Raw genomic sequence first — 72,089 nt, forward strand, 5'->3', positions numbered from 1 at the left:
TGAAATTTGGTTTTACTGTTAAATAGACATTACAGTTTTTTTATTTATTTAGTGTAAAAACAAATGTAACTAAAACAACACATGTAAGCTAAAGCATTAACAGATTTTAACTAAAAGCTATCAATAAAAAAAGTCAAAGGAACATCTTTGTCACCCACTTTCTGTGTAACAAGGATCCAAATGGGTATAGTCACTGCTGGCACTTGTACTGTTTGCTCCCCACAGCAGAGCCACGATACAATACAGAAAGTGGGTGGCTGAGATAAGTTCCTTTGCCTTTAATATAAACAGCTTTTTTATAACATCTAACTAAATGTCCAAATTTAACTAATTACATAATGCATATACTTACCTTCCAACGATCCTTGTTTTTGCATGATAGTCCTAATTTTCAAGACTGTCACGCTATCCTGGGTAGTTGCCCCACTGTGCCGATTTTGAGAGCAATGAGGAGCATGGGACCATTGGGGAGATCCTTTGTTCTCCATTGACACATGTGGACAATGGCCTATTATCCAGCTGCCCCCAACATGTCTGCCATCCTCATTGCAGAGTTCCAGTATATGACATCATATCCCAGCACTCTGTCTCTTAAAGGCTCAGTGCCTTTTTAAGTATTCTATAGATTCAGCACAGTCTTCAACATTATCAATGCACCGGTAGTGTAGATCATGGGTCTCCCCTATAACTGGGCCATTGAGCAGTGGCACGACATGAGGCACGACATAGGGTGCTAGTCATATTATTTATACTTGTCCCGGGGTGTAATTTATTGTAGGAGCATTTAAGCTCCTGCAATATAGCAAGTGGATGTCTTTGTTTCATTTGGTTCCTTAAAGATATTTTTTTTAATATTTTTCATATATTTAAAAAGAATGTTTATACCTAGGGACGTAATTATGAATGAACTGGATAATATAAGGAGAGGGAAAGGATAAAAATGAAGAGCTTCCTTTTCACAAAAAAAAATTTTTATTCCGTTTTTTAAATAGTTTTGTGCTGCACTTCTCTTTTTGTACGGATAATTTTAATTATTATCAAGCATGGGCGTCCACAGGATTTTTTCCAGGGGAAAGGGGTGAGAATATCCTCCCCATCTTTCGTCTCTCCCAACCCAATACTGCTTTACCTTCTCCCCATTGCCTACCTTTGTAAGCCCAGGAGAGGGGTTTCCTGGTGGGAGGCAAATGTTAGTTACCCATTAATAGGAACAATTATATGACTATGGTAGTAGTAGCTAACAGACTGTTACCTCGCCGGCGGTTCCCGTGCTGCCTCGAGCAGGGGAGCCGAGACGCAGCCCGCACGTTCAGCCCCCTGCTCGTTCCGTTCGCGGGAGACGCGGTGATGTCCGTTCTGCTCCTAGACGCGCGCCCCCGTGTTGATCAAAGCTATCTCATGAATATTCATGCCGCGTCTTAAAGGGGTATTTATCTTTTTTCCTCCTCCCCCTAATTTAGGGGGTAGGAGGATCCTGGAGCAAGAGGGATATTTAAACCCTCAGTCTGCAAGTATCCCTTGCCTGTGATAGTGCCTTTATTGCCTTCACTAGCGTTCCTGAAACTTATTTGCCTTTTCTTTGCCTGACCTTGCTTGAACCTGACCATCCGTTGTTTGCCGCCTGCCTTTACCTGAACTCAGTTTGTACCTGACTACCCGTTGTCTGCCGCCAGCCCTGACCTTTGCTCGTGACCCCGACTATCCGATTGCCTGCTCCTAGTATCATCTGTGTGTTCCTGTATTCCCATAAAAATAATTGGCAATGTTGCTGCTCAATATCAGTAAAATGTAATGTTGTGTAGTGTAGCCCAGTAAATCCCGGGTCATAATGTAATAACCAAGCACCCTTAGTGCTTCTGTATAGGGACTAGTGGAGAATAATAAGATCCAGTCTTCAGCCTCCCCCATGAAACCACCTGGAACTAAGATCTAGAATACTCCTGCTTTGCACACAAATAAAAACTGCGAGGAGTGGCGAGTAGAGCTGTCCAACTGCATACTTCATAACAATCACCTTACTTCTGCATAGACTAAAGAACTGCACACCAACCCTTCTACCATTATACAGACGTTAAAGGCCCATCTCACAGAGACATCACAGGTATACTGCCAATAACCACAGGCTTCTAATTGGTGTTCTAGAACCATACTTAGCGCATATGTTATCTAGACTTGACTGGTGCACAAGGTCCAAAATCATTTCGGACATATTTTGTTTTCAGGCAACACATTTTGTTTCCCTCTCTTTCGTTTCGGACAAAGTTTAGGGGATTTTTTAAATTTGGAAATGAAATTCAGGGGCCAAAAACACGTCTCTCTCTTCGTTCCTTAGTTCTGTTCGTGCCCCCGCACCATCCGTCTGCTTTGTATCTGCCCCCCAGCCGCTCACTTACCCTTTTCTGGCCATTTTCTTATCTTCTCTGATCACTTGGCAGATGCAGAGACCATGCTGACAGGGAGTATCTGACACACATGTACTGTAGAAGCTGCTCTAATTTATAATATAATCCTTGCTTCTCTGTAGAGGTAAATTAATGCACAGCTTTCGTTAGAGACACTGAAATGGTTAACTGTCATACTTACTTTAATGAGAGGGTGGTGGATATGTGGCACAGCCTACCAGCAGAAAACCCGTGAGGTCCATCCCTGAGATCTTTATTTTTCTTTTATTCGTCTTTGCACCTTTCTAATATAAGTTGGTGTTTTGGTTGAGATTTAAAAGATATTATAAAAGTTTAATTTTAGAGTGATTGAGTGATTTGAGATTTTTTCAGTATAGATATCTCTGGCATTGCAATGGTTACCTATAGCCTTTTTTTAAATTTTGTTGTAGCACACAAAATGAAAAAAGCTATAGTTAACCATTTTTGCACACTGTCCTTGATTGTTTCCTGTGGAGTTTGCATAGATTATTTGAGCTCTGAATGCATAACAATAGACACGGGAGCAAAATCGCTTCGGACCAAATTATTGTTTAGTCTTTGCTGCGTTCTTTTCGGGCAACACATTTTGTTTCCTTCCTTTTTGTTTCAACCGAAATTGGGGGGGGGGGGCATTTTTTGATTCAGAGCAACATTCAGGGGGGCATTTTTTTTAAAAAAAAAGGACAATTAGGATGGTCAAAAAGGTGCAGCAGGAGTCGGAAGGGCACTGGGCAGGCAGACACTGGCAGATGATCGGAACATGCAGACCCTTTTTGGTTTTGGGTCTTCGATGAAGTTCTGCTAAAGGGAATGTATGCTGAACAGGAATGGAGATTTTTGGGCTCTATTAGTATTGGTGACTTTCACCCCTGGGCTGAATGTTGTCAGCCCTACATGGATCATGGGGACACATACCTCCTACCTCACCTTAATACACAGACATCAGAAATACATACTGTAACGGAGCTGGCTAGTCCAACCGACTACCTCCGCTGTCTTGTGCTCCCTTAGCCTGGGACACCACGCTTTCCCCGGTTCCCCAGTCACTAGCCGAGACTCAGTGTAGGGTAAAACCAAACGAAGACTGATTTATTTCTCACACACAGGACTGGATATATCCAGCAAAACACATATTTACATAAAACAAGATATGCGGACACAAACCGCCCCCTTAATCTGCCTCCACGAGACAACAGGGGCAGTAACGAGATTAACAATACAATGGGGGTGGGGGAGACTGATTTATACAACATTAAACTGAAACAATGGCAGTCACTCCCTGGTAGCAGATCCTGGCTGTCTGCTGGAGATAATCCCCTCAACCAGTGATGAGATGATACTGCTGGGGGTAGCCACAGAAGTCTTTACAAACCCAGGGCCCATAGTCAATAGGGAGGAGGCTGGCAGTCAGGCCTCTCCAGTGGTCCCAGTGATGGAGGCTTCCGTCACAATTCTCCCCCCTCCGAATTGGACTGACACAGGAGGAAACCCCAAACGGGTTGACTCCGTAGTCAGTCAGTTCATTTGGCCCATCAATGCCCTCCCAAAATTGGTGCTCCTACTGCTGCTGGGGAGACGGGCCGGCTGCGTCATCTTCTAGGTACCGCTGGGGAGTGATGCCGCCTGCATCCCTTCCCTGGTGCTCCTGCTGTCGTTGAGGAGGGAGGTCAGGTTCCTCCGGTCCCGGAATTAGGTTCTGCCGCTGGGGAGATGGACCGGCTGTTCCACCTCCCTGCTTCTGCTGGGGAGGCGGGTCGGCTGCTGTATCTCCCTGAATTCCTGCAGCTTTGGTAGGTGCTGGGCAGAGGCCAGCGATGTTCTGTGCGGTTGCCAGAGCTTCAGCTGGGGTTATGGAATCTTGTGGGTCGGCCTGCCGCTGGGGAGGGAGGACCGGTTCCTCCGTTCCCGGACATGTGAGCTGCCGCATGGGAGATGGGCCGGCTGCCGCATCTTCCTGGATCCCTGTAGCCATTGAAGGTGTGGGGCAGAAGCCAGCAGCGCTCTGCCCTGTTGCCAGCTCTTCAGCTGGGGCTAAGGGATCTGGGCAGACTGCCCAGAATTCTGAGGACCCAGGTGTGGAGACCGCAGTGTTATCCACCCCTCTTGGGTTAACATCCTCAGATGTAAAATAAATTAGATCCACAATCTCTGGATCCGGTTGTGGTGTAAAGTCACATAGCTCTGGTATCGGATCTGGATTAGCTACCCAGTATCCCTGTGACTCAGGGGTGGAGACCGCAGTCCCATCCACCCCGCCTGAGTTAACATCCTCAGATGACGACTCAATTACATCCACAAAATCACTGGACACTGGGGCATTCTGTTGAACACCGTCGAACAGTTTTTTATGCCTTTTCCAGTTCCCACTCCTGTGTAATTAAAAAGTCTAAATCACCTTTAAATCCTAGTGCATCTGGGAGGTCCCACTCCCTGAAATCCCGGATGTCCTCAATCCGCCACTCCGCTGTACTGCCGAAGTCCGGATCCTCCTGAAGACTATCCCATAATAATCCTGGGCCCCCAAAGTCATAGCCCTCTGGAGAACATTCTTTCACAGTTCCCCAATATGCTTGCTCTGTATACCACTGCAGAGCCCTATAGTGATTTTCCAGCTCTACCTCCTGTTGGACCAGCTTGTCCAATTCAGATACCCATTGCTCCTGGGGTTGCTGTCCCAGGAATGACATCCGTAGTTCCCGCTGGTCTCTAATCTTTTGTTCAGAGCTTGGAAGACATATAACAGCCCTCTGCCAAAGTGACCGTCGACCAGTTGCCTCAGATTCTGGTATTGTTCTGTAGGCAGAGTAGTGGTTTAGCATGAGAGGATGGCCCGCAGTAGCCCCTGGAATTCTGATACCACATCCATGTCCTCGTCAAGGCGACCGAAGTCTGCCGTCCTGTCGGTCAATCCCAGTAGAAAGTAAGTGTCCCTCAGACTAGGAAGCAATCCCGCCGCTTCTAGCTGCGGAGCTGGCTAATCCGACCGACTACCTCCGCTGTCTTGTGCTCCCTTAGCCTGGGACACCACACTTTCCCCGGTTCCCCAGTCACTAGCCGAGACTCAGTGTAGGGTAAAACCAAACGAAGACTGATTTATTTCTCACACACAGGACTGGATATATCCAGCAAAACACATATTTACATAAAACAAGATATTGGGACACAAACTGCCCCCTTAATCTGCCTCCAAGAGACAACAGGGGCAGTAACGAGATTAACAATACAATTTATACAACATTAAACTGAAACAATGGCAGTCACTCTCTGGTTGCAGATCCTGGCTGTCTGCTGGAGATAATCCCTCAGACAGTGATGAGATGATACTGCTGGGGGTAGCCACAGAAGTCTTTACAAACCCAGGGCCCATAATCAATAGGGAGGAGGCTGGTAGTCAGGCCTCTCCAGTGGTCCCAGTGATGGAGGCTTCCGTCACACATACGTCCTACCACATCCTAGTATACAGGCATATATTCAAAGGGTATAACAAAACTAGAACTGACTTCCTAAGATGACGATATGTTATGGAAAGAGGTCCCTGCTCGCACGAGTACACTCTAGAGCAGGGGCGTCCAACATGCGGCGCGCGGAACCTCGAGGTGCGGCCCGCGTGAGATCGGCAGCCAGGATCACAAGAGCCCTGCTGCTTACTTGTGGGAGGGTCTATTCTCTGCTCCAGTCCTGCCTCCTCTGTGGGGAGAACGGGGGAGGCCGCGCCCCCTGCTGAAGTCTGTGAGCGGCATCGAGAGCTGTAGAGCAGGTAAGGGGGTGGGGAGGTTGTGTGAATGAGTATGTCTGATTGAGGGAATGATTCTGTGAATGAATGAATTTATGTGTGTGTGATAGCATGGATGTGTAAGTGCTGGAACCTAGGCATGATGGGACTGTGATTGCTGTTAGCAATCACACTCCTATCATGCCAAGTCAGCCAGTACATGCTGAAACCTGGCTAGCTGCCCCCCTTGTGTATTGATGCTGCCAGCAGCATGGGGTCTGCACTTACAGCCACCCTGTACCAGCATGTATTGGCTGACTTGGGATGATAGGAGTATGATTGCTAACAGCTAACAGCAATCACAGTCCCATCATGCCTAGGTTCCAGCATTCACTGGTTGCCTGGGTATAAAAAGAGTGTGTTTGCTGTTAGCAATCACACTCCTATCATGCCAAGTCAGCCAGTACATGCTGAAACCTGGCTAGTTTCCCCCTTGTGTATTGATGCTGCCAGCAGTAAGGGGTCTGCACTTACAGCCACCCTGTACCAGCATATACTGGCTGACTTGGGATGATAGGAGTGTGATTGCTAACAGCTAACAGCAATCTGCTAACAGCAATCACAGTCCCATCATGCCTAAATTCCAGCATTCACTGGTTGCCTGGGTATAAAAAGAGTGTGTTTGCTGTTAGCAATCACACTCCTATCATGCCAAGTCATATTGTTGATTTTTTTTGTCCAATTGTGGTGTGTTACTTTTAATAAAAGTGTGGTTACACACTAAAATTGGACAAAAAATACAATGCCCAGCCAACCAGTACATGCTGGAATCTGGGTGTGCCTGAGATTGCTGTTAACAATCATAATATATAATTTTTTTGTGCAATTTTGGTGTGTAACTTCCTTTTATTAAAAGTGTGTGGGGGGGGCACTTTCAGTTTCGGCTAAGTGAACCCTGAATTTTCGGTTTTGGTCCAGAATTTTCATTTTAGTGCATCCCTAAAATAAATAGAACTATTTTATTTTTACTTATCCAGAATCCTGAATTTGTAGGCCCAGAAATCCCAGAAATCAGTGAGAGGAAAAGTAAAGGTTTTGTGTCATTTACTTTATTTTAATCTGCATATTTTATTAAAGGCCATATTTTCTCTCAGTGAAAAATGAGTGCGGCCCTCGCACGTATACAATTCTGATGAAGTGGCCCACTGCAGAAAAAACTTGGACACCCCTGCTCTAGAGACTCAACTCATAATTATTTGCTCAGTACAAGGCTCCCTATAGCCTAATGGTCCTGACAGCTGGCTAGTTTATCTATATTGTAGAGCTGGCCCTGCACTTTCCATATACAGACTCTCACCTCCCTCTACTAATGAGCATCCATCGCCTTCTCTTAATGCACGTGGTTTGTTTATAAACATAGACGTTTTGGATATATTTACTCAATAACAGCAAACATGAATTGTTTCAATGTGACTCATCAAACAAGTGGATTCTTTCTGCAGAATAAGGTTTGGGATGGGAGTGTATCATCGGGACTCACCCTGGACAGGTACCTTCCACCCTCCCTCAAAGAGCCCTTTAGTCTTTGTCAGCCAGCTAAAGTAGTTCAGTTACTGTCTCCCCACAAACCAGTCTGACAAGTCTGGAGTGTTTGGGGCAACAGAAACCAAGGACATGTAAAACATACGAGATAAAATAGGGTAAAGACAGGCATGATCAGAGAGTCAGAATATAGGCGACAGTAAGGAAGATTTGGAAATTCAGAGATACCCTGGAAAAATTCACTAAGGAGTTATCCGGACGGTACAGGAGTAGAAGGTGAGTGCTTGTGTGTTTTTGGAATGGGCTGAGGAAGTACATTCAAACCTTAACAATGGCTGTATTTGCATTAATCATGAGCAAATTTCACTGGAGTTATGGGGTCATATTAGTATTCTGGCTCATATGCGTTCAGATGGCCAGAAGAAACAATGGCTTTGAAGTGGACCTTTTAGCATTTCATATTCATCTTTAGCATGTGATTAGGATTAAGCAGAATAGTATCCTTAATATTCAAGATGAAGTGTCAGCTCTTAGGAACAGTACATCTCTCCTTGGAACCTGACTGTTAATATGCTACGTGCATTTTGGTGCAGCTTACACACTTTGCCCCAGTCTATGTGCAGGTGCGTGTAGGACTAGTTTGGGCGCTGCACTCCAAGATTACACTTTAACTGACCCATCCCCTTCCAGTTACATATTAACCCAAATATTCATCATGATTTAAATTCACTCAGGACATGACATTGAATTGCAAACAGCCCGTTCAGGTCATACATTAATATCAAATGGGTGACTGAGGAATTTTAACTATATAACTGCCCAATGAGGTGCAGAGATGTAAACATGCCTTCTGCAAATGTGTGCTTAGCTCAGAGCAAAGTGTAGGATTAACCATTTGAATGCCACAGAGGATCAGCTCTGCCTATATTTTTTCAGAAGGTAAGAACTGGACAACCCAGAGATAGACAAGAAGTAGCTCACCTGCTGTTGTGTGACTACAACTCTTATTGTGCCCAGCCAGCACCGTGTAAGGAAAACTTTTTCATGGTTGCGGCTGGCTGAGCATCATGGAAGTAGTGGTCCCAAAACTGCTGTAGCTTTGGTGTTGGCTATACCTGCACTAGCCCATACGTTCTTAGTAACTGACCTTTTCACACACTGCCACACCTGTCACGCATACAATAGAAGAGATTCTTTTATAAATGGCACAAAAATCTATATACAGCAGAGACTGACGCCAGGGAGACATTGCACCTAACAACGTTATCGCTGCTAACGCTTTTGAGTTTGTCATATTGCTCTCTGCACACACTTTGTATATAGATGCCACTTTCTGTGCTGTCATTATAGTTGATCTATTTTCCTGCTGTAAAGACTCAAGGCTTTAGTCAGGCCTTTGTCCCATCTTACTTTCAGAATTCCCAAATGCCTATCTCATCCAAGTTTCCTCACTGTATTAACCTCTACAACTTCTGCTGGTAAGCTGTTCCACTTATCCATTTATCTATCTAAGCCCGTGACCCTCTAGTTTTAGATTATATCTTCTTGTTCTAACATTTCTCCTTCTTTGAAGTAAACTCCCCTCTTGTACTTTGTTAAATCTGTTAATGTATTTAAATGTTTCTATCTCTCTTCTCGCCTCCAGGCTATACATAACGAGATCCCTTAGTCTTTTCTGCTCATTTTAATCCTGCAAAACCATTCCCCATTGCTGTAGCCCTTCTCTAAACTCTCTCGAGGAGGTCAGTATCCTTCTGGAGATGGGGGCTGCGGAATTGTACACAATAGTGTAGGCGAGATCTAGCCAGATTTCTGTAAAGTGGCAGAACCAGCTCTTTCTTTCTTTTACCGATGCCTCTCGTTATTCTTGTCCTCTTAGACATTCTTGTCCAGAAATCATGTTTTGTTTGCTGTGCCTATTAGACCAAATTGGGTATTTCTATCACGGTTCCTATAGCAGTGTTTGAGAACCTTTGGCCCTCTACCTTTATTTGGGCTATAGATCACGTCTGAAGCTGATAGGAGGTGACAGCCAGCAACAACTATTGCATATGTGAATGCCCGGTACATTATACTGACCTGCCGACGCACTATATAGCACTGACTTTCTCACGTTGTCAGAAACACAGACACTCCCCATAAAGCAAGTGTTATGAAAGGGGAGTGATGGATTATTTTATACCCTATTTATACCCGCTCACTGCTATCACGCTGCAGTGTGTATAAGTGTTGACTAGTTACTTATACTTTATCATTAACAGTTTTGCCCAACATTGGGTCACGAGGCTTTAATATCTGCCACCTGACTGCTCAGCAGAAGTCTCTGAAGGAGAAAAAAGAGCAAATAGAAATTGTGTTGAGTGACTGGAGCTCCTGCACCATGATTGATAAAATACAGTAATCTCCTGTGTGACCAAGAGCCTGTGCCTAGTAATAGATGTATGTGCTACCTGTGTACTCAGGAAATCAAGAGGAGGAAGCAGCAAATGAGCAGGGGTGCAAGGACCAAACCACGATCCAAAAACATGCTGACCTGGAAACTGCCCCGACTGGTGACCGTTCAACAAGTGCCCAGGGTAAGTGTCATTGCAATCTGAGATAACAGAGACATTGTCATGTAAATTGTACGTGTCATGTCAGTTCTGTGTGTGTTCCAGGTGTTTCATGAAGACAGTATCATATGTGGCTATCGCCGTCCACAGAGCTCAGCCACTGCCTGCATTCTGAGTCTCTTCCAAATGACTAATGAGACCATTAATATCTGGACACATTTCATACCCATATGGTAAGATCTTGCTCCTGGGTATCATTGTCACAAGTATCATTGTCACAAGTGCCTGGGCATATGCTTCTGCTTATTTTATTTTATCTAATTACCCCCATTCTTTCTTTGTTTTACTTTGTGTTGGGGAGGGTTTCTGTTCAATGCAGACTTCTCACAGTGACCTCAATCTCTCTGCAGGTACTTCCTATGGAAGATGTTGTCCATGCTGTTTTCTCATGACTTCTTGCATGAGCCATTTTTGTGGCCCCTACTTGTCTTCATACTGTCCTGCTGCATCTACCCTTTGGCATCCACCTGTGCTCATACCTTCAGTATCATGTCCACCCAGGCTCGTCACATTTGCTTCTTTTTTGACTATGGCGCACTAAGTCTGTACAGTCTAGGTATGTAAATTTATGTGCACAAATTACCACATACCACAACTTTTTTAAGGCCGCACTTTCAGATTGGGTTGGAGTCAGTAGTGTAATGCAAGAGAACATGTGGCTTTAAGATAGGGTCAGCAAAAACCTTTGAGGCCATCAGTGGTTGAAGCGCTTACCTAAGACTTCAGTCCACACTGCACACTTCTATATACACATATCATTCATTTATATCAATTTATTAACCATGGAAGTTTATCTGCTTAGTTTTATTAACTCGATTAAGAAGCTACATATTTTATTATTTTGTTCAATTGTATAAACCATCACATAACTGGTTAGAGTAATTTTTTCCCCTTATTTCAAACCTCCTAAATAAATAAGTACCAAAAATAAATACTGACAATCACAACAGGAATAGTAATACTAAGGGTGCTTATTTAAAACAATCATTTAATATAGTTTTTGTTTGTGACTGGAAAAATTTGTGGAGTTGGGTGAACATTCCTTTACATTCCTTGGAGACTCCAGGAGGCCAGGAGTGCTTTATCTAAAGATGCCCTGCTGTGTTTTAGATACAGAGCTGTCTTATGGGTTTATGTTTCTCCGGTCTCTTGTTGTGTCTAAGAGGGGAGCTGTCCTAGGCCGTTTCTTGTGTTGTTGCTCCTCTTTGTTGGGTGCCAGGACATAACATATCCCAGCCCTACACCCTAGATGGATGGACAGAGGAAGAAACATGGAGGCTTTGCCAGCTAGGAACAGCTGTGCTGGATTATGTGGGAGCCAGGAAGGACTGCACTTGGTGGTTGGGGGAGCTCTCCTGCAGAAGTGGTAGTTGCAGAGACTTACCCCATTTCTGGGGATAATCATTCCTGGGAACTGTCCAGGTGAAGTCCCATTACCCTGGGTCAGCTTCTTCTTTCTCCAGTCGGGGGAGTGACATTTGGCCACACCGACTCCCCGTCCACACTCCACATGCTCGCCACCCACTTTCTCACTGCTTCCCACCCAATAGCCTAACCTGAAAAGTTCCCAGGTGTGATGATCGGTCATGGCAGGTGAAGCTTCTAACTTCCTGTCATGTGACAGGATCAGTCAGTATGAAGCTCATTTTCTAGTCATATGTTACAGTTGGTAAGAGTGGAAGCTTCATGGCAAGGCTTATTGTCTCCTGGCCAGCAGTCACGGGAGCAGCTAATTAGCTAATTCAGTATGTACGTGGGTGGGAATGTCCCTGTAGGAATGCATGAGCATTTTAACTGGATGCATATCTGTGTTTGTGTACGTATATATGCATTACACTTTTATGGATCTATGTATATCAGTGTATCACACTAGTGTGTAGTCTTGTGTACTGTGGCATTTGCGGGATTTATGTGTGGCATTGTTGTATCATATGTCATGGTTTACTTATGTCCAAGTCTCAAGGATTAGTACCAGTATTTGGCTCAGTTACACATCATCTACCAGTTCTAGTTGTCGTTATTTGACCATCAGCATGAGAAGTCAGCAACTCCAGGCCAGGTCATCATAAAGGCAGATAATATAAGTGAAAACCGGCTTGTACACACTAACAGTGGGAGAAACTGCAATAGGTGTATCAATCGAACTGGGATATTAGGTAAAACAGAAGGACACATTTTTTTGTAATATGGAAGACATTGTTTTGTTCATTGGTGAAATGTGATATTTTATGTGGGGTGTTTGGTTCTTCTCACCCTGACTGCTCTTCCTCAGTCCAAACAAAAGAGATTGGATATTTTTTTGCTCTTTATAATGTTTACTATGCTAATCCATGTAAAATAGGTGACATCATAATTGTTGTCTCCAATGGAATTTGTCATGTAGTTCTGTGTCTGACATAATTGTGTTATTGACAACATTATAACATAATGACTGGTTGAAAATATATTAATGGTTAAGTGTCACGGAACACAAGGCCACTATCTGTCAGCTCCACCGTTATGGGAATATAGGCGTGAAGGGGTTAATAGAACAACCAGCTCTCAGGCAAACTTGTGGTTCACTTGTGGGCACGGGGCAACTTCACCTTAATCCAGGCCTGTTTACTCCACGACCCCAAGAATTTTACTTGCTGCCACCACCACCAAGTTCTATTTAAGGTTTTAAAATACCTAAGGAGGCTTTGGTAACCCCCTGAACTACTCAAATTTTATAATAATCCAATGTAGCCAAACATGTATAATGTCAAAATTAGAAAAGGTTTAACATGATATCTCTGAGAGCTATTTGTTTAAAATTACAATTTAAACACGGAACTAATACATTTATATTTAATCTGAGTAAAAAGTAGTCACAATGCTTATACAAACAAAACATACATACAAAACAGTATTAAAATAAACAAAATAAAACATACAAAATTCAAATAACCCATGTGAATCTCCAGATTCAATGTTTTTTTCCCCCAGACCCCAGTTTTATAGGAATCTTCTTTTGTTGTCTTTAGGATACCGCCCAGTCGGTGTCACATGGGGGGAGAACGTGTAGCCCCCGCACTTTACAATACTATTAATGAGTTGGATTGTAAAGTCTGGCAGCTAACTCTTGCCATTTTAAAATGGCATTTTGGTTGTAAATGGCACGTTGTACGTTAATTATGTCCTCCAGGTTATTAAAAATGTACAGGCACCAAACACATAAAGCCATGTGACCCATTCTTAATGCCCCGGCCCTGATAATATAACCATATTTCTTACATCATTAGTCTGAAGATGCTAGGCGTAGCTTCCTCTGTGTGACCCCAGTGCTCGGCCCCTGTGATGTGAAGGCACCCAGGACGTCATAACTGGCATCCTTTGAAAAGACCCTGTATAATCATGTAGTGTGATTAATAAGACAGAATGATCGCTACGATATAGGCTGCACATAAAGAGCTAATGCAGAAGCGCCTTAACAAAACAAAGTGTGTTTTGTAAGGGCCCCGTCAGCTCTTTTAGATGCTTTGTCAGCATATTTTGACAAGCTTTGAAATTGCATGCTAAATTCTGTTAATTACTTTGTTTGTCAGCTAATTGTAGAAAAGTGCTTTGTGTTTTAGTATACATTATATAATCATAGTGAATTGCATAATTGTGTATAGGTACATATCTATTCTTACACAGCAGCAATCCATCTGATTGCCCTATCCTTTCATGGGTATGAAATGTTATGCACAATCTTAACAACCCCCCCCCCCCATCATCTCTATGTCAGCAGTCTGGGGGAGGACGCATGCACTAGATTTAGAATTTTAGCACTAGATTTAGCATTTTAGAATGCTCTAGAACCATAAAGTAGAACTTCTTGTATACACAGTTTATATTTCATATATTCTGCAATGGAGCACACTTAAACATAAGTGTGAATTTAGTGATGTATTTAGGTTGGGTGCCAACCTACCCCTTAACCAGCAGCCCCCTACCACCTACCTCTGCAGTCGCCGTCCTCTCTGCTGCACGATGGCATATGACATCAAAATGGTGAATGGGGCCAGATAACGGCTGTGCTGGCTAGTCATAGACATACATAGATATTGTAACTTGGCAACTTTCACACAAAAAGCTCACTTTTTCACCCATTTCCACGGTAACTCGCACAGGGACTAACACTTTTGAAAACACACAGAAATGTGCAGTGTATTAATTGAAATACTTATGATGTGCTTGGAATAAGCACCCGGACTAGACTCTGGTTATGCTGGTTACATGGTCTTGTTGTACTGTTTTATAGAAATACAAAAAAATGATGCTTTGAGAAAGCCCTTTCCCGCGCACACGTTTCCTAATATACGTCTGCTTCGTAGATCTTCCTGCTTGCTCCACTTTACAAAGTTTTGTGTGTCCAATGCCACTGTCTTATTTTGCAGGATCAGCCATTGCTTACTCGGCGTATGTGTTTCCAGATCAGTGGGTGAACAGCACTTTCCATCACTGGTTTGTGTCGTGTGCCGTGGTGAACACAGTCATATGTACTGGGATGTCATGTTACTCCAGGTAAGACTGTCAAGGGCCGCTGCGATCACATTGCAGAATCTGAAAGTTGTGGGGATCATTGGAAAGGTCAATGATTGCACGTGAAAGAAGATCCATCAGAAATGTGGTTATGGTGACATGAAATGGGGCATATTGTTTATTTATAATGCTCCTACACCTGTAAATTCCAACTTGGAGAAAAAAAAGATTGGAAAATTCATGAACCCAAAGATGTATTCTTCTAATTCCTATTGTCAATGTGACTTTACTGTTGGAGTCATCCCGATATCCGATCAGGTCTATTTGTCCTTTGGTTTCCTTGCGGCAGTGTCTCTTTGTATGTATGTTATTTAAGTTCATAAACCGTGGAATATTTATAAAAACTAATCGTGAACAAAGTTTGAGATGTGATGTCATTGGCAAAGCAATCAATTGCATAATCAACAGATGGCATAATTCAATTACTTGCTATGGGGATAAGAAGACTTTTCAGTGTTAGCACCAGTATAGCTTATAATACATGAACCCCAATGTATTCAGGCACCAAGCTGTTAATCCCAGAGCATGCCTGGACTGGCCATCAGACAGATGCCCAGTGGGCTTGGCCCCAATAACACTTCACACTTACCATTATTGACGCCCACATGGGCGATCCAATCCTTTACTTTGCTGCTGCCTGCTGTATACACACAATCAGGCAACCCAAAAGCGTAGCGGTCATTTCATCTCCAACCCCAGTTGGATTTCATGGTCACACAGTCCGAAGCTGATTTATTCATACCATACATTGATCTGATAATTTTATATGATTCCTAAATTAGCGCATGGTAATCAATTAAGTCATGGTCTAATTAACACTATTAATGGGTCGCTACACAAAATCTGCATTATGGGCCATGAAAGGGATAGAGTCAGATTATTAAAAAAACTCAGGGTGACCTCGTTTCCCGGGTACGGCAATAAAGGTTGGGCGGGCACCGTATTATGAATAGGTACGATGGTAAGGCTGCTCACTCTTTAACTAGAAGTTATGCATGGCCTGCTCAGCCCTTCTCAGACAAGAAGCCCACTGGGGTTGGCGTTTAATAATGCAAAGCAAATTCAGGTAACTGATCTGCTTAATACAACTGCGTCTGTGAATACACCCATTACATTCTAAACTAACAAGTCATACTCCCTGCAAACCTAAACAGCAATGGGTGCAGTGAGAGGGCCGTGAGGGCCGTGAGGCATTTATCACATGCCTGCTATAGATGGAACATTGCACAAAGTATAAAAGCCCCAGTGATTTTCTTCTGAAGGAACCAGAGGAGAGCAGAAGCCGGAGTAGTTTGAATTACAGAGGGAGTTGGGTACACAGTAAAAGAGCAGCTTTCACAGCCCCGTCTGATAATCACATATCATTGTGAGAAAAAACATATCGGACAGATATCCTTCCAGAGCTTCCATTCACTATACAGAAGGTAAGAGAATTCAAATGAATGGCCATCTTCCCTGTCCATGCAGGAGAAACCAGCCAGATCTTGCCACGTAAACATGAAACACGTCCACTTTTGTTTCATAATATCCTTTTATAGTCCTCTCATGCGAAACATGGAGCAAATATGTACTGTGGCCCGTGCAGCGTTTAGTATACCACTGAGTGAGTGCATCCGTTTATATAGATGCATTTAAGTGGTACTTTTGGTGTGGGTTTTTTGGGTCTCCTAAGATCCTCTAAATATTCTAATATTTGCTTCTGTAACTGTCACCAACAGGCTGGGTGCTCCTCTTCTGCATTATAACCAGCTCCCGAAAGAAAGGTAATTGGTATACATGGAGCTGACGTCACCTTATCCTGACCTCTGACACCACTATTTAATTAATTAATTATACATCATTTCAAACTGGGGGAGCAATCTGGGCCTAATCTTTTTGGGGTTTAGACCATTTCCTTCTCCCATAACATCTTCCAATAGATGATATTTTATATGATACAGTTTAATGTACGTTCTTAATACATTACAAGTTAATGAATCCCCTAACTTGTACTTTGTTGCCATCCGTGTAATTGTTTTAAGGATTGAATTAACTCAGAATAGCAAAGATCAGCGGCAAAGGGTAACAAAAAAGTATCCTGTCCTGAAGTTCCCCCCTCTTCTCTCTTATATAGTCTGCATGATTCAACAGCAACTTAACAGCAGAGATAATTAAATAGGGAGCAATAATTATGCAGATCCTGAGAAACAAGTTAAAATGGCTCTTCCTATGGTATACTCATAGGTGGATTTCGAAAACATAGCTATTTTAAGATGTAAACACAATTACATTGGTATAAGGCAAATGGTAGGGGTAGGATTGCCATATCAGCAATTCTTTCCAGACAACTGCTGCCTTGTAGTATGTTGGGTGTAGTATGTGAGTTTATACATCATACTGGAGGGCAGCATGGTACGTGGCCAGTAAAAATGGCCAATAACTCCTGAGCAAATATGCAGAGGTTTCATTCCATATCCCCTAAAAAACAAAAACTTGAAAAAGTGCCTGTTTTAGATACTAATGTTGAAAGGTGTATGTTGTAACTTTTTAATTCCTTAGTACTTAGTACTATACTTACACTCTAACAAAATAATGTCAACCAGATCTTGGGCTATTATTGTTTTCTCTCAGTACCCCTGCAAAATTCTTACAAAGTATAAAACGGGATCAATAATACTCAATTTGTTATTAATTCTGTATAATTCTGTACATGTTTTACGTTACTGTATGTTAACTGTTTGGATGGATTGCAGCTTAATTTGAAAACTATAATTTCACGTAACTGTTTTAATTAAAACGTGAATCTTCACAAGATGTGTGTGTATGTATATGTATATATATATATATATATATATATATATATATATATATATATTATAGATATATATAGAGAGAGAGACCCCTGTTTAAATGTTTGGGGTCATCTAGAGGTTTTCATGGAAAACAAGGGCATTTCTAGCTGTAACTTAATTGCTAAAAGTTTTTTTTAGCAATTAGCTAAAATAATTATGGCTGATCCATTAACCTTTTAAACTGAAACATGTGCCATTGGAACACAGGAGTGATGGGAGTGATAAAGGGCCTCCTCATACCTATGAAGATATTTCATTAAAAATCAGCCGTTTCCAGCAACAATAGTCATTTACAACATTAACCCCGTCTGTGCTGGATTTCTGATCCATGTCATGTTATTATATTGGACAAAATTTGCTTTTCTTTAAAAAACCAAGGACCCCAAACTTTTGAACAGTAGTGTATATGTATTATATGCACATACACCTGTACTCTGCCACATCTATATTTGCACAAGCAAGTCTTGTATGAAGAGCAGCCTAGATTAATCCCCACTGAGCTTACAATCAACTTTTCTTTGCAGATTCCCAGAGGAGGCACATCCACGGATCAGTAAGGTTTTGCGCACAGCAGCCTTTGGATACCCTTATCTGTTCGACAGCATTCCTTTATTCTACAGGGTACAGTCTGAAAATGGGGAAGCCTGGGTCGTGGGGTGGGATGCAGTGGGTATAGCAATGAAGCAGGATTCCTGGATATGATGTCATACTCCCTTAAACTACATCAGTGCATCACAAGGAAGCCATGTTTACAGCTTGGAGTACAGATCAGGGGATATTTTCTTCTCCTTCTAACAGGCCTATAACCCCACAGCCCACAAAAATCACGACTCTCAATATATAAATGTATAAGATTGTCCATGCTTTTTTAGTAGGGATAGTAGGCATACACTTCGCAAGGACATTCTAACAGGCTAGTGGGCACCGTGAGAACCAGAGTTGGGGGCCAATGCAGTACTGCTTGCTGTAAGCGTAACATCCAACCTTTTCTGTGCAGCTGTTCCTGTGCTCAGGTGAAGACTGCACTGACAATGGTACTTTTGCTTTGCACGTCGGGCACACCATCCTTGCCTTTCTCACAGCCTTCCTGTTTGCCACGCATCTTCCAGAGAGATTGGCCCCTGGCCGATTTGATTATGTGGGTGAGTGACTAACCTCAGCACTGAAGGAAACATAACCAGCACCTGGGTGATCGCTGCTACCTCCCGCAGAGTAATACATACCCAATGTAATTTATGATCAGTCACAGCATTGTGCTTAGAGTATAATTCGCAGTGCCTCTCCTTTGCCGAGGTTGGCACCCAAGCCTGTCTGTCAGCTTTTTTGCACTTGGCATAAACAGAACGTTGCTGATTTTATTGCTGAGCCCAATTTATATGGGAAGTGCACTTTTGTAAGCATGTTCCTAATGCCTCTCCACACCCTTACATGAAACACTCCTCAGATCTGCCTGGAATATAATTAAACAGACCTGACTGCTTCTTTAATTCTGCATATTGCTCTCCGAAGCCAAAATAATCTCTATATCACTATATATCGCAACTTGGAAAACCTTGGCTCTCCCATTATTTAATTAGCTAGAAAAGGGAGAAGTCCACAAACGCTGAGGTCCCAGATATATGCAGGAGGAGGAGGAGGAGAACTATTAGTCTAATAATACCATTATCTGAAAATGATATTTAACTTTCTATATTTAGCAGACTGTATGAAAGAGGCGTCTGCCCTAATCCTATTTTGGTAAAGATCATACCTTTATTGGCTAACTGAAGTATAATGGATTGCAAGATTTTGAGACTATATAGGTCTCTTCTTCTTCAAGCGTATCACACCCAGTCATGATGAGATTTGCTTTAAGGTGTTGGTACAGAGACTCCATCACTGTTCAGAAGTATTTTTGATGGCATGCAGGACATTTTCTTTACATTATAAGGGTATTAGTCTCAGTGTTATGGTGTTACCTATTAGGAAGGATTAAGGGATCTCCATATGTATAGCTTGAACGAAAGAAGAGAGAGGGGAGATGTGACAGAAATATTTTACCACTTAAATGCATTTAGCAAAGTACAAGAGGGATGTTTATTTCAGACGGGAATTGTTAGAACAAGAGTCCAACTGGAGGGTGAGAGGTTTTAGCAATGTGGTTGGTAAGTGGAACAGTCTTCCAGCATAAGTGGTAGAGGCTAATATAGTGAGAGAAGTTAAACATACATTGGACAGGTATAAAATATCCTGAATCTAAGACAGGATGACGGGCTGATTAGGGTAGAATCTCTACATCAGGCAAAATAGGCAGACTAGATGGACCGAATGGTTCTAAATATCATGTTTCTGTGTACAACATGTAATGTGTGTTTTGTCCTTGCAGGCCACAGCCATCAGCTTTTCCATGTGTGCGCTATCCTGGGCACTTACCTCCAAATGGAAGTGCTGATTATGGACATGAATCTTCGTCGGGAATGGCTACAGGTTAATGGTCCCTCTCCATCATTCTCCAGTACCCTGGGAGCCTGGGGCTTGGCAATGACCCTCAGCCTACTACTGATTGCTGGCTTCTCTTGGGCTTTGTACTGGAAGCCACAGCCACAAAAGAAAAATAAGCACATGTGACTTTGGACATGAAAGCGTGTGCAAATGTGTGAATGTATACAGTTCAGAATGGCTTGAATTTTCTTTGGGACTGATTGTTGACCCGACATGGCCAGAGTGCATGGAACAGACAACAGGAATGCCAATCCTAATACAAATGCTCCAAGGCTGTGATTAAATTGTGCCAATTAACACAAAATGGATCTTTCCTGAAATGGATGATAAGCACTTTCCATTGAACTGGATGGATGACCTGTTGGCTTCTTGATTATCCATCTACTTTCTTATTGCTGTCCTGTTGGACAAATCCATTGTAAGCCGTATGACTCCATTCAACTCCTTATATGTTTCATCTGGAGATTAACACAAAATATGTATTTCTGGTGCTCAAGAACATCACATGCTGGACAATTTGTATGCCATAATTATACCTCTGTTTATGGAAAGTTACATAAGGGAGCCTCCAGGCGAGATCGCATCTGAGGTCATTCACGGGTATTGCAAAACATATGGCCTCTATATGAAGGAGATCTGTTGACTGTTTTATATTGTTTGCCATAGTTGAATCTATAATATACTTACTATATTTAAAAAAGTGCATTCCACTGCTGGCCACTACAGAATACCTTAACACACACGAACATACCAGTTTAGCAAGCTGCAGATAAGATAAATAACGTAACATTATGTGGTGGTGCAGTTAATAAAGCTTGAAAAAGCCTACTTAAAATAAAAAGTATGGAAACACAGAGGAAAATAATATTTTCACGTGCCTTCTCATGATCCACATACCATAATTACATGCATTCACCGTCCATCATACGCTTATAGATTTACTGCCATTTTGCCTCTGTATAAACAGCATGTCCTCTTCCACCACGGATTGTATAAGGGACAACTACTGGGTCAAAGTCATTTCATGATTCCACCTAACGTCTGTAACTAGGACCACAAATCCTTCTAATTCTTCCATTTATACACATCTTAAAGGAATACTCTAGCCATCATATGCACTTTAATGCATGTGATAGCCATGTCCCCTTTTTTAATGCATGGGGAATTTTGCAGAATCCTCCACTATGCCTTTGTCTCTTGCCCCGTCCTACAGCAACTTGGCTTGCAAGAGATGTGTGGAGAAAGGAGGCATTTCTTTCTGGCATATATCGTCGTCATCATCATTTACTCTCTCAGGAGGCCCCATCCTCATAGTAAATGGGAAAGAGAAGGGACCACAAAGCTGTTAGAATTTCATGCAAAACAAGCCTTTGTTTTCACAAAGTTCCCTAAAAGATGTACAAACCTAACTATGTATCCATTAATATAAAAAGTTACCTTTACATATCAGACATAGGTCTTGTGCTGCCTCAATGATTTGCAGTACATACATAGACATAAAAGAGCTATGTTCTACTCCCTGATTTTACTATGCATTTAAAAGGGCAAACCCCACTAGGTTTCTAGTACAAGGGCTCAGCTGATCCTGCATAATGCATAGGTAAATCAATGAAAGCTTTAAGAAACCTTCCATGTTACTTTTTCATAATGCAGAGTCAACTTCTTCTTGTAGAAATTCCCTTGGGTTTGCCCTCGATAATGCATAGTGATAACATGGAGAAGATATGTTCAAGTCTTCTGCAGACTGCCCATTTTGTGAACAAACCATAAAGGAATAATGCTTTCACATGCATTCATACATACACAAATCCCCAAATGTGCAGCCACTTAATAACTTAATAACCTGTACCTGCAAAGTGCCCTGCAGTGTGTGGGATGTGGAAGTGACTGATTTCCTTTTTTGTGAATGCATAAATGAATGAATCCTAAATACTGCAAGCAGAAACATGTCAACAACATCTGAATTATATGCGTATATGGTGTTGTCAACCTAAGCCATACATGTACATACGCCGACCTCCATGCACATAGATACAATCTTCTGCCTGCAAAGAATATGAGAGTATACCATCTGGGCCACATATCACGCAGCACAACATGCAATCTGTTCCTGCTGTACAATGCAGGCAAATACACCAATGACGCAACACACGGGGACCCTTGTCATCAGAGGCCCTTGGTTAAGTGTAGTAAGTTACTTGCTGGCTGCTAAGACTTCCCCTGTAAGGGGTGTGTTGGTTTTTATAAAAATATAAAGATGATACAAACAGGATCCGGCAACATGAAAAAAAGCAGGTAACGCCACTTAAATTAGAAATGCGGCACATATCACCAAATGGAACTGCAGCGATAGAACAGTCCTGTAAAGATATGATCAGGAAATTAAACATCTTGTAAGTTTCTAGTATGAATGACATAGAACTTGTAGAATTCCCTTCGGGGGTTCATCCAGCACAGACAACAGAGAGAATGGACCATTTAAAGACCATAGCTGCTAGAATATGGAGGAAAGAGAGAATCTCTCAAGCAGCAGAAATAAGTCTTCCAAGGCGGTGCACAGTAAAAGGTGTGGGGCAAGGCTCATCACGCTGAGCCTGCAAGGCACAGCAGATACAGATAGCAGCAATACTGGAATGGAAACAGAGGTTAAGGAGCAGCAAAGCTGTGACCACTGGGACAGACAATTCACAGGGCCACAGGCCAAAGGTGCCCTGACACGATAGCGCCATACAAGAGCTCCGGTGAGTCAGGCAAGCCTTCTTAAGTAGGCCTAGAGAGACACTCAAAAGATTTGAGGGCATAATGAGCATAGAGGTCTGTTTTATTACATCCCCCAGAAGAAGTCTTGTATGCTTAAGAGTACATGCAAGACTTCTGTTTAAGATAGATGCCTCGCATTTACACCTAAACGATGAGTCTGGAGATGAGAAAATACTTAGTCTGTGACTGCATAGCAGCGTCTCTGAGAATGTAAAAAAATAAAAAATAAATCCAATAGCTTTAGGCAGAGATCACTCCACGGAGAATGCAGCCTAATATGGATGCTTGCTACCATGACAACCAGTTACAAAAAAAAGAAGATAAAGTTGCGACGTGCTGCTAACTGATTTATTGTGAGATCCGATTTTCACACCATAGCTTCACCCTATCTAACCCCCCAAAACAAAATGGAATAAAAAAAAAGCAATGTACCTGTGTGTAAGAGTAGAGGTTTTAAGAAAAATATTTTTTTCTTAAAAGCTCTAATTTTGTTTTTCTTTCATTTTACTATGAGTTTCGGCAGATATGGGGAAAATTGACGAAAAAAAATGTTATCTTTTTGTGTGGCGGTTGTATTTCTCCCAATTTTATTATTCGATGGGAGGCAAGGTTTGTCTGAACCTGCAGGTGTCCTGACCCCCCGGCACTCAAAGGGTAACATGCCCTTGCCTGTCACATATTACTTTAAGAGGAACAATCTAGGCTTTATTATTAATATTATTATTATTTTCTGTTTCAATGTATAGTTAGATCTTGGTAGGATACACAGCGACTTGTAAGTTATATTAGACTTTTTTTTAACTCATTTGTGGTTATGTGTAAAACATGTTTTTGGTGAATTCTGAAACATTGTTCTTACTGAGTGGATCAGGTTTTAAAACTTTGCACCAGATCATATTTTATGCATCGCCCCCATGCTCCACTGACTCGTAAGGAATGCATTATAAATGAAGCTGATCACACCCCTGGGCATAATAAATGTTTCCGGGGAGACAAAAATATGTTTGTCCTTCGTAGAGAGATTTATGCCACTGGGCATCACTAAATACCAGATCCAAATAAGGTAATATGTTTGCTATTCAGTTCAAATACAATATGTAATGATGTATATATATATATATATATATATATATATAACCCTTTCAGTGCTGTTGTCAACAACATTGCCTTTGGTACTAAACTTATTTAATTTGGCATAAATTTCACAGAGGATTTCATGGGGACTTTTTTCTTGGCCCTTCTGAACTAGGCAGGAACTTTTTGTTCAATTGTTACAGTAATGTAAGAGAATATTCCAGAAAAAATCTCATTGTTCCTTTAACATATCTTGTTTTGGCCCAATGATGTCATAAATGGCCGTGCTGGCCACTGGTGGCCTGAAGATGACATTTGGAATTAATGATCTAGAAGGGTTTGAGACTCATGGCTTGGCGCTTCCATGGGATGATATAAAGAATTGATCCCATCACAGCAGCCTCTTATAAAAGGTTATGTGCGCAAGAAGATGAAGATGTGGCCTCGTGTGTGCAGCCAAATCCTGGACAGCTAAAGTGTTCAGTCATATGAAAGACTTATACCAATATTCTTTTGTAAATAAATACCTGCAATTTAGTCGTTACTGTTCCCATAGTATGGAAAAAAACACATAATGCTGAAAAGAATGGATTCAATGCATCCACACCGTATACACTTCCATTACTGTCTCTGGAACATACTGGTTACCCTACTTCAGGAAATGTACCAGAAATTACCAGTATGCTGTCAGTGGTGCTGTACTGGCCATGTGATACACTGATTACCAGTCTACTGTCAGTGGTGCTATACTGGCCATGTTATACATTGATGAGCAGTATACTGTCAGTGGTGCTATACTGGCCATGTTATACATTGATGAGCAGTATACTGTCAGTGGTGCTGTACTGGCCATGTTATATTTTTTATTATTATTATTATACTTTATTTATAAAGCGTTGGCAGATTCCACAGCGCTGTACAAGATGAACATTTTTACATTTAACGACAAGTAATACAGCAATACAGCAATTGACATACAGATACAAGAGGAATCAAATGCCCTGTTTCCCTCCGGGGTGCTATACTGGCCATGTTATATACTGATGAGCAGTATACTGTCAGGGGTGCTATACTGACCATGTTATATCCTGCAGGGAGATATTTTGCCAAGTGCAGGCTGACAGTACAATAAATACACGTGTATTAAATTTAACGGATGGTTTTATTAAATTGCTGGCAGCATTGTCGTAGACGTGCATCTCTTAACTCGGGAATCCAGCATCCGGTGACACTGTTACCAAAGCGTTTATTTTCCCGTCGGTAATCAGACTCCCCTGATTACACCATATTATTCTTACTCACCACCAGGAGGCGCTGTGCTCTCCTGTTTGCCTTTTGCGATTTGAAGCGCGCTGACGTCATTCAGCGACCCTGCGCCCTGATTGGTCATATTTGAAAAATACCATGCGCGGGAAGCGGAAGTTCCATACCTGATCGCCAGATACCGAAACCGGGAATCCAAGGGGACTAAATCACAGACCGGATCTCGGAGACGCCAGAAATAGAGCGGTTTTAAAAAGTGTCAGAGGCCGGAGGAGACATGAAGACTGCGTAAGTATCTGGGTCTTTCCATGGAAAAACCTCGGTGCAATCCGGTACTCGTGTACGTTGGGAGAACCCGATTCACGGCTTTGGGGCTGCCCCGGGATTTATATTATTCTTCTAGCCCGGTCACTAAGTATTTGAATGAATCGTATTGTGGCCCAAATCGTGTTGTCCGTTTAAAATCCTGGTGTCCCGCCTGTCAAATAGCTTTGGTGGCCAAAATACGATATAAACGGGGTACTGTACTATGTCAGTGCCCGGTGCTTATATTCCACATTCACAGCAACGCCGGCAAGCTGTTTAACCGCCGACATATAAAGCACATACTTGGTACTTTTACATATGTTCTTGGGGTGTGTGCCGAGCCAGTAGCTAGACCTATGTATTGTTACACTTCTAATATAAAGCAGGCCTTTGCGGCCCCATAACATCCGCATTTTGAGCAACCGATTTATAGCGAAAACAGCCCTTAACGCCGCAGGAGAAACAGTTTGAAGACTTATATGTTGGGCAGATCGCATGTGAGATTTCCTTCCTCCATCGGTTTAAAACCACATTGTAAGCAGTTAAACTCCTTAGCTTTGTTTCTTCACTTGATCGTGTGCTTCAGCATAACAGAAGGTGAGAAAATACTTTGCTTTCCTCTTAATGAATGGCCTGCATTGTGTGGGCTGCTGGGGCTGCAGTTTCTGTAGAGGGAGGCTGGGGCTGCAGTTTCTGTAGAGGGAGGCTGGGGCTGCAGTTTCTAAGGGCTGGGTGGGTGTCTTCACCCTTCAGGAATGTGCTGGCCTTTGCATGGAGGAAGCAAACTAACATCACCCACTTATTCACCCGCTGATATGATTTTAAATGTAAATCCATGGAAGGCAAAGTATTTCCACAAAGGGTTAAAAGCAGGAATCGATCTAGAAACAGTTACCTTCCCGATACCAAGCTGGTAACATTGTAGAAAATAATATTCCCTAGAATGAGGTAAGAAAGTAAAACCCTGCTGTGTGGCTGATCCCCTTGAAACTGTTGCAGTAAAGGGTTTTGCGGATGTGGTCTTTGCACTGCTGAGCCGAGTGTCTGAGTTGTAGAAAAATGACTTATAAGAGATGAGCTGTTAGATGATCAAACATTTAATCATATGAGGAAAACGCCACCGAGATGAACGCTATTTAAAAGATACAATGAACGCAAAACTATCTTCCTTGGGAATTTTAATAGAATGCAAACACAGCTTATTTGACTGCGATAGACTGAGAGATCCCCACACAAAAAAAATCCACTCACCGATTTATCGCCACCAAGATGTTCTGACACCAGAATCCAGGCGTCTGTGTAGGTGGATCAGCTCACTAGTGTTTCCAGCATTTAATTCCCCGTCCCGATAAATACGAACACGCAGCCAAAGATCAATGCATCCATGAGGTTAGTGCACCAGTCGTACAAAAAAGCGATGGTGTCAGGTCCACTGCTGGCAAGTGTGACACTGTGTGAAATCGCTCGCAAATATGTGATATACAATTGAAAGGTAAGTATTGCGGCTTTGTCAGATTGAGGTAGAGGCAGGCGGTAAACTTTTCAAAGCTGAGATGGAATGCAACCAATAGCAATGTATATAATGTTACCGGCAGCGAGGGTTTGGGAGGAATGGTTAATTGAGTATAATTTGCATAGAAGCTATAGACTCACAATGATCAATCTATTTATTCCTTCTATTAGCCGGACTAAAACCCCACGGCGACCACCTCCCAAAAAACCATCTAATGCAGACCAGAAGGATCCAGTGGGGGTGAGTTTACATGCATGTTAATAAATACTGACTAATGCCAATTAGCCGAATAACAATCAATAGCTTTTCGTTATGAGCTTCTTGTTGTAAAATCCCTTTAATAAGGCTGTATTACCCTGCTTTGAAGCCGATTATAGTATATCCTTTATTAATGCTTAACTTTTCCTCCTTAAGTCACGTTTTATTCACTTATTCAAGTGGAAAAAGTGTCTGGTGTGAGAGTTGATCTGCCCCACTTGAGCTCTTTTAGCATTATAAGCTTCATAATAGCTGAACTATACGGATCTGCTAACATCCTTAGCCGTAGTAGTGGTGATTGGCCAATTCTCTTCACTGCTTTCATGCTAATCTATAAAGCCAAGCCGGGGTTGTTCATTTTAATTGTAATTTTAGGAACCATGTTAAATATAAATGTTTGAGTCCATTATGAATGACTGATATTCATCATATTCTTTATACTTGCCTGTTTCTACAGGTTTACTGCAGAGTGCGTCCTCTGTCTCCCTCTGACCAAGAGTGCTGCATTGAAGTCATCAACGAGACCACCGTACAGCTGCACACTCCAGATGGACACAAGGTGAACCGGAATGGTGAATATAAAGAGGTGAGGGTGCAAAGATCTGTTTCATGTAACATCCATGTTGCTATACAGGCAATCGTTACAGCGCAACCACTCCCCTGTTTATTTCTGCTTGCTTTGTGATAAGACACATAACAGCATGACACCAACGCATCTTAGTCTCTGCACATCTTTTGCGGTGGAAATGACGTGACAATTGCAGTGTGGTACATCTTTTGATCAATGAAAAAAGGGTAGTGATTCACACATATTCAAGTACATTTTCACTTTACATACATGCTCTGGACCCATTGTGTGCATTAACGTGGGGTATGCCTATACATATTCACCTTGTATAAAGTATTGTCAATTTTCCTTTTAATGTCTCCTGGTATTACTCTTGTCCATGTTTCAACAATTTGTGCGATTGTTAATAATTATTTTTTTTTTCCCCCCTCAGACACAATATTCTTTTAAACAAGTATTCGGAACTCAGATAACACAAAAAGAACTGTTTGATGTTGTAGCCAAACCTCTAGTGGAAGATCTGATCCATGGAAGAAATGGTTGGTATTGGGGGGGTACACAACAGCTGCAGGCATTTGGTGGAGCTGTTTCTGTAAACTAAAATTCTGTTGATCTAGGTCTGCTTTTCACGTATGGTGTAACTGGAAGTGGAAAGACACATACCATGACTGGATCCCCCGGGGACGGCGGTCTCCTGCCTCGATGTTTGGACATGATCTTTAACAGCATTAGCAAATTTCAAGCTAAGAGATATGTACGTGTTTGTTCTTTCCTGTTTAATATTTTTTTGTCATGTAGATTCTGAATAGCGTATGGGGAGAACGTCTTTTTCTTGGTTATTTTTGGGTTCTTGTAAACGATTGCAGTTCGGCTGGTCTGATTTATCATGTGGCTTGCAGGTTTTTAAGACGGATGACAGAAATGGCATGGACATACAATGTGAGGTTGATGCTCTATTAGAGAGACAAAAGCGGGAAGGCCACTCACAGCTGGCTAGCAAAACTCCTCTAAACAAGTAAGAAAAACTCAGTTATTGAGCCTGATGTAGGCCTTGCGAGGGAATCTCTGAGTAATTCTGTGTTCTGCAGACAGAGGATGGAACCTGAGTTTGCCGATATGATAAACATTCAGGATCACTGCAAGGTGGAGGAGGTGGATGAGGACAGCGTATACAGTGTCTTTGTATCATACATTGAAATCTACAATAACTATATCTACGACCTTCTGGAAGAAATGCCTATAGACCCTATAAAGCCAAGGTAAGTTACTGCATGAACTTGAATTGGTCACCTGTCTTCCTAATTGTAACATTAGCGACCTGTTTTATCCTGTGTCCTTTTAATCTTAATATTAAAACTAAAGTTTTCGTTTATATAAATGATCATATCCTATAACTAATATTCTTCAATGACCATGAAACTTTATTTGCCCTTTCTATGTACAATTAACTGTTTGGGTACAAGAGTGGTAGTAGAGTATTGATTTAATATGTCATGGCACTCTAAAAGGTCTTGCCTTTGTAGGAGAACTTAAGGTAAACTGTATGGAAACTTCTGTGACAGGCTCCCCGTGCCATTTTTTTTTATTTCTTTAAAATCCTTGTGTAATGTAGTGGATTTGGTTACCAGACAAGGTACTGTTCACTACAGTGCAGTGATATGCATTAAGGCAATGCAGACATTATAACCTGTCCCTATTCCTTTGTCAGGTGGAACACGCCAGGAAAGAATGCTGAGTTTATGTATGTGTTTGTTTTCAGCTCGTGCCATAGTTCTATCCCTGAGTGTTTAAAAAAATAAATAAATAAAATCTCTTCTCCCATAAACCTTCCAACCTCTCGCATCATACTGCATGTTTGCTTCCCTTTACTCCTAATAGTTCTATGTAGCAAACATTTCATGCTGGCTCGGCTAGTTTAGCTTTGTTACGTTTATCAGTTTACCTTAATTTCAGTTCTTTGCATTTTGCAGGCCACCTCAATCCAGAAACCTGCGTGAAGACCAGAACCATAACATGTATATTGCTGGATGCACAGAGGTGGAGGTGAAAACTACAGAAGAGGCCTTTGATGTGTTCTGGAAAGGTGAGGACTTTGTCTGGGGTCATAAAGTAGGAGCTTGATAAAGACACTGATTGCCAATGAGATTCTGGCTCATGAAGTTTCTTCACTTACTCGTCTGAAACTCTGTAGTTTAACGTGAGGAAATTCCACTTTACAGAAACGATAGTAGACCTCCATTGGAAATTTGTTCCATGTGTATAAAGCTAAAGTCCTAAATAATTAAGGGCAGTCTGTTGGTATGCGAGTAGCTATATATAAAGTCACTAATTTAGCTTTCTAGTCTAGTGGTGCTTCTTGGCTGAGTAAGCCAACTCTAGCATTTATTTTTTTCCTGCAAGAAGAGTAACATTTTAGTTCACGGCTAGAAATGTAATGCTTTCAGTGCTCTGGAATAACCAGAACGGCTGCATCCCCCAACAAAGTGTTCATTAAAGCAGCCTTGTTAATAGACCTGTTTGGCTCATACATGCTCTATTTTGTATGGGAACAAACTTATTTGAATTATTGGTCATGAATAAGATTGTCCAGATATGTCCCTAACAAGGGAACTCGTTTCAGGTCAGAAGAAGAGAAGAATTGCAAACACCACGCTGAACCGCGAGTCCAGTCGCTCCCACAGTGTCTTCATGATTAAATTGGCGCAGGCTCCGCTTGATGCTGATGGAGATAATGTGCTTCAGGTAAACGCAGCTGATTGTAAAGGCTGTGTTGTCTGTCCTCTGACTAAAGACCTGTTGGAGAGGAGCATGTGAGCAGGAGATATGTTTCAGGATGGCTTGCCAGTCCTAATCGTTAATGCTTGCTGTCATGTCACATTTTTTTCTCAGGAAAAAGAGCAGATCACTCTAAGCCAACTTTCCCTTGTGGACTTGGCTGGAAGTGAAAGGACAAATCGCACCAAGGCTGAGGGTAACCGCCTACGGGAAGCAGGTAAACGCTGAATTTTTTACGCAGCAGTTTATTTATACTATGTGTGTGGGTTGCATATTAAATGTGTGGTGTTTTTTTTTTTTTTCTTTCCTCAGGAAACATTAACCAGTCATTGATGACGCTAAGGACATGTATAGAAGTTCTTCGAGAGAACCAGCGTTATGGTACAAACAAGGTAAAAAAAATTTTTTTTTCTTCTAAATTTTGTTGGTGTAATTGACCCTGGGGATGTTCAGCTGTCAGGTAAGCTGGAATTCTCAGGGTGTTTGAGTGGGGGGATTGTAGTTGAGATGCCAAGCTGGATGAAATGACTTACTGCTTCTGGCTTAGCATAAGTGAAAATATCCTAAAATCTTGTGTGTTCCTCTCCCAATAGATGGTACCGTATAGAGACTCAAAGTTAACTCATCTGTTTAAGAACTACTTTGATGGGGAGGGCAAAGTCCGCATGATAGTGTGCGTCAACCCAAAGGCTGATGATCACGAGGAGAGTTTGGTGAGGATAATAACGTTGAATAATGTATTTTCGATTCTCTTTAATAAATGGGCGCTGATTGGTTTGTTTTATATCTTGTTACAGCAAGTAATGCGGTTTGCAGAGATGACGCAGGAAGTTGAGGTTGCTAGACCTGTAGACAAACCAATCTGCGGTCTGACTCCAGGCAGACGCTACAGAAACCAAGCGTTCAAAGACGAGCTTTCCCGCAGACTGGAGGAGCGTGGGGGCCCAGTAATTGGAGGTGATACTAGGGATCTGATGCTGGGATATCTAGCGCTTCTTATTTTTGTGGTCCTAACTTGTTCTTTCTCTCCCCCAACTAGAGCCTGACGATCAGTCTGTGATAGAGGTACTTATTCAAAGCTTTCCTCCAATCCCATCTTGCGAGCTTCTCAATGCTAATGACGAGAATACACTCCCACTACTCATTGAAGTCCTGGAGAAAAGGAGAAGGATCCGCCAGATGATGGCTGAGGAGTTCAATAAGAACGGTGAGATACAGATTATGCCGAGTAGTCACAACCACTGGTTCTTATCTGCTGTCAAACTCTGTTTCTAAGCATATTCTGCCTCCGAAATAGCTTAACAAACTATGGGTGTAAATACAGCATTCTTCTTAACTTCTGCCTAGACAAATATGTACCATGTGGCTGTAATCTAACTCACTCTTACTTGTTTCTCTAGTATCCTCCTTCAAATCAATGTTACAAGAAGTTAATGGGGTGGTTGCTGCCAAGGAGAATATTGTTCAGGGCAGAATGTCGGAGAGAGATAAGATTATAGCGTCACAAAAATCTGAAATGGAGCGACTGGAGAAGAAAATCAAAACCTTGGAGTACAAGGTGAGTGCGACACCAATTTAACTAAATTAAGCTGATTCTAATTAAAATAAAAATAAAGTAAAATCTGCTAATAAAACTGGCACATGATTACAAACATTTGAGGCAATCAGACAAAAATATGTAGAGCATGGCACAAACGCATACCCACACAGTTCCACATGGAACCCAGTGACATTTCCTTCATGCGTGTTTGTTTATTATTTTTTTGTACGTATTCTTGTATTTGTTGCTTGGGTAGCCATGTCTGTATTTTTTTTTTCTTTTTCCATTTCTACATGTGAACCATAAATTTAGTTAAGTACTTAGCGCCTCATTGTTGGCTATGATTTCTGTAGATTGACATTCTGGAAAAGACCACAACAATCTATGAAGATGAAAAGCGCTCCTTGCAGCATGACCTGGAGAACCAAACCCAGAAGCTGCAGCGGCAACTGTCCGATAAAAGACGTCTGGAAGCCCGGCTGCAGGGCATGGTGACAGAGAATTCAATGAAATGGGAGAAAGAATGCGTAAGTGACGTTATTATCGACATCATTTACCTTTGTCAGTACAATTACTCATATTGGTAATCGTCTTAAATGTTTTATATATTTTTTGGTCATCTTGTAGCTGACTTATCCTCAAAATTATGCTTTGCATAATGTTTGTTTTAAAATGTCTTTTGTCAAAGATATAAAAAATGACAGCTCAGTAAGCGGTTACTCTGCGTTAAGTCCTTGCCGTAAAAGTTTCCAACTCCCTTGGCCCGTGTATTTGGAGTGATGCGTCTCGGCTCACAAACTCTTCTCCCTTGAAGGCCCCCAAAAAGTTTAGATATTGACCAAAGAGGGAGGAAGTCTTAAGACGTCTGTGGCCTTATTTAGGGTTAAAAGAAATAAGCTTATCATTAGATTCCACTGAATGCCTATGGTTAACAAGTGTTTATAATTATTAAAACCAATCCCTCTGTGCCTTTGTAGGAACGCCGTGTGGCAGCCAAACAGCTGGAGATGCAAAACAAGCTTTGGGTAAAAGATGAGAAACTGAAGCAGCTCAAAGCCATCGTAACAGAGCCTAAGAGTGAGAGGCCTGAGCGGCCGTCCCGAGAGAGGGACAGAGAGAGAGAACCAAGGGTACCCGTCAGATCCATCTCTCCTTCTCCTGCACCTGTATGTCACACATCCGGTATATCTTGCATGATAGTTGGGGGAGGCTGAGGGCACTTGTGATGTCTCGCTACGTGTTTAGATCACACGGTCTGTAGAGGGTGGAGGGCTAAGTGGTCTCCTCACTAAAGATTATTCTTTGTCATCCCAAAGTTCCTAATGCAAATAGTTATCATGCCTTCACGTTCATCCCTCTTTGTTTATACTGCTTGCATTTCACCGTCATTTAAACAGAATCTCATCCGAAACATTACAACTGGAGCGCACCCATTCACTGATTGCCCAAGTGGGTTATATTGCAACTGATGAGACTGCCGGTAATCAAATGTTGAATGGCGTATGCATCCATCATGCTTTATTAAACAATTGTTTTCATCTCCAAAAGTCGGGAACAGCACAAAAAATAACTTATTTATTATTTCTGATGTTCTATTGGAGGTCGGCAAACTGAAATCTGTAATTTTTTACAGATTGTCCAGTCTTTACGGCATTTTCCTTTCAGTGACACGGTATAACAGCCTCCTTTTTAATGTGTGCATAGAATCTTGTGCCATACTGTATATAATAGCTATTCAGTATTGTAGTCCACCTACATGTAGGCTCATCCTCCTGTGTTAGAGTAACGTACTCTATAAGGATATTCTGGAGCCTCCGGTATAGGCGCTGCTGGGGTTTCCTCATGCGCAGACCTCTTGCAGTGCAGAGCGCGTTGTTTGATCCTTTGACATTGTGTTTTGTCTCTTGGTCTCTCTAGTTGACTGGTAATACCATTGCCCAGTCGCTCTACAGCCAGCCGTCCGCAGCTGAGCTGAGGCTGCATAGACGCTCAAACTCCTGCGAAAGCATTTCCGTGGCTTCCAGCATCTCGCAGTGGGAGCAGAAAACTCCACAGCCCAACACTGCGAGCCACAGGCGGTGGGAGCCCGAGGCAGCTAGGAGGTTAAAAACAGCAGAGGGCAGGTCTCCGTATCCAATATCAAGCCAGCAGGGAGAGCTAGAAGAGGAGCAATGTTCCAGGGTTAGTCAGCTACTCTAAGTACCTACCGCTAATAGAAGCAACACGGTATAGTCTGCAGCAGTCCTGCCAGCTGCGCACCACATGTTTATCAACTGCTCTGGCAGAACTGCTGCACCTACTGCAAATAAGCTTTCACTTGGCAAAATAACCTGCGATTACAGCTGGGATGCTTTAAGCCCGGGGCTATGCTTGCCCTGCGAATGTCCTGCTCAATCTGCAAACTGTTGCGCTGATCACACCGCGTTCCCCTTTGGGAGCTGTAGATTCTGCATTGTAGCTGTAGTTTAATTCCTCTGTTCCTGATTAGCTCATAAAAACACCTTTTAGATCAATGAACTATTGGCATAGCACCAATTTTGCATAAAGCAAGCAATCTGCTGCTAAATAACTCCCAAGATAGTTTAGAAGTCACAGAGGAACCCGTTCTGTAACATGCATGTTTACATTCTGAATTATCACCCAGATGTTTCTCATTGCTTGCTGTCGAAATGTAAGGTTCATACACACACACACTATAAGAAACTCTTGCAGAGAACCGGGCTCCGTTCCTGTAACAGTGACAGGTTTCTCTTTAATAAGGGACCCTTTTATTTCTTTACTATATCTTTCCTTATTCTGGGAAAGGCTATTTGGTTTCTGCTTGCTGCTTTGTGAAAATATATTCTCTAGGAGCAACTGTATTGAAACTTTGCCCCCTTCCTGTCCAAATTCTGTTCTTCTGACATCCGTCAGTATTGGTAGATTTTATTTATATAATGTATATATTACACATGCATTTTTTATTTTGTGTGTGGCCTGGCTGAACTCCCACTGTGTGTAAAATGTTGCAGTGCTATGGCTGAATTGAGCCCATATTTGTATTTTATTTTTTTTTTTGTTTTTATACCGTATTTGCTCAATTATAAGACGTTTTTTTTCCAGAGCAAATGCTCTGAAAAATACCCCTCGTCTTATAATCAGACCTCAAATAGGTCTGATTATGAGACTAAGATCCAGATCCCCCGCAGCGATGCAGGGGACCTGGCTCCTCGTGTTATGCCCCCCCCATTTACCGGTGCTTCTGAGTCCCCGGTGCTTAGTCCGGGCTGCGTGTAGAGCTCTACGCGATTCGCGTGGAGCTCTACATGCTGCCCGGACTAAGCACCGGGGGCTCAGATGCAGGGGACCTGGATCCCTCCTGTGTTATGTGCCCCCCCCCAACTCAGAAGCACCGGTAAGTTTGGAGGAGGGAGGGGCAGTGTTAAATGGGGGGTGTAAGGCATTTCTGGAAGCAGAGTGCCCTGTGAAATGCCTTTTAAACCCCTTTAATGCCACTGCCTCCTGAAATGCCTTTACCTCCCTATATGCCACTCTGCCCCATAATATGCCTTTTAACCCCCTAAATGCCAGAGTGGCATATAGGGGTATAAGGCATTTCTGGAGGCAGAGTGGCACATAGGGGGTTAAAAGGCATATCATGGGGCACAGTGGCATATATGGGGTATAAGGCGTTTCTGGGGCAGAGTGGCAAGCCTGGGGGCAGATGTGCATAACTGGGTGGGCAGGTTGAAGAAAAAAAAGGAAATAAACAAAATATTTTTCTCAATCATAGCTTTTATTAACAAACAATTGTTTACATGAATTAACATTTACTGGTAAAACTTTTTTCCTATCGGGTCGTCTTATTTTCAGGCTTTTTCTTTTTCATAAGTTAATATTCAGATTTTGGGGGGTCGTCTCATAATCGAGCAAATACGGTATATAGTTTGTGTTTTTGATATATTGTAAACTATTTGATGCAACCCATCTTAACCAACGAACATTTTGATGCCAAATTGCTTTAAATAGGACATAATCTGCATGGCGCTTACATGTTTTTTTGTGAAATTTGTACTTTACGGATTAAGGCAAATCATGGTCTTGAGCACTCACAGGTCTGGTAACTATATGGTCCATTTGGTATCTAAATTGTCCCTTACTGTAGGCTGTTTCCAAGCTTATTACCTTTTTTTTTTTTTTTTTTTGAGTGCAGGCTCTTGGGATCATATCATTGGTATATAAAATACCTACTTACTGATAAATGTGTCTGAGTAGATCCTGACATTAGTATTAGATCAATTTAAATGATTTCCAAGAATTTTTTTTTTTGTTTATTTAGAACGCAGGTTAAAGTTTCCTGTGATCACCTACCCTTTTAATCCAAATTGGCTAAACTTATTGGCATTATACTTGCCCCCTTGGTTTATATTGGGTGAACTTTATGATCTGAATGCTTCAGTCTCGGTTACCAGGCCATCCGAATGCTCCTGTCTCTGCACTGGAATTAATCGGTCACTGATTTTCCCTGTTTGTCTTGATTTGCTCTCTGGATCTGTTCAGAATGTTCCCCCGGTGCATGCACGGCACCGCCGCTCTCGTTCAGCCGGGGCGGAGAGATGGGTAGACCATAAGCCGCCCAGTAGTGTGGAGACCGAGACGGTCATGCAGCCCCATGTCCCCAACGCCATCAAAGTTTCCGTTGCCAGCGAAAAGGCGCTGGCAAAGTGTGACAAGTACATGCTGACACACCAGCAACTGGCCTCGGATGGGGAGATTGAGACTAAACTTATTAAGGTAAAAATAAAAGTGCCGTGGGGGGGGGGGGCGTTCATTACTGAGAAACGGTTAACTGATGCTGGCAGCTACATGAATTTTATGATCAGAACAGTGTTTTGCAGATGCCTTTCTATTTTGTACACCAGTTTCTTTAAATAGCGTTCTGAACAGTATATGTGTGTATCTGTATCTCTGTCTTGAATGTCACATTTGGGTGTTCACTTTGAGGTGTGAGGGAAAGGTGTCGATTGTCTGGTTTGCGTTCGCATTTTAACCTCGTGCCTGTCTTACGTTGACAGGGGGATGTTTTTCGGACTCGGGGAGGAGGTCAAGCAGTTCAGTTCACAGATATTGAAACATTAAGGCAGGAATCTCCACCTGGATCCACGTGAGTTGGCTTAAACCAAAGCTACACAGTAATGCCCGTTTCCTCGGCCTTTAGTGACAGTTTGCATCATTCATGCTCCTTATTCAGCTAAGCATGCCGTGTCTCATTCATCAATGCGGCGGTAGACGTAAGGAAGCTGTAACTACTGGCTGGTTAGATGTTGCAGTGCAATGTTGGTGTGAGACGTTGCACCCGCTGTATAGATGATCCGGGGTCTCTGCACTGGTGAAACATTTTGCTTTCCTTTTTAGCCGCAAACGCAAATCGTCACCAACAAAGCAGGAAGACACAACCGAGTCTGAATGGACAGATGTAGAAACCAGGGTATGTACAGGCTTCAGTCGTGTATAGTGACTTTTATCCAGCGACAATGATTTACCTTAATCATGAATCAGGTGAACTAAATTGCTGAGTGCCAAAACAAATATTTTAAATAACCTCATAATACAGCGCCTCCTAATGAAGGTTGGTTTTTACAGTTGTAGAAATGTATAAAAAAATTTTTTACACAAGCACAGGACTTATCAAGCCTATCCACCCTTTTGTGCATATATATATATATATATATATATCAATCAGCACGGCCAATATATATATATTTTCTTTTTTTTTTTCTTTAATACCATACAAAACAAGACAATAGACATGCATCAAAGCAAAAAAAACTAACTAGATATAAGATACCAATCGGCCCAAATATCTTGGTGTTTAAGTTACCAATGCAAGTACAATATCATTTTACTTGCTTTATCGCTGTTTTTTGACTGCTCCTTGTTTATCTGATACTGGTTTGGGGCCAGACCATTTAGTAGCGCCGCATGTAGGGCTCCACGCACTTTTTGAATGTCAGATCATTAAACGCCATGCTTTCTCTCTGTATAGTGTGCTGTTGCTGTGGAGATGAGAGCCGGCTCTAATCTGGGTCCTGGATACCAGCATCACGCCATTACCAAGTAAGTGATTCCTCTGCTGATCAGCAGGAAAGGGTTAATATTTTAGGCTCTCAATGCCTTTGTTCTCCAGTATCCCCCACATACATTCGCCAATTTAATTCTAACATCCCACTAATTTCAGCGCAATCTTCTCGCAGCATATTTCTGTCGGATGTGAACGCTACCCATGATGCCTCTTTGTAATGTAAATTACCGTATTTGCTCGATTATAAGACTAGGTTTTTTCAGAGCAAATGCTCTGAAAAATACTCCTCGTCTTATAATCGGGGTCGTCTTATAATCAGACCTCAAATAGATCTGACTATGAGACGACTAAGATCCAGATCCCCCGCAGCTGCAGGGGACCTGGATCCTTCTGAGTCCCCGGTGTGTAGCTGGGGCAGCGTGTAGATGTCTACGCGATTCGCGTAGACAACTTCCGCTGCAGCAGGAAGGAGGCGTGGGGGTTGTCTGCGTCCATCGCGCGGACCTTCTCCGGCTGTCAGATCAGAGTTCCCCACACCGGTGCGGGGAACTCTGATCACTGACAGTCGGGGAAGGTCTGCGCGATGGACGCAAAAAACCCCCGCTGTTAGCCACGCCTCCTTCCGGCTGCAGCGTAAGTGCGTGGGATCTACACGCTGCCCCGGCTACATGACAGGGAAGTCGAAAGCACCGGTAATTTGGGGGGGGGGGGGGTGGGGGAGTGTTAAATGGGGGGCATAAGGCATTTCTGGAGGCAGAGTGCTCTGTGAAATGTCTTTTAACCCCCTTAATGCCACTCTGCCTCCAGAAATGCCTTTTTAACCTCCCTATATGCCACTCTTCCCCATAATATGCTTTTTAACCCTCTAAATGCCAGAGTGGCAAATAGCGGTATAAGGCATTTCTGGAGGCAGAGTGGCACATAGGGGGTCAAAGGCATATCATGGGGCACAGTGGCGTATAAGGCATTTCTGGGGCAGATGTGCATAACTGGGGGGCAGGTTGGAAAATAGAAGGAAATAAAACCAAAATATTTTTCTCAATCATAGCTTTTATTAAAAAAAAAAAAAAAAGTTTAGATGAATTAACATTTACTGGTAACTTTTCCTATAGGGTCGTCTTATATTCAGGCTTTTTCTCCTAAATTAATATTCAGATTTGGGGGGTTGTCTTATAATCAGGGTCGTCTTATAATCGAGCAAATACGGTAATAAGAATCCTAATACTGTTTTAGGCTAACTTAATGGTATGTGAATGCACACTAGTGCAAAACTTTTATTGGGCAATATGCAGACACTTCTCTGATTCAGTGATTTTAACCATTTAGTAAAGTCTGACAGATGTGATTTATTTTTTTTTCTGGGTTTATAACTTTTTTTTTTTTTTTTTTTTCTTTGTTTTAGACGCAGAAAACCTTGAAGTGAAGGTTGCTTATGGCGTGGAATATGTGAAGCGAAGTTGTATATAGTGGGATGAGTGGCAGCTAGCCTGCATCTCTTGGATTCACTGCCAGATAGACTTTCTGTGCTGTTCTGCTGCTGCGGCTATGGATTTTATTTAACCTTTCATGAACCTCCGGACAGTGGGATATCGAGCTACTTATATACACAGTTTTCTACATTAAACATGGAAGGGTTTTTATATGTATTTTTTTTTTTTCTCCATCATACTGTTTAAACAAAGAAAAACTGCTGCTCCTGCTAGCGGCAACAATGCACTTTACCGTCGCGTTTCATAGCGATGCACTGCATCTATTTAACACATGGTGCTTTGTTTTACACACAATGTCTCTAATCATACTACTAAGAACTCCAGCAAGAAATATACAAGCTGATTTTAGAGACTTGTAAATAAAATTTAAAGGGCTTTTCATGAAAATTATTACTTAGCCTGCTTGTACCTTTTTTTTTTCTTTTCTAAGGCACAACTGCTTTTTCCTGTAAATTAATCTGTTACAGCGATAGTAGAATTACAGATTTTTTTTATACATATGCTGTTTGCTGGTGTCCCTTTTACATGTTTATTTTGCAACAATCAATATATACATACAATCTCAAGAGGTTTGTCCCAACAGGCATAATTTGATATCATTATGTCAATAATTTATTGCTGTATGAAAGGTGATGGTTGGCCACTTACATATTGTCTCTCTATCTGCCACTTTTTTTTTTTCTCTCAACAGTGTCACATTATATAAACCAGGTGTAGTTAAACATTCTTCCTTCCAGGAGAGTACTGGGTGAAGATTTTGGTAATTGTAGTTTAAATATGTGTATGTTGGCCTGTACCTAGAGTTAGCATTAGTGTTTCCCCCCCCCCATATGACACATCTAATTTTACCATCCCCCTTAACATCGCTTTTCTTCATTAGTGGGGATGTATAAACTTGCTTACTGTGGGATATCACTAGGGGGCTTATTCCCTAAAGGGAGAGTTGTTTTCCATTAACTTCATTATGGGTTATAAAGGTCCAACCCCACTGAGCTTGTGTTTATATCCAAGGTCTTGCTACAAGCTATAGCTTAAATCCACAACAAGCATTTGTGGCAGATAAACTGATTGTTGGGTAGATCTTCGCTCACACATTACTCTTGGTGCAGATTCACTCCGCTGCCAGCAGGTGGCGGTGTCACCAGTCCCACAGGACTCAGCGCTGTTTCTCCCCCAATGCATGCTTTTGCTGGTCTGGGTCCTTCTTTTCAGTGTTAATAATACCGTCAGTGATTTTGAGGTGTGGGGTTTACATGTTAATGTATCTCTATGTGTAAAATGTAGATTTCTTATTAACGCTGCAGGCCGGGCGGCCACACCGGCTTTGATTTAATGGACGGCGTTCTTGCCGTGTCTGAGATAAGTGTACAAGGGCTCTTTATCATAAATCCCTGAGCTGGTATTTTATCTGGGAATGAGCGGCTCTGGCACAGGCTGTTTAGTAGAAGTAGATCTTGCATTCCAGGAAGCTGTTGGCAGCAATTTTGCAGGGATTATTATGGATTTATGTTAATCAAAAAAAGTTACTCCAAACCATAGGTGAGAGGAAACACTGGGAGCAGGGGCTTTGTCAATAAATCTAATGCTTTGAATTTATTTTATATATGTATTTAGTGTCAGTTTTGTGTTTAGGAATCAGTGTTACTGGAGAGAAACAGGTTGTAGTGATAAGATTCTGACATAGTTTAGTGACCTGAAGTGTTTGTTCCAACCAATAAAAGGACTTTATTTATAAACTCGGGTTACCTCTGAGTTTAAGGCAAATGGTTGATTAACAGTTTGTTACATAAATTAAGCTATTTGCATAAAATGGGTTCTTTCTGAATAGATTAAAAAAAACCTGTGTGGGAAGGGTCTTGATTACCTTTTATTAGCCTTTTGGAATGACTTTGCAAGCCTTGTTATTCCTGAAGAAGATCCTGAGAGGGTTTTAATATTCCTACCTAGAGAAGTGGGCCGGTTCTTTTCTGGTTCTGGAAGTAGCTATAAAGTCATCTGTCATTCTCCCTAATGCTGCGCTTAACTGAGAACGAGCAATGAAAGGGCAGCCTGTAACGTTACTCTATGATGTCCCGTAGAGATACTTTAAAATGATATTCAATTATGGGTAGACGGTTTATTACCTTTTTTTGGTATAATGTGGTTCGTATTCATAAGAAGGAATTCTAGAACAAAGATATAAATGTGGACCAGCATGGAATCCAATCGAATGTTCCTGACGGTGGTTCCGTATCTTTATGGTGTATGTTATGATGGCTTTCCAAATACGCAATACGTTACGCTGTAAATATCTACAGGGCCTGGCTTTCTATGAGCAGCAAGTTGGATCATTGTGGCGCTGTTGGATCTGTTTGTAGCACCGGACATAGCATCAGACAAGACTGGTCCCGGAATTCCAACCGGTGGCACCAGTCTAGGGCTGTCCCCATACGGTCAGCTAGAGACAGAAATACCCCAGCCTGGGTTACAGGACAAGCCGGTGCTACTTGGGTGGTTAGAATAGCTCTGGGAAGAAATAGGTTGAGGTTGTTAAAAGAGATTTATTATCAAAGGACTTGTCGTGTAAAGACTGCTGATCGCAGGCCCTGACGGCTGTTAAAAATAATAGCTTCCCAGACGAGCCCAAAGTCAGGTTCAGGAATCATTCCTTGTCTAAACTATTAATTTACAGGAATACGTCACTCCTGAAAATACTTCCTGATTGTATTTAAAACCGCTGAATAACATGGGGGGACTAAATATAAAGTCTGTGTTTTTAAACTATGGCATTCCAGGTCTAAACCGGCTGCCTCCAGCATGACCGTCTCGATATTATGTGCAGCTATTCAAAACGATCCCCTCCAGATTACTCGGAGTACGCCTCGATTTCTATGGCGTTAACTCGCTATAATCTTACTACATTAACTATGCATTAATAAGGGGCCAGGTTGGTCCAACGGGGTTGAATTGACCCTGTATGTTAGAAAATGAGATTCATTTTCCCAACGTACTTTTGTAGCTCAGTTTTATTACATGCTGTACTGCGTGCCAGAGCTGGTATTCCGACAGAGTCTGTAGTGCGGTTTATAAGAGACACGCATACAGTCACCGTGTCCGTGTATAGTCAGGGTTTGTAAATGTGTGGTTACTGGAGTGTATTACCTATAAAAAAAGAAAACAACCTTAAAACAGACGGTAAGTTTTAATAAGATTAAAGACACCATGTCGGTGTTAAAATGCTGTTAAATGATAGCGTGTTTACAATGTTAAATTATATAGATGTGTTTTTATGTATTTTTGGATACATATAAATTTTTTATGGGGTGGAGACTCACAGAATCAATGTTATAAAACCTGATAGAAAGTAAGCTTATCTGTATACAAAACAGTTACAACAGATGGCAGGCAATTATTATCTTATTTATATAGCGCCAACAATTGGAGCAATTTCCTTGCAATTCCACGTAAATCTTGAGTAACCTGGCATTTAACCTGGATTTTGCCGATGTATTAAAGGGGCTCGGTTGCTGGGGGCAGATCATCCTGTTGTTGCTCAGTGGACGGATTGGGGTGATGAGAGACCCTTGTAACTGGTCCATTTACGTTACATTGTGAGAGAGGGACAGTTTGGTCCTCCGGCCGTAAGGCTGGGAGTTGCATCAGAGAGCCCGAGGCTGTTCTAGTGTCCCCGGGTACACCTCGCAAACTGTGCACGGGTTGGTAAGAGCGCTAGATTCACCCGGATCACTTCGTGATGCACTTACCCACGCTTAAAATAGCCCTGGCCTATGGCTGGTGGGGGAGGGCGATTCTGTTTTAACTTACCAGCCTTCTGGCTAGGGCCTGCGCATTTTTTCACTGGCCCGTATCAGGTGTTTTTGGCTTCAGCTTTTGGTGTTGAATGAGTCAGTGGAACTGGTGGGGAGAGAAGTGGATTGTGCCTTCTGGCCCCCGCTGCCCTTTGAAGACTTCAGTGGGTCTGCTCTAGGGGCGATCCTGGAAGATCTGGCCCCACCACTGTTTGGAGCACCAGCCCCCCGTTTTCACCGGAACGGTAGTAGCTGACGAAAGCACAAACGCTCTCAAAAAAATAAAGAATTACATTAGAGATCTAAGTAAAGCCAGTATATAGAAAAAACCGGGGCGCATAGATATGTGGGGAAAAAAATAAAACAATTATAGTGTAGTAAGTCTCAAGAAAAAGATTTAAAGTGTGATATTGATTGCACTCACAAATATACTTGAAAGTGATCGCTCATCAAAAATCCGGACTCTTTTCTTGTCTTGGAATTTCTGTGATTAAAATCAGGAAACGAAATAGTGCAATAAAAGTTGATATTTTTTAATAAATAAAGGTAAAAACTTACAAGCGGATGGGCATAACGGGTAAGTTATGCGTAAAAGCAGTGTGAGGATGTCCTCCAAAGTAGCAAAAGATGATGATCAGTAAGTCCTTATATAAAGTCCAAAGATCGATACTTGAAATTAAAAGTTTCTCGCGGTTCGCCGACTTCAATGTCGGCTTCCTCAGGAGAATTTTAAAAGTCAGTGTGCATACGGTTTTACGCATAACTTACCCGTTATGCCTATCAACTTTTATTGCACTATTTCGTTTCCTGATTTTAATCACAGAAATTCCAAGACAAGAAAAGAGTCCGGATTTTTGATGAGCGATCACTTTCAAGTATATTTGTGAGTGCAATCAATATCACACTTTAAATCTTTTTGTTGAGACTTGCTACACTATAATTGTTTTATTTTTTTCCCACATATCTATGCGCCTCGGTTTTTTCTATATACTGTTTCTAACAACACTTGTGAGGAGTGTTGATTTCGGGAGCAGCAAGATCTGTAGGGTAATTATATATAATTTTCATTATTTTTACGATTCACCCATTTGTGGAGGTGTTCCTATTCTTTTCTATATTATCTAAGTAAAGCCAGTAATATGAATCCCCTCACAATGGATAAACCAGCTGCCAGACTGGTTCCTTTCTGTGTTCCTTCCATGAGTTTGTAATGCATTCCCTTTCATGAAGCGTGTTTGTTAGACATGGCTGTACGAAGCGTGTCGTCTCACAAATGTGCTTCCTGATACAAAATTGTAAAATCTAAAAATGAGAATATTCCTTTTATACATCGAGCTGTGAATTAAATAGACTGTGGGGGGAGATTGGAGTCTTCGTCCCATTACTCAATGATTCTAGCTCTTTAATCACTTAGCAAAGGGCCATCAACATCTCTTAAATGAACAATAATCGCCCGACCCGCCACGCTGACAGAAGTGGGGCCGACCGCTCCAGTCCTGAGGGAATGAAACAGCTGGACAGGCAGGAGCTAAAGCCTGCCAATTACTGCATTACATGATCCGGGGACTAATGTGTCGGACAGCGCTCGAGCCTCTGTCTCCTTCCATATATACTGAATGTGGGATAATTATGGGATGTGGGTCCTGTCTGCTACTTAACTTCTCCGCGTAGTAAAGCTATTTTCATAGCCCCTACTTCAGCAACTTCTAAACTAGGGCTACAACTACAAAGAGACTTTACCCAGGATCCACCTGACTCCAAGCATTCGCTCTAACACTGTGCATACCGGGGGTAGGTTTAACTCTTCGTGCAGCGGGAGTCATGACACATTTTTTCATTGCGGGAGCCGGACCAACTTTTGCAGTTTTACCCAAGAAAATGTATTTCTTTATATTCAGGATAAATTATGCTATTCATAGATACATCAATTAAAGCAAACTGTGTACAAATTCCCAACTGAAAAGTAAATTTAACAAAAATGAAATCGTTTTCTTTAAGCCCCACCCCATTTAGTAAATTTATCCAATAGAGGTTGTTGTACATGTGAAAATACAAAGGGTTAAATTGAATAATTTTGCTAAACAAAATCTAGGTAGAAAATGTTCACAATCAGGCCAAGATGATAGCGGCGGATAAATGGCAGCGTTTAATACAGCGAGGGAGTTTAATGCTGGGAATAGACATAAATCTACCCTGAATCTAAAAAGCTTCATAAGGTTCAAGTCTTTAAATCAGGAAAAATGGGCGGACTGGACGGCTAACTGGGTCTCTCTGCTGTCAGACTATGTTTTCAATGTTTTTGCACCTAATTACGGCTGAGGTGGGGGGATGATGATTACATGCGATGCTGGAGACACGGATTCCTGTATGTTAGCCGATACATGTGGTAGTGAAAGGCCGACATCACCAGGGGCCCCGAAGTAGCTACTTTGCGACTAAACAACCTCCACCCATCCGGAAAGGCTTTCTACAGGAGTTTGGAGTGTGTTTGTGAGCCAAGCCTGCTCATTCTGAGCGACACATTCGCACAATCATTGCTCCAATTCAGCCGAAGGTGTGCGGTCAGGACTCTGTACCGGCCCCTCGAGTTCCTTCACACCAAACCATGTCTTTATGGCTTTGTGCACAGGGGCACCGTCATAGAGGAACAGGAAAGGGACTTCCCCAAACCGATGCCACAGCGTTGGAAGCAAACAATTGTCTAAAATGTGTTTATATTCTGCAGCATTAACACTACCCTTCACTGGAACTAAGGGGCCCAAACCATGAAAAACAGCCCCAGACCATTACCCCTCCTCCACCAAACTTTGCCGCGAGAACTATGCCAGGGGCGTTCAACATGTGGCCCCGCGGGACCACGAGGTGCAACCGGGATCACAAGGCATTTCTGGAGGCAGAGTGGCATATAGGGGGTCAAAAGGCATTTCTAGAGGCAGAGTGGCATAAAGGGGGTTAAAAGGCATATCACAGGGCAGAGCGGCATATAGGAGGGTATAAGGCATTTCTGAAGGCAATCACACTCCTATCATGCCAAGTCATATTGTTGAATTTTCTGTCCAATTTTGGTGTTAACCACATTTTTATTAAAAGTAAGTAACACCAAAGTTGGACAAAAAAATACAGTAATATTAATTTTGATATGATTGTTGACAGCAATCACACTCCAGTACATGCTGGAATCTGGGTATGCCTGAGATTGCTGTTATTATATATATATATTAACATTGTTATTACATTTTGTGTACAATTTTGGTTTGTAATTTACTTTTATTAAAAGTGTGGGATTTTTTTATTATTTTTAAAGCTGGGGTGTCATTTTCGGTGTCCTGGCATCCAGCAAACTTGGATAGCAGGAGTTCATGAGACTTCCACATAATAAAGTGCGATTAATCACCCCAGAGAGAACCTTTTTACTGCTCCAATGCTTGGTGCTGCACGTGACAATCTTTGGCTTGTGTGCAGCTGTTCTGCCGCGGACGCCTATATCACGAAGCTGCGGACGCACAGTGCTTGCGGTAGTAAAGCGATGCTTCATAGGACAGGCAATTGTTAAGGGGGTGTCTGTTTTATTCTATGTGCCCAGAGTGTTGGACTTTCCTGGTGGGGGAACTTGATTAATTTATGTAATCTTACATTTAAATAATGACTAGGACTTGGTAATGACAAAGTGTGCCTTAAATGTAGGATAAATGTAAAGTTGTTAGTCTTTTACAGTCATTTGAGCCAGTTAGGACACTATAAACCGTATTGTGGCAACAAATTCTTCAAGACAACTGGTGGGGTCAGGGAAGTGCTTTCGGTAGCAGACCCGCTCCTATCTAATGACAGCTTCCTAAATAAGAGGTCTAAATGAATCGTAAATAAACTCTGGCCAGCTGACAGGTTCCTTCTAGCTTTGGGGGCCGAGTGTGCTCCTGCCATACACAGATTTATGGGTCTACGGCAAAAGCCCACTTGGCATGCTGGTGAAAGCATCGCTGGTTTCCAACATACTTTGGGTCACAGAAATGATACCTGGAGTATAGATAAATCAGTGCTGTGGCACAGCGCTGTATCCTCGGGAATATGCAGAATGCTTCTTGCAGGATAGGAAGCCATTGCCCACTGATAGCTGGTTTTAGTGCATCGCTTTGGCTGTTACACTAAATCACGCGGCACCCAGAATCTCACACGATCTATTCCAAAAAGGAACCTGGACTGTCCATTCATTTACCGGCGCCCGTTAGTCTGAGCACGTGCAGGTCACAGATGATAAAGTCTCCCTCTGGTTTTGAAAGTAGTAGCGATGCTAAAGAATGTTACATAATATTCATTGTTTTTTCACTCTATTCCATTGTGTTTCCATCTGAAATATGCTGTATAATGTCCAAGCCCCAGCACAACCCTAAGCCTGTCTAACAGGCTTTTGGGTTGAACTCCAGCAGGGAATGCACTGGGACTACATTTGCCTTATCCATGACCGGACATTCATGACTTTCCAGGATCAGCCACCCAACCTGTATTGCCAGAAGCATAAACTAAATAAGGGAGTATAATCCAAGTAAATAGTCTTCTCTTGGGATAACAGGCTTCGGTACACCTTAGAAAATACTCCATGTCACCTGTGGGTGCCACTGTCTTATTTTATAACTCATGACACAATTTAAAAAATAAAACTAAACAGGTGATGAAATAGGAAGCATTCCTAATCATCTTTTGCCAAGAGCAACACACTTCACATAACGGGATAATTGAGGCTTACATTTCATATGTAGGATTTCATACACATTATACTATACACATGAATAGAAATTATACACACAAATGAATTGCCAAGGACAAAACAACTCGAGCAAAGTATATATTTATTGTAGTTTTTATTGATCCAGTTCCATAAGTGTGCCGAACACACAGCCTTTTTCCTCTAATACTATATAGATCAGATTGTATAATCAAAGCCAGGCAGCCTGTACATCCCTCTGCTCATACGATGCCTGCCATCTCATAGCCTACCGCGCGGAGATATTCTAATACAGCCATGAGCTGCTGTCCCTAGTACTATAAGGCAGGCAAGGTGCAAGTAGATACCAAACCTCTAGAACAACAGGTTAGGCATAAAATATCACCCTAGCACCTCTATGACTATATGACATCAGTTCTCATGGAAAAGGAGTCAGACCAGCTGAACCTTCCACAGAAAAGGTAAATGATCCAACATATTCATACAAAATATATATATAAATATAGAGCTCTAGGTCTATTTACGGTGAGTGTAAACTGCTATCAAAGTGTGTAAACGGTTATAAAGTCTCTGAACCTGGCCAGCCAAGTTCTCTGGGGCGCTATGGAGCCGCCAGTAACTTTGTCACCATGTTCTCTGCCGAGAGGTCTCACCGCATTCATTCAGTACTTCTCTCCAGCTGTTTCCCCCCTGAGTCTTCCGCATGAACCAAGTTTTACACTTTTCATGACTACTACTACCTTTTAACACGACCATGCAGAGATTCCAACCCCAGAGGTCAGTGACAGTTACATTTAATAAATATCCTGAACTAGTAAGTGTGGGGCAGTTATAAAAATGGAAACAACTCACTCAAGTAAAGAATTAGTAAAAAGTAAAAATTCACCCAACAAGTGTGCAACAGGATCAGGTCCCTCACTCACCATCCCTACTCACAATAATGCACTAAAGAACTAAAAGGCTTACAAAAACTGTACGGTAAACATGTTTGCTTTGGCCTTCTGTCTTCCCCAATCATCTCCCATTTCCCTGCCACATCCTCCTCTACACATCTAAAGACTTACCTTTTGCCTTCTCTTCCAATCTCCTCTTCCTCCTCGCTCACACACCATATTTACGTCAATCCCCCAGCTTTCCTTCTGCCCATACATGCAGCTCTCCATTATTCTCAGTTCCCACCTCGCCAACTCCTCCAGATACTGTTCTGCGTCAAATCACCCGTCACGCGTTTCCTCTTACTCCTTCCAGATCTCCAACTCCCTACATCCCAGCTCATTCTCACTCTGATCTCGTGTCAGAGCTCCCACATCCCACCACACCCTCTCACCATCATCGACCATACCCCATATATCATGCCTTCCTTTTCCAGTCTCCTATAACATGCCATCCATTTTCCTCCCACTAGCACCTCCATCTTTTCCCTCTCCTTTCCCGTTATATAACTTCCTAAACCATCCTCTCCCATACTCATTTCTTTTTCCCGCCCCGTCCTGCTTGTTTTTAATGTGCTTTATAGGTCATTGTTTCCCATTGCTTGTAGCTCGATATGTGTGGTTATTTCTGTATATACATTAGAAGTCAAAAGTTCTGTCTGGGATTAAACATTTCACGTAGCTTTCAGGCCACTAAGTATTTAAGAATCAACAGACGAGCTCTTGCCGCATGTGGATAATCTGTAATAAAGCATCTTGCACTTCGGCATCCATGTGACCCTGCAAGAAAGAGATGGACTGTGTTACCAGAATAAGACATGTGCCAAACACAAGGAATTTCATAAACGTGGCCATGTTCTCCGTCCGTGTTCAAAACGATCTACACTAGAGGCGGGGGAGTCAGACCCTGGCTTGTGGACCCAGAGTGTTGATTGCCCCTCGGCAGACAAAAACCCCAGTGAAGAAGAGAAGAGCATGCCACGGAGCACCTAACAGAGAGGAGATCATATTTACACCTCTGGTTCTGGGCTCAGACCCAATTGCCCGGTTATAACCTAAACTTTCTTACCTGAACAGCATTCAGCAGATGTGAGCGATAAATGGATATTACTTCTTGATGTCTGTGCTGAGTCTCCTACAATGAATTCAAACACCATATTATACGAAATATAATCATTAAAAATGATACCGTGAATTTATATACACAAATTTATTATTATTATTAGAGCCAAAACTGGCAGGATTCTCCAGCTAGAGACTAGAAAAGGCCCCAAACTATGCATAGTTAAAATGAGTAAGGAAACCTCACCGAGTTAATTATGCATTATACAGGTCAGCCAAGATCTTCCACCAGCCAAAGCTCACTGGGGTTGGCTCTTCATAATAGATAATGAAAATCCCAGTTATGCTGTAAACCCTTCTGCCAACATGAAAATATCACACAAGTGGCGGGCACACACAATACAAATTCTCCCCCCCCCCACCCTACTGTGGGGCAAAGTGTGGGATGTTGCTATTGTGCAAAGTCAATGACGCTGAATGGAAAGAACCAAGAACACTGTTAGAGCTGCTGTGGTCTTCAGTGTTGACAGACTTGTGCACCTTGAGTGGCTGTTTGTGGTATAATGTATACCCATTGTACAGCGCCACGGAATATGATGGTGCTATATAAAACAAATAATGATATCTCACTGGTTATGTGTAATAAAATGTTTAGTTTTTGTGCTTAGATCACCATAAGGACCGGCCTTACTGATCAATGTTGTGGACTTTGATTAATTGATGGAAAGTACTAGCTTTAATATTTAGCGTAATGCCATTTCATCAGGTTTTGCAGAGAGGCCTATTTTCTGTATTTTATATTGTTATATGTTATTTATAATACATAATTGAAAAAAAAAAATCACAAGACAAAAGAAAAAAAAATTGTCTTCAAAATGTGTGGGTCCTTTAAATTTGGTAATGCACCCACATATACAGAATATGATAAAAGGCACATCAGGTAACAGAGTATTCTTCCAGATAGTTCTTCCAATACAATCCAAAGGCAGCTCTTCAATTGTACTGCAGCAATTGGCACAGAATTAATGAATGGCTACAATAAAGTCCATCAAAAGTAGAATCAAAGTTACATCTCACTCACCCCGAAATGGGCTTCAACCAGGTTCATCGACCAGGACGTGCCTTTTATTACATTTCTCAAATGTGATTGCAGTACCAAATTAAAAAGATTAACACACACCTTTAAGACAATATTACACTATATGTATTTGCGTTATTTCATCACATATATATATATATATCTCCGAAGCTCAACCTCATCATTCGGAGATATCAGGTTACTATACATTTTATTGTGTCCATAGATTTTCACCAGCGCACAAATCACACTTTTTTGGTTTAAAAGAAAATGAAGACTTAGTGGATCAGAAGCAGAGCTGGCACCTTACCTGGCTTCATCCATGGCCGTCTTCAATCTCTGAATGGGGATGCAGTATTTGGTGACGCAGACTTTGCAGTCTTTCAGAATCAGACTGGGCTCAGCCCTCCTTTGGTTCGGCCGCTATGTACAGCTATAGCCCCACTACTTATCACAGCCACATCCCCTTTCTGCTTTCTATAAGCAGGAGAAGGTGAGCTCTTGGAAGTTCCAAGGTACGATTGTAGGTATTTTAATATGTTTAATATATTTGTACTGTGCCACAAATGTATTTTTGTGCGTGTGTGCCGCTTGTGGGTTTTTTTTTTGTTTTTTTTTAATTATTGTCTTTAGGAAATCTGATCAGTTTAAAATGCCTCATCGTGTTATCACAGTATTTGTATACCAATAATACAGTTTAAAATCCACTTGTGTATTTGAATAACCGCTAATCTAGGAGAGTGACCCCAAGCTACTTACATCCAGCTGGCACTGCAGGGATGTGACCTGAGCCTGCAGGTTGTCCACAGACTGGCTCCTCTGGCTCCTCTCACTCAATTGGGACAAAGTCAGCTTCAGCTTCTCCACATCAGTATGAAGGGCACGGATCTAACAAGAGAGATCACAGGTCTGAAACACTAGATATGTTGGATACAAATGAAAGACTGCTGGGCAGAGACTGTGTGTTTTATGGATTACAGAGACTAATTGGGAATGTTCTCAAATACAGTCAAGATGCTCCTTGCAGCTCACCTCTTTGTCTTTGCTCTCCACGTTTCTGGCTGACTGCTGAATGCGTCCTTGCAGTTCTTCTATGGTACTCGTAGACTTCTTGCATATTCCCTTTAGCTGAGTGAGCTCCTGTTCTAGGTCATTGTTTTTCTTCTGCAGCTGTTTGCTCTGCTCATGTGCCATCTGCAACTCCTTGGCCATTTGCTTGGTGTCTTCTCTGTACTTTCTGCAGGACTCCTCCAGCTGAACAACCTTTTGCTCCAGCTCTGTCTTTGCTGCTCTCAGATCTGTGCCTTCCCGGTCCTTGGAGCTCCGTAGCTCCTGTAGGCTGTGACGAGCTTGTCGTATCTCCTCCCTGAGCTGCTTTACTTCCAGTTCAATCACCTGCACTGCCTCCTCCTTTACCTGGAGTTTCTGTTGCGCCTCTGCCATTTGCCTCTCCCAGTCGTCCTTCTCCCGGATGTGCTGGGTTCCAGAGATATAAGTTCCTTTCAGCTCCTCCAATTCCTTTTCCAGAGCGTGAACTCGCTCTTGAACTTTTTCATACAGGTTTACCTGGGTTTTCAGCTCAGCTTCTAGAGATGCTTTGGTGTTACTTAGCATAACCTTCAGTTCCTGGTGCTGAACAACGGGAATGTACTGTGTATTTAATGACTTCTGCAAAGCCTTCAGTTTGCTGGCAGTCTCTAGACACTCCTCTTGCAGCGTCCTCTGTTTCTCCTTGGCTTCAGACAGTGATTTCCGAACTTCCTGCAGATGCGCATGCACTTCATCCAGCTGGCTTTGCATCATATCCCTCTCTTGGTTCCAGGAGGTCCGCTCTTTGCTTAGCACACACTCTGCACTTTGCAGCTCTCTTTGCATCTTCTGAATCTCATTTTGCTGCTCTTCAAACTTCAGCTGTGTCTCCCGACTTATCCGACACTGTTCTTGTAACTCATTCTCCAGCTCCCGTCTTGTGGCCTGGAAGCTCTGCTCCTTCTCCTCCATGCTGGTGAGAGGAGCATACTTCTCGGTGATGCAGCGCTGTAGCGTGTCTAGCTCCTCTCTCTGCTCCTGGATAGCTGCCTGCAGTCTCTGCACCTCACTCTCTGCTTTTTGGTACTTTGCATATATCTGGGTACGCTCTTGTTGCTTCTGTTCTACCAGCTTCTGGAATTCTGATACCCTCACCTCATGTTCTTTCCTTTTCACATATTCAACATCTACTTGCGCTATCAGACTGTCCAGTCGAGACTGTAAATCTGCCCGCTCGGCAGCCTCTTTCTCCACTTGGGACTGCAGTTGTGCCCACTCTGCAGCTTTGCGCTCCAGCTGTTTGTGCAATTCTGCCTGCTTTTCACTTGCAACCTCCAATTGTGATTTCAACCCAGCCTGCACCACAGACTCATTATCCAGCTTTGCTAGAAGTTCTGTCCTCTTAGTAGTCTCTTTTCCAAGCTGTGTGTGTAGAGCTTCTTGCTCTTTCCTACAACAGGCCAGTTGCTCCCTGCACGTAGCCAAGTCGGCTTTAGTTTTTTCTAGCTCTGTGGTCAGTTTGGCGAGTGCCTGGTGGTGCGTTTTCAATGGTAGGTGGCTCTCTATCAGACTGGTGTTCTTGGTCTTCTCCACCTCAAATTTACTGGTTGCCTCAGCCAACTGCTGCTCTAGTTGGGTAATCCTTGAATTCATGTCTTGCATCTCTTTTTCATGCTGCGCCTGAGAGGTGCTGGATGTCTGCAGTAGCACCAGATCTTCTCTGAGTGTTTTCCTCTCCGCCTGTAACCGCTCCAGTTCAAGCTCAGCCTTTCTGCAGCTTTGCTCAGAATCTGACAATTTCTGGTGGAGCTGAGCAATAGTTTCCTCACAAGCTCTCTTGGTCTCCGCATGAAGCTGTGCTGGGACATGCTGGCTTCTCATTTGTCCCGTGAGGTCTTCAACTTGCCTCTGCAGTAAAACTTTCTCAGTCTGCAGCTTCTCCCCTTCACGGACCTTGCCGATAGTCTTTATTTTTAGGTCCTCCAACTCTTTCTTAAGAGTTTCCCATTTGGTTTCGGAACGATTCTTCTCACTCTGTGTATTAAAGAGCTCCTGTCGTAGCTGCGTGAGCTCACGCTCTGTCTCCTCTAGACTCCTGGACTTCTCGTTTACCTCGTTGGTTAGAAGGCATTTCATATTCTCAAATTTATCAGCCGTGACAGAAAGACCTAGTTGCTCTCCTGCCTCTTGAGCCCTACGTTCTGCTCTCTCCTTATCTTCTTCGCACACGGCAAGCTCATCTTGCAGCCTCCGGTTTTCCTTGCGCAAGCGTGAATCCTCTCTGCGCAGCTCCTGTACCAAAAGCTCATTGTGGCGGAGCTGGTTTCGCAGTTTCCCAACCTCTGCAGAAGCTCCTTCATACTTGGTCTTCACCTCCCGCAGCTGTTCATTCAAGTCTTCAGCACGGGAACTTCCACTCAGAGCTTCTTGTGTCAGGTGGTCTTTCAGTGCCAGGAAGTGAGACTGCATCTGCTTCACTTTTGCTTCTGAATCCAGCATTCGCTTCTGCACATCACGGAGAGCTTCCTCCAACTGCCGAATCTGCTGATCAGACTCAGCTTTAGTACGATCTCTCTCAGAAGCCAGGGCGAGACATTCCGATGATTTCCTGGACAGCTCGTGCTGCAACCTAACCGTTTCGTCCCTTGCTGCTTCACAGAATCTGCGCATGTTCTCCAACTCCTGATGTTGCTCTGCATTGTTCCCAGGGAGCTCTAAGGGCCGCAGCTGAGACCTGGCCAGCAGGTGCGCAGAAAGCTGAAAAGATAAGAAATGCGGTAAAGAGATTATGATAATACAGTCATACCAACATTTTTTTTTTTTGTCCTTATCGCTTAAACAGAACTGTTATAGTTGACCGAGAATTTAGTCATTTCATATAACCACAAATACTAAACAGGTAGTAAAATGTCAGCTGTAGAATGTTACGAGCGTACAGTTGTGCGCAAAATATGCATACCCTTGGAGAATTGGTAATATATGCATTCCCTTAGTTCTTAATACTGTGTATTGCCCCCTTTGGCATCAATGACAGCGTGCAGTTGTTTGTAATAGTTGTCTGTGAGGCCCCGAATTCTTGTGGTATAGCTGTCTATTCGTGATCGCAAAATGCCTCCAGGTCATTCAAAGTCGTTGGTCATCTTGCATGAACTGCACGTTTGAGATTTCCTTCACCTTTTTCTGCTGTGACCATTGGAAGGTCATCTTGGCCTTGTGCTTAGGGTCATTGTCGTGCTTGAAGGTCCAAGAGCGTCCCATGCGCAGCTTTCGTGCGAAAGAATGGAAATTGTCAGTATTTTCTGATAACATGCTGCATTCATCTTGCCATCAATTTTCACAAGATTCCCTGTGCCTTTAGAGCTCATCCCCCAAAACATCAGCGAGCCACCATCATGCTTCATCATGGGGGATGGTATTCTTTTCGCTATAGGCTTTGGTGACCTCTCTCCAAACATAGCACTTGTGGTTGTGACCGTAAAGCCCTGTTTTGGTGACTCCAAATTACAGTGTGCCAGAAAGCTGTGAGGCGTGTCAAGGTGTTGTCAGGCATATCGTAACTGGGCTTTTTTTGTGACATTGTATCGTTTTGTGATCCTTGAAGCAACCACACCATCTTTTCCCAAAGCAGATACTTTGTATCCAAAACAATTCTTCTGGCCTGGTATCAAAAGATCCCTGAATTTTCCATTTCCTAATAAGTGATTGAACAGTAGTGACTGGCATTTTCAAGGCTTTGGATATCTTTTTATATCCTTTTCCATCTTTATAAAATTCCATTACCTTGTTACACACGTTTTTGACAGCTCTTTTCTGCTCCCCATGGCTCAGTATCTAGCAGACACTAGTATACACAGACACTAATTGCAATTTAAAAAGCCACGTGTGAGAAATTAACCTTTAATTGTCATTTTAACCTGTGTGTGTGTATCACCTTGTGTATCTGTAACAAGGCCAAACATTCTAGTGTATATAAACCTTTGATCAGAGCCATTTGGGTGATATCTGTTATCATTATGATTTAAAAAGGAGCCAAACAACTATGCGATAATAAATGGCTTCATATGATCACTAGCCTTAAATTAATATGCAGGCTTTTGAGCACAACTGTAAATTTTGTGGATGAACAGTGGTTTGTGGAGTGTTAGCATTTGAGTCCAACAAAAGGAAGAGACTCCCAGTACAACGACAAGAAAAAAACCAAAGAACGATCCCCCTTTACCCCAGAAGAGGTACCTGCGGATTTGCACTAAGCATAGGAATTTGCTTCATGACAACTTCTTCTTTACCTAGACACAAAGAGAGCGTCACGTTATTTCGTGTGAATGCTACCTGGAATAGTTTGAGGAATTGAAGCTTATACTCACTATTACTAAACGGACTGCCGGGGGCAGAATGAGTCATCTGCTGGAAAACAAAAAGCAACAAATCTTATTGGTCATGATATATAGAACTCTTAAGAATCAGATTGGATTTTTATCTTGGGGTTCTAGTGTTCAGAAGGCTGCAAGCCTTATTACCAGCATATTATTCAGTAAACATGGCTCTCCAACCTATCCTCCTTTCAAAACATCAGCTCTCTTAGCTTCCGATCAGCAATCATCAGCTTGTAGTACCTGAACACGCCCAACAATCACAGTTCTGACCCTTCCTCACCTCGTAATATCTCACTTTTCCTCTTAGATTTTCCATTGTCCTCAGGCTTTCTTCCAACTCTTTTTCTTTTGCTTGCAGCAGTAATTTCATTTCCTCTTTCTTTTACAGGAAGTGGAGAGAACAGGGAGAAGAAAGGTGGTCATGGAAAAGTAGAGCAAATGCCCTGAAAAATATCCCTCGTCTTATATTCGAGGTCATCGTCTAATCAGACCTCAAATATTGGTCTGATTACAAGACTAAGATCCAGACCCCACGCAGCGCTGCAGGGGACACGGATCCTCCTCTCTGGCAGCCTCTGCTGCTGCCGGCACTTCCTCTGGGGGGCTTCTATGACGAAGCGCTGGCATCATATGACCTTCCTGTGCTCCACCATAGAAGCCCTGGTAGCAGCAGAGGTTGTCTATATAACAAGTGTGACAGAATGACCTGTCATACAAGGCCCCAAGGTAGTCAGAGATGGCTCCAGCCTGGCTGCTAAACAGTGATTGCACAGGCAGGAACTCCATTGTGTAAACTAATCCCATTAACAGGATGGCTGCCAGGGGGATATTCAGTAGCTAAAGGGGATTAAAGGTTGGGTTGTCTACCTGTTTATCAATGTTAATTTATGTTAATTAAGTTCTGTGGCTATATGAGTCTATGTTTTACAACAATAAACTGTTCATTCCTACTGTACTCAGTTCAAGGTAGTTGTGTCTACTTATTGGGTACACATAGCAGGGCTCCCAGGTGCGCATGCTGGCTGGTGCTGGAAGTGATTCCGGGGACAACAGGAGGATACATGTGGGTGATCTCTGGGAGTTACTACAGCTCTCTTGGTGAACCCGTTACAACAAGTATATGATTTCTCCGCAAGTCTGTTTTGCAGAAGCACCCGGGAGGCCTGGTTGACAAAACTGAAACCGGGGAGAGGTGGATGGAGAAATAAGACAGAAGAACAAGAGGCAAAAGAAGAAGCATGACTGCGTAAAAGGAGACACGGACACGGAAGCAGTTGGCTAGGTAGGTAGGGAGACATTAGCGTGAGTAAGAGGTGGGAAAAATGCAAACAATTTGAAACTCTCTACTTTGTTTTCGTTTGTTTTGTTGGGGGTCCTGCCTCGTTCTCAGACATTTCTACAAATAGATACATATATCTTGCTTGATTCATCTGCCCTTACCTCATTTTCAAGGTCATCAGACATCATCTGTTCCTGTAAACAAAGCGATTGCCAGGTTAGGAGACATACCTCCCACAAGTAAAAAGAAATACATCACTAACAACGGCACAGTTATTGGCACCTTCATCAAGAAGATATCCACATTTGCATTGTACATTCACTCTAAGTTAGAACATAAGACAATACATCACAGCGAGCAGTTTATTTAAGAATATTCAAAGCTCATCCGTAAATCTCTACTTATGGAGCAGCACACGCCATACAATTAGCTTCCAACTGGATGCATAGCATTGGGTAGATCCATACCTGGCTAAGCTGCATCTGTAAACTCCCTACTTTGTCAAACAGAACCCGCTGCTCATGCTGTATTTTCTGCAGTCTCTCCCGTAAATCCTCATTCTCTACTTCCAGGTCCTGCGGGGAGTTATGGGAGAAAGATGGCTGTGACCTAAGCACATAGCATTCATCGCAGACTATGCCAGATTACAGTTATCTCCAGATGGACACAGACCTGCATTTGCTCCTTTGATTTTGTACGGGCTTCTTCCTTTGAATTTTGCTTCACTCGTTTCTGTGTAAAAGTCAACACGCACACAGAATAACTTATTAAAGCCATCCATCTGTTTCTTATAAACCAGAACAAAGCTATAATAGGCAAATAGTACCTAATCTTCAGAACAAAAAGGGAAATTTATCAAGATCAAGCCCAGGGCTTTAAAGTTAAATTCTGGGCCAAGTGGATTAATTCCAAAAATATCTAGTTTGGAAGCCAACGCACATTAAAGGTGCCGTGACCGAGTGAAAATAGTCATAGCGAGTCCTGACTCGGTTGGTAGGCCACCTAAATCTAGCATTGCATTTCAGAGGTACATCCACCAGCAAGGCACAGGCTGAATGGGGATTAATTAAAATTGGGGGGGGGGGGGGCTTATTTAATTAAATTGGGGGCAATAATATTTTCACGTAAAGAAGGAATATACACATGCAAACATAAAAAGAACAGCAACGCAATACATTTGTGGACATTTGGATGTGGCATGGATGGTATAATAAGATAAAAGGTCTCACAGGACGGAAACATCTACCCACTGTCCCCACCATTAAATTATGTTTATTATATTCTAAAATCAGGATGGAAACTAATTATGTGTATTCTTTCCTGTGAGTGCTCCAGCCTTGTGTTTAGATATCTATTGCAATGGGTCAAGTAAGCCCCTTTATTTTTTCAGAGAGAGAGATTGTCTGAATCCCAGCATTTATCAGTTTGCGTGCATACAATTCCACTCGTATGGATGCCTGTAAGAAGATCTTACATATGGTTCTAACAAATTTCACATATTTTTACCATAGGCAGTAGCCCCCTTCTCCCCTCTCACTAGAACATCTGCTTGCTGGCTGGCAAAGCTTGAAGGCATACGTTCGTCCAAACATTACATGATTGCTATCAACAGTGCTACAGTGTTGATATCAACCGATGAGAGGCACTTCAATTCATTAGAATGCAGCAAATTGCAAGTAAAATCAGCTAACAGCAAACATGTTATTAAACCCAAAGCTGTCCCAACATACTTGCTTACAGAGCAGATTAACCTTATATTAGTTTATACTTAACGTACACATACTCACCGAGCGCAGAGACACAGCACTCCTCAAAGCCTCGTGTCCTGCAATGAGATAGAGATCAGACCTTCACTTCTATTGTATCTTCTAGCTTCCTGCTTTAAGAAAGATAGGCTAAATATCCATCATTAAGTAAGGTTTGACAAACACATTATTGGCCTTCGCAAAAGGGCCCAGAATTACTAATTTGCACGCCTAATGAAGTGACGAGAAGGCTACAGGTTGTCCAACCCTGCTTGACTGCTCAGACAATTACCTCGTGGAGAGTTCTCCATTGCAGTCCTAACCAGAGACAGAATTTCCAAGTTGTCCCCAATTCTTCCATAATAAGCACAGTCATGTCCCAGAGAGTCCACCAACCCTATGTCCGCTCCTCCTCTGAGCAGGACCTCCACAGACTCCTTACAGCCATACTCACAGCCCAACATCAGCGGGGTCCTGATAAATACAGATTTAGAAGCATTATAGGTAATAAGACCAAGGCCAAAAGGCCAGCCAATTACTGAAAAAAATATATCCTGGTGTCTGTTACTTACTTATTCTGTTTGTCTCTGGCATTGATATCAGCTCCCTTGTCAATCAGAAGTTGGCATATAGCCGGGCGGCACATCTGTGTGGCGAGAGACAGGGGAGTCCTCCCATCCTGTAGTGTTAAATATGGAGGGTTGGGTAGCAAAAAAGAGAAGGACTTTTCAGCCAGAGCGTACTTAAAAGAAAAAATCCGATTTTGGATGAGTTTTTGGTAAATTTAAATGAAAAGTATTAAATGTCTTACCCCATCCTTTGCATTGACAGAGGCTCCGTGATCACAGAGAAGTTGCACACTGGAACAGCAATCAGACATGGCTGCGCGAAAGGCAAAATAATCATGAAGGTACAACTAAATCATAATCACAGCATAAAAAAAGAACTTTGAGCCAAGTCCAGCCTGCCCCGGACAGAATCCAGCCTTTAGGGGTAGGTTCCTTCTCACCTGCATCATGAAGAGCAGTCCTGCCCTGGAGATCTACATTCTCTGTCGGGCAATTAAACTAGAAAGAGAGAGAGACACGAACATCAAGCAAACGCGTGGGTTAAGAGACTGCAAACGCTCTCACTCCACCTGGAGCCTCACTCACCTGCAGCAGCTTCTGGAGACACAAAGAGTGGCCGTACTTGGCAGACAGATGCAGTGCGTTCCGACCTGAGTTAATTAAAAATATAAAATAATCAACGCTCACAGTATTCAGTGAGAATTATTATTAGCAAACCCACACAAAGTCTATGAGCCCATGTTGAAGGAAATTTATAAATTCCGGTGAGAAAATAAAAAAATAAATAATTTACAAGCCACACCAATATTATGTAGAAAATTCATGCACCATCTATAGCTGCATTCATTCATTCATTCATTTATTAACGGGCAGCGTATATATCAGAGGTTGGGTTTCCTAAACATTGCGTTATCTTTCTTAAAAGGGCGACAGATATTTGTCTGCTTTACAGCCGCCCTGTCAGCTAATTATTTATTCTTCCGGCCCACGTACCAGCAGCATCTGGAGCTGTGAGGTCCACCCCATGTAATAGGATTGCATTCAAACACTCCAGGTGACCTTTTGATGCCACAATGTGGAACCTAAATAGTAAGAAAGTAATAAAATGTTTTATTGTCCGCTTTATAGACCCAGTCATTGGTATGACTGCAGTTTTTCTTTGTACTTCCTTTGAAGACATTTGCTATAAAACACATACATTAAGACTATCACCCTACCCAGCTTTATTGGCATGGCCCTCGAATATGCATATGAGATAATGAAACATTAATACGTGACAATATCAGAGCATGTCATACTAACGTGGATTAAGAATAAAATAATATTTACCGAAACATCTTCAGAAACTTGTGGAAAACCAAAGTAGTCAAGGTAGACTAAGCAAATGATAGACTGGTACTAGTATTGGGGGTGCAAGTTAAAACTACACCCCACCTTTGGGATGTGTATCCCTGCCATTGGTTACTAGAAGACCAAGTCTAATAGAACAGGGGTGCTCAAACTGCGGCCCTCCAGCTGCTGCAGGACTACATCTCCCATACTCCTCAGCCAGCCCCTTAGCTGAAGGAGCATTATGGGAGATGTAGTCCTGCAGCAGCTGGAGGGACGCAGTTTGAGCATCCCTGCTAATAGAATATATAGAATGCTAGGGTGGCAATATAAGTCTGATCAATGGCATTAGGTTAGGTTTGATAATGGCTTTTAAGGTGACACTGCCATATTTCCCCATGAAGATTTGCATCATCAGAGAGCTTGCTTGGTAGACTATAGGAGATTCTTAGGGAGCTAGAATCAGAAAATAAGTAATGAGGCAACATCTGTTGAAAAGTCACCTAGAACGATCTACTCCTTAAAATGTCAGAGTGGGTGTTATAAAGTTTCCTTCATGTCCGCCATAACACAAAGAAGGACATCTCTGCTCCCCACGACACACTTCAGCCTACATTGTATACTGCGATACTATACAAAGTTTGTCCCAGACAATAAGAGCAGCCATGCCACAAGCACCATGAGTGGCGTGCCACACGGCTATCTCAGTCATCCAGTTGTGGGGTTTTCCTTCTTCCCATAATCCATTTCCGGGTCACCATAATCGGGACTTACGCTGAGCGGCCCTCCAGGTCCAGCTTGCTGGGATTCACTCCCTTTTTGGCAAGAGTGGATGAAATCTTCTCAACATCTCCTCTTTCTGCTGCCCTCATAAGACGCTCATCATACTTACTCCAGTCTACTGTTTGCTAATAATAAATAAAACAAAATACAAAAGTAAAACAAGATATGAAAGCCAGATTTAGAATGCATTTTATGAGTAATAGGACTGTGACGCCTCACAAGAAATAAATCTTATGAAAAAGGCAGCATCAATACATATGATCCAACACCCACTATTAAAACGCGAGAGGACATGATCTGTAATAATTATCTAAAAGTCTTCCAAACAGAAATCAGTAAATTGTCTGTGAGGATCTCTCTCACATGCAGGCCTCAGTTACGAGAGCGGCTACATTAGAAAGACTCCAGAACGTTGCAATTTTTCCAGAGACCTCCTTTCTAAAACATCGGCAGAGAATCATCCAAAGGAAAACGAGACCAAACAAAAAGAAATGGGTGATTGGCAGCTAAAATTAAGTGTAATGATTTTCTGAGCCACTCACATCTCACACCACAATTCTCTCCTTCTCACCACGACATGACCCATAAAACAAGTGGTTTTAGGTTCCCACAGAAAGCTTTACCCCAAGGTACCTACTTTCCATGTACATGGAGAATGTGCGCTCCTCTATTTTTTTTATATTTTTTTGCTGTGCATATTTGCAGGCTCTGACCAAACCCTATGGTTGACCTCCTCCTGCCCCACAGGTGCCCAGAAAAGGCTTTCAATTTGGGTTTAAAATGCGGTGCAGTCCCACTGATTTAACTCCTTGGTAAGCAATATAGCCATTAAAAATTACTTAGGACTCGTCAAACTTGGGGTACTTAGATGTAGTTTCTGGCTAGGCAATATATGGCCAAATAGCGTGATGGAATCCCCAATATTTATGCCTTAGATTTTTTTGAATAGCATTTGCTGGGTGTGCGCTGAATTCCTGCTTTGTTTTCTGTACCTTTTAGACAAACACAGGTACAGCCAGGTAATTGTTCCGCTGGACGACTTGCATTCCAGAGCCGGCTACATAGCAGGTAAGGCTTTATAAGAACTTGGCAAGGATTTGCACCAAGGTGGAGGGCAAAAGTGCACATCGGGAAGATTAAAGTGTAAATCAAATGCACATGTACCCTGCACAGCAGCTCAGTAAAGATGCCAGAAGATGATACGATAGATGGAAGCAACAATGACGATCGGATTCTCCGAATTTCAGCTCTGGTTAATATATGGAAAAAGCCAGAAATGCGCAACCGTTACAAAAACACATTGGGAGTTTAATGGTGCAGCAAAAGTATTGAAAAGTGCCATTTTTTGCTATGGTGGCAGATTTCTCATTTGCAATGTGTCAATTATTAGGTCTTTGAATGAAAAGGCACAAAAATAATGTCACAAAGTGTGCTGCATATAATTTCATATATTATATATATATCAGCATCCTATGTCATCCATGTACAAATACTAGCAGTTTCATTTACATTCACACTAAGTTGTTCATCGTAAACTCGCGAGAGAAGAGCCGTCTTCTCCTCTTGTACCAGTGATTGTAACGGCGCTATGGAATCTGCTGGCTCTATATAAAAAAAAAAGTAATATAATAGCATAGTAGATTCGGGAAGAGAATCTATACATTAAACACTATGCCAAATATATGGTGCAATTCTGAACAAGCTCCAACCCAGAGAACAACTTGTTGGCCCTCTTGAGGTTATCTACACAATCATGTGGGCTAACGATTCAACAAACTTGTTTGCTTGCGGGAATACATCATTCTTTCATAAATTAACATTTTGTTTTTAGAACAGACTTGCTTAGGACTCGAGGATGATGATCTCAAGAGCTCCTGCTAATGCGCTTACTAAATAAAAGGTAATAATAACATTTTCCTAACACACAACCGCACATCTTGCTGGATCAGCGTAACCCTCCTTGTAGCATAATCCCCCCAGGGTTGGCACTTCATAATTCATCAGTGAGATGAAATCTTTCACCTTAAGTACCCAAGTATAGTAAATAACGCTTTACACGTGGATTAAACACACGCACACAACACCTTTGTCCAAAAAAACCGCTGCCTCCAATAGTATAAACTTACTGTGCGTTTAGAAGAACACGAAAACCAGCGCGTCATCCTGATACCACCAGAACCTCCAGGGGACACCTCAGGAATCACAGGGATGTAAGCGTGCCGGCGCTGCGGCATCCCATCCCCCGGGGACAAACGGACATCACATACACAATGCCAAGAGCCATCTTCCTCAATATGGGATGCCCAGCACCTGCCCCAGGACCAGGCAGCTCTGTCAGGCTAAAGCCATGTCTGCCGCTGAGCCCCCGCCTTACGGACGCTCTGCACTCTGAAGCTCCGTGCCCCCCTCCTCCCTCTCAGAGGCTCCGCTCTCCTCACTCTTTGAGGTTCTGCTTCTCTGCTCCTCAAACAAATAGCGGCTTCTCCCAATTCACTCCCCTTGTAAACACGGCGTCTCTGGCCTCTTTCCCAGCGGGAGGTCTGCTCTATTTTTGCCGGGGAGGAGGTTAACAGCTGAGATAGTGAGGAGGATCTGCACACACATGCTCCGCATTCCCATGCACTGAGCCATCAAGCCTTGTAATTCAGGGCAGGGAGCATTAGAATAACAATTAAGAGCATTTACACCTTGTGTGACCAATATAACCGAGAGCAGTCAAGGACACAGCTCAGATCTATATAAACAATTGTATATCTTACAGCTTACAGTATCCAAATCATCATTATTATCACATAGTCCTATAGTGCCAACAGCATCTGAAGCGCAGTACAATAGGGAATGCCAACAAACCGATGACATTAGAAAAGGAGGACTATGTGAAAAGCCCTGCGTTTAAATAGAACTCGTGAGACCGTGAGAAGGTCTCATAGAACAAATCTTAAAACCGCTCCTCTGACAATAGGGAAAGGCACTTAGGGATATGTTCACTTTTTATTTTTATTTATTGTTTATTGTTTTATATAGCGCCATCATATTCCGTAGCACTCCCCTATATCTCTGCTCTCTATAAGATGACACATGCCTCTACAGGCTATATGCGCTATAAGAGATGCTTTTATTCACTTTCATTACCACACTGTGTATATTTGTATGTATATCATTATTTATTAAGCGCTAACAGACGCTCTTCCTAACAAAAGGGGAGACACAATAAGCGTCATAGGTATAAACACATTAGGAAAGGAAGCAGAGAGCTTACGGTTTCATTTACACATTTGTTTAGTGAATAAACGCCAAGCTCATGTTGACTTTATACTAGTGAAACCCGTAGCTATTATGAAATCACTTACCTATCTATATATACACACACACACACACATATATATATATATATATATTAAATAAATCAGACACAGGACTATAGACTGATTTAAAGGTGCTGTTCCACCTACTCTGCAGTAAACAACCCCAGCATTAAAATCATCGTTCCTGATTACTGCCAGGAAAATATCATGACACAAAAGCACGGAACGATCCTAAAAAAGATTGTTTTATTTTCATGTGAACTAACCTTCAAAAGAAAGAATACAATTACGGATCTGATAAGGTTTACTTAACATGCCAGAGAGAGCAAACAGTGTTTTGCCCAAGTGGAACAGCACCTTCAACCAGAATTTGAATTTTAAACTTTAAATGTATTTAATGAGCGTTGATTTTCAATAAACAATGTCCCAGCTGGACGGAAGGGATCTGGCGGTAAGCACGCTGTTCGAGCCGCATTGTCCTCTGGAGCAATGATGTAATGGGCTACTTCGTTGGTGTGTAAAGGGAACAAAAGCATCGGCAGACAGGAGGAGACGCAGAGGACTACTATCCCTGAATACAAAATACTTTGGTAAATAGCGTTGTTTAGGATGCCCATCCTCAAGCAATTCAAAGCCAGACACACTGATGTAAAGCCTGAACTGGGGCAGAATTATTAGCGTAAAGGGGGGGTATTTCTCCCACGGCTCATATCAGAACATGAAGCAGCAGAACAATGGATCATTCTCCAATCTTATTATAACAAGTCCAGGACGCCAGGAAATAAAGAGCAGGCATTTCCTCCGGCCCCTGCCAGACACACCGCGCATCATTCACAGGCAGGCAAATCTATAGGGGTATAGCCAAATATAAACCGCTTGTTACGCCCCATGCATAGGGCTACCCAACATGATGGAACTATTTAGTTTTGTTTTTTTTTATAATTATATTACACACACACATATATACATAAACACACATATATAGCGCCATCATATTACACAGCAATATATATGCATGTATACATATATGTAGTAAATTTCATTTTTTTTTTTTTGTTTTTTACTTTAAAACTCATGTGTACAGAAATCTTTTTCTTCTTTACCGTTGTGAATGGCTTCAGAGGTCAGAAGAGAGGAAAGGAATTTAACAAAGTACCTGTAAAGTTTGTATCTGCTGCCAAAATCTGTTTATTAATTTTGTATTTTTACAAAAATTTTACATTTTTGTCCCCCCCCCTTTGAAATCGGACAAACCCTTCGTATCGCACCTCTACTTTTGGCTTTATGTTATAGGGTGCGCACCTCAGAATTTTTCTGTTTTTCAAAAACGGAGGCCAAACATCAAGTTACCCTTTTTACTAATCCACCCGTGCGTGCGGCCATCTAATACCTATAACGCCCGTACGCACCGGGCCCGTCACTCAGACATTTACGTGTCGCCAGTCAAAGAAATGTTTTCAGAGAACCTATCATTAAGAAAGCAGCATTCCTCCCATTCCTGGCGGAGCAGCCTGTACTAGTTACCACGTCACCCCTACTGATCTTACTACAAAACGTTTCAGATACAAGAAGACAGACACAAGACGAAGCTTGCAAATGCGTTGTGCACAGCATATTCCCAAAATAAAGTATTATTGATTTATATAGCACCGCCATGCTCTGCAGTGCTGTACAAAGTAAGCTTGGTTGTTTTTTGGATGGTTTTTCCTGCAGGTGGCCTCTTATCACGATGCAAAAGTGTGAACCCTTTGAAACCAGCCCTAATCCGGAATAAATTACATTTATAATGTCTAATTATTTTACAATTAATGTAACAACAAATTCATGGGTCAACAGAATCAGCCACAGATGAGACAGAGCTCCGGAATTTGGATCGCGTCGTGTCACCCCATCTAGATCAATGGTATGGAAGCCACCATCAAGATGAAAGGAGAAGCCGGGGACTACACAGGGTGTTATCATGAAAGACAACGCAATGCAAAGAAAGAAAGAAAGAAAAAAGGGTATAAAAAAATAAAAATAAATAAATAATAAAAAAAAATGAGAAACATTTTATAATTAATTCAGCATGCATTTATATGAGACAATTCTCAATGGAACTAATTTTCCTATGAGAAGCTTAAAGAGTTCGATTTTTAATTGACATAGCTTGTCTTCTGGCGCTATGAAGTAAAGTAAAGCACCGTCATCACCGCATAACGTCAGACAGTGCAGCTTCACCCGGTTTCAGAGAGACTTTAGGTTCCGCGCTCTGTAATTAGCATTCTACATCTCCCCGCTCAGCCATTATTAACAGGCGAGGGCTCCCCGCTCCCATATTATTAACAGGTACAGCCGGTGACAGATGAGGGCTCCTCGCTCATATATTATTAACAGGTACAGCCGGTTACAGGCAAGGGCTCCCGCTTACATATTATTAACAGGTACCGCCAGTGACAGGCGAGGGCTCCCCGCTCCCATATTATTAACAGGTACAGCCAGTTACAGGCGAGGGCTCCCCACTCACATATTATTAACAGGTACAGCCAGTGACAGGCGAGGGCTCCCTGCTCCCATATTAACAACAGGTACAGCCAGTGACAGGCGAGGGCTCCCCACTCACATATTATTAACAGGTACAGCCTGTTACAGGCAAGGGCTCCCGCTTACATATTATTAACAGGTACCGCCAGTGACAGGCAGGTACAGCAGTATCTACCCTCCCAACTTTCTGTTGCGAGATTGACTGTGTTGACCTATGCACACACACGAAAACTAATTGCTCTACAAAAAAACTCTTTCTACACTCAGAAGTTACTTTTAAGCCACACAGTTTCTACATAATATATATATAAGGGCAAGCATATAATGCTGTATGTAGCCTACTATTGATATTTATAACACATTACAGTAGAAGCATGGATACTAAGTTTAATTGTGACAATTTGCCACTACAAAGCCATGCTCAGATCTGGTCTACAAAACACCGCGCAGAGCAAAGAGATGTTGGTGATAGATATAGATATATATTTTTTAATATACAATTCTGATTTGTAGGAGGTTGACCTACTAATTAATCTGATCTCCTAAAAAATGTTTTACTTAACTAAGAGGAAAACGAGAAAATAATGCATGCAACAAAATAGATTCACTTAGAAGGGGAACTGGGCGTTCCTTTGGCAATGAAAATACCAGTATATTTAAAATGTGAACACTTTTCTGTTACTGGATAATAAAGCACAGTTTTAAGTAAAAACAAAACATTCCATTTCAAAGCATCTAAAAAAAAAAAAAAAACGACAATATATTTTCAATTGTTTTTATTATAGCGAAAGCATTAGAGGGCTTGTATTTGTTAATATTTTTTTCTAGTAAAAAGGCCACGCTTGCTTCCAACAGAGCTGGAGTAATTCCAAAATACTTCCAAGAATAGAGGATAAATGCCTATTATGAAAATGATAATTATTCTGTAAACCAAATAGTTGCACACATACATACTCCTACAGTGCCATCTAATGGACACTTTCAGCAGCTGCAGCTAAAGAAACAAAAGCATGGCATCTATAGTGTGTACATGCATATAATAAATTATATTTCTATAAAAGGAGGTTTTGCCTATGTCTAGCCCTTCTTCAGCCAAAAATGACCAGCCGGGAGAACTGAATCATTTGCGGTTCCCACCAAATAGAGGAATGCATTCTCCTCCTACCCATACTAAACCTATTTCGCCTCCTAATAGTTCACAAAGCTGTGTTTATTTTACCTTCCCAGTTGTTTCACTCCTACTGATTGTTGACTGTGACTAACAAATACATTTATTTCATCTGTGTTGGTGGGGATTAATGTATATACGATTACTGTGCAAAGTTTAAAAAGGGGGTCTTGTTACCATGACAACCAATGCAACGACTATTCCCTTGTTTGCTATCCCTTACAAAAAATTCCTGCAGTTTTTTTCTGAAGTAATACTGCAGTTTTTTGGACATGAAAAAATGGCAATACTGCACTTTTACTGCATTTGTACTTCACTGTACTGCAGTTTTACTGCAGTTATTTTTGTAAGGAAGTACAAATGCAATAAAGCTGCAGTACATTGAAGTACAACTGTAGGTTTGCAATATAAAAAAAAAGTGCAGTAAATGTGCAGTAAAAGTGCAGTATTGCAGTTTTTTCATGTCCATAAAACTGCAGTATTACTTCAGAAAAACCGCAGTAATTTTTTCGTAAGGGATGGGACGAACAACGTTTGAAGCTTTGCAACCAGGATCACTTTTGAAGCACAACTCCCTCTGCGATTTTGCCGCACTCAGCAGAACACCCAATTCTCATTCACGTGTAACATGTTAAAGGCAGAACATGTATGTAAGTAAATACATAAAAAGAAAAATAACTGTTTTTCCATAAGGCCTCACGATGGGAATAACAGGGCCAGGTTTCCTTTTGATGGACATCTAAAGATGTGAATTAAATTTTACATATATGCGCCAGTCCAGAAGACTGCAGCTCTTTTGAGCTTCCAGCTTCCTTAAGTAATTTACAGCAGCTTTTCCTAGAAGAACAGAGGAACGCAGCCAGAACATACATTACCGTGCTGTGAAACTATGCTATACAAACTCATGGTTGGTATACGTGATAAATAAGAAGGTTACAGGAAGCCCTAAACCGACACGTTAAGGGGTAGATTCATGTTACACATTTTAAGTGTCCAAAACTAACTTTTTGTAACCGTCGGAACCCTTTAAATTCTTATATTTGTACACAAAGGGACACAAATAGTAAGAAGGATTTGCAAAGTGTATTCATTCTGAGCTAGCAGAGAACCTCATGGTGGCTCCCTCTTCCAACTTAGTTCCCTGTGGCAGGGCCGGCCCTGACCACCTTGCAATTAAAAAGGAATAACCTGGGACTTGGCTTCTAAATTAGGATGGATCCAACAGAACATGAGGACTGCAAATGTACAAAAGAGTAGAGACATTTAAACATTAACAGAACGTACCTAAGTAGGAAGTAGGCATCCGTATAGAGTATTGTGCATAGCTTGGGATATTTTGAATATAAATGAAAACACCTTTTTTTTCTTTAAGTGTTTCAGGTGTGATATTGGAAAAATGGTCTTAGCAACCAATGTTCCAGTCATCAAATGCATTCTATTGGTTGCTATGGCAACAAGACCACTTTTCAAACTTTGCAAAATGGCCAATTCTTCTACAAATCCCTTAAACGCCTTCCTGTATTACATGGATCCAAGCTGTTTGTGGACTCTTCACAGCAAGTGAAATCCTGTATGTTGTGGAAGACGAACACAGATACCTTTTCATATACAGTACGGACTTAAAGGCTTTGTTAGACAAACTATTGTTAGTGGGAGATACCATAGTCAAGTCCTCTTTTTCCAGAAAGCAGAAAATTTCAACTTAACTCTGAGAAATGTTACAAATTTTGTATTATCTTAGTACTCATACTCTTTGTACAGCAGAGCTGACGTTCGATGTGTGTCTTATTACCGGAGCACCCAGTGTGGCCTTAAATGCTTTGAATATAGTCAACTAGAGACAGATGGATAAATTTATCTTGGCAGGAAGGATGGAATTGCAACGCAGTCAGGATAGATGAATAAACACATGAAACAATTGAAATGTGAATCCCCCTCCAGATCATCATCTATCCCTTCTTCCTTCGCACATAGAGGATGAGGCTACATTCATTCTTGTTCATTCATTACTTCAAACAATGAGAATTCACACCACCATGTGTCATGGTGACCTTGTACGGTTCCACTAAATCAATACTAAACTCCACAGGAGCTCAGAGAAAGCCACAAACCCTGTGGGTGTGAGAGGGGTTATGTGAAACATGATATACACCATGTTGCTAGCTTCTGCAAAATCTTGTTTTCATAGACAAAATTCTGGCTATCTCAACAAAATGTTCTGTTTTCTGTTAAAATAATATTTTATTTCCATCTCCGGTGTTTCAATGAAAGAGCAGATTTACAAATTACCATAAACCAATTTGGGAGGACACCAACCATTAACAAAAATACCTGAAAAGGGCTGAAAAGGAATGACACATGGGGTAACAAGTGTAAATATAAGAGTCTGTTTAGGGCTAAGTTGGATTTAAAATAATAAAATCAGTTAGCATAACCATCTACAGTTCAAGGAGGTGACCATCAGGTTATCCAAGTATAATCTTCATCCTTTTTGTAGTTAGGTGGTGTTCTCCCTTCAAGCCAACACAAGATATCTTGTTGGTGGAGGTAGAGGCATGGGGCTGGCAAATCGGGGTATAGAAAGGAAAGGAGTTCACTTACAGATGTAGCTGTGATGGCAAAGATAAGTTCATAAGATGTGCAGAATGG

The 72,089-nt window shown here is 42.0% G+C and overlaps 3 protein-coding genes across 3 annotated transcripts; 2 read left to right on the plus strand and 1 right to left on the minus strand.

Annotated features, from left to right (window-relative positions):
- The first annotated feature begins 10,202 nt into the window (after nt 1-10,202).
- Nucleotides 10,203-20,275, plus strand: LOC149300105 (membrane progestin receptor gamma-B-like). The gene is made up of 8 exons (XM_089485745.1): nt 10,203-10,253; nt 10,335-10,462; nt 10,640-10,845; nt 14,693-14,819; nt 16,556-16,600; nt 18,193-18,289; nt 18,666-18,810; nt 20,034-20,275. The coding sequence occupies exons 1-8, from the start codon at nt 10,203-10,205 to the stop codon at nt 20,273-20,275; spliced, it is 1,041 nt and encodes a 346-aa protein (XP_089341871.1).
- Nucleotides 20,276-27,206: 6,931 nt separating this feature from the next.
- On the plus strand, nt 27,207-39,685 carry LOC149300106 (kinesin-like protein KIF23). Its single transcript, XM_089485551.1, has 23 exons — nt 27,207-27,305; nt 27,781-27,909; nt 28,325-28,430; nt 28,509-28,645; nt 28,791-28,906; nt 28,980-29,150; nt 29,600-29,632; nt 29,862-29,974; nt 30,512-30,633; nt 30,781-30,883; nt 30,979-31,058; nt 31,260-31,379; nt 31,464-31,623; nt 31,706-31,873; nt 32,067-32,224; nt 32,560-32,733; nt 33,184-33,372; nt 34,124-34,387; nt 36,746-36,979; nt 37,261-37,349; nt 37,601-37,673; nt 38,232-38,302; nt 39,670-39,685. The coding sequence occupies exons 1-23, from the start codon at nt 27,207-27,209 to the stop codon at nt 39,683-39,685; spliced, it is 2,925 nt and encodes a 974-aa protein (XP_089341677.1).
- Nucleotides 39,686-49,905: 10,220 nt separating this feature from the next.
- Nucleotides 49,906-64,606, minus strand: LOC149300107 (uveal autoantigen with coiled-coil domains and ankyrin repeats protein-like). The gene is made up of 15 exons (XM_089485552.1): nt 64,571-64,606; nt 62,436-62,569; nt 61,326-61,414; nt 60,918-60,982; nt 60,773-60,830; nt 60,575-60,645; nt 60,336-60,442; nt 60,056-60,237; nt 59,806-59,843; nt 58,486-58,593; nt 58,180-58,212; nt 55,541-55,630; nt 52,370-55,123; nt 52,097-52,225; nt 49,906-49,977 (listed from the first exon to the last, which is right to left on the minus strand). The coding sequence occupies exons 1-15, from the start codon at nt 64,604-64,606 to the stop codon at nt 49,906-49,908; spliced, it is 3,966 nt and encodes a 1,321-aa protein (XP_089341678.1).
- Between the last annotated feature and the right edge of the window lie 7,483 nt (nt 64,607-72,089).

The sequence above is a fragment of the Sceloporus occidentalis genome, unplaced genomic scaffold (genome assembly GCF_023333645.1).
Source record: "Sceloporus occidentalis isolate IW3139 unplaced genomic scaffold, rSceOcc1.0.p SCAF_26, whole genome shotgun sequence".
Taxonomy (NCBI): Eukaryota; Metazoa; Chordata; class Lepidosauria; order Squamata; family Phrynosomatidae; genus Sceloporus; species Sceloporus occidentalis.

Excerpts from the sequence above, each read along its gene's own strand:
- LOC149300107 (XM_089485552.1), bottom strand. The coding sequence starts at position 64,606 with ATGACGCGCTGGTTTTCGTGTTCTTCTAAACGCACA. Across the intron at positions 60,646-60,772 it reads GACTGCTCTTCATGATGCAG|CCATGTCTGATTGCTGTTCC; the intron begins GTGAGAAGGAAC and ends CCTTTCGCGCAG. Across the intron at positions 58,594-59,805 it reads GTGCTGTGTCTCTGCGCTCG|GACCTGGAAGTAGAGAATGA; the intron begins GTGAGTATGTGT and ends AACTCCCCGCAG.
- LOC149300106 (XM_089485551.1), top strand. The coding sequence starts at position 27,207 with ATGATCAATCTATTTATTCCTTCTATTAGCCGGACTAAAACCCCACGG. Across the intron at positions 30,634-30,780 it reads ATGGAGATAATGTGCTTCAG|GAAAAAGAGCAGATCACTCT; the intron begins GTAAACGCAGCT and ends TTTTTTTCTCAG. Across the intron at positions 31,380-31,463 it reads ATGATCACGAGGAGAGTTTG|CAAGTAATGCGGTTTGCAGA; the intron begins GTGAGGATAATA and ends ATCTTGTTACAG.
- LOC149300105 (XM_089485745.1), top strand. The coding sequence starts at position 10,203 with ATGCTGACCTGGAAACTGCCCCGACTGGTGACCGTTCAACAAGTGCCC. Across the intron at positions 14,820-16,555 it reads GGGATGTCATGTTACTCCAG|GCTGGGTGCTCCTCTTCTGC; the intron begins GTAAGACTGTCA and ends TGTCACCAACAG. Across the intron at positions 16,601-18,192 it reads AACCAGCTCCCGAAAGAAAG|ATTCCCAGAGGAGGCACATC; the intron begins GTAATTGGTATA and ends TTTTCTTTGCAG.